Source organism: Salmo salar, chromosome 19 (assembly GCF_965601325.2).
Source record: "Salmo salar chromosome 19, fSalSal1, whole genome shotgun sequence".
NCBI lineage: Eukaryota > Metazoa > Chordata > Actinopteri > Salmoniformes > Salmonidae > Salmo > Salmo salar.
This window is the reverse complement of record NC_138309.1, coordinates 538,075-610,163: the sequence shown is the minus strand read 5'-3', so window position 1 is coordinate 610,163 and position 72,089 is coordinate 538,075.

Below are 72,089 nucleotides of genomic sequence, written 5' to 3'. Positions count from 1 at the left end.
ACGATGACTCCAATCATGCCGAACTAGCGACATTTTGGACAGGCCTAAAAAAAAAGCATTTTAGAACCATTTTCAAAAAAAAGCTCAGAATTCTTTTTTTCATTTTTTGACACAAAAACAGTGACCCCGGTCATGCCGAACTATCGACATTCTGGACATGCCTAAAAAAACATTTTAAAACCATTTTCACAAAAAATTGCAGATTTCTATTTTGTCCCTAAAAACGATGACTCCGATCATGCCCAAAAAGCGACATTCTGGACAGGCCAAAAAAAAAAATGTAGAACCATTTTCACAAAAAATTGCAGATATTTTTTTCTCATTTTCGTGACACAAAAACAGTGACCCTGGTCATGCCGAACTATCGACATTCTGGACAGGCCTAAAAAAAACATTTTAAAACCATTTTCACAAAAAATTGCAGATTTCTATTTTGTCCCTAAAAACGATGACTCCGATCATGCCGAAAAAGCGACATTCTGGACAGGCCTAAAAAAAAAATTTAGAACCATTTTCACAAAAAATTGCAGATATTTTTTTCTAATTTTCGTGACACAAAAACAGTGACCCCGGTCATGCCGAACTATCGACATTCTGGACAGGCCTAAAAAAACATTTTAAAACCATTTTCACAAAAAATTGCAGATTTCTATTTTGTCCCTAAAAACGATGACTCCGATCATGCCGAAAAAGCGACATTCTGGACAGGCCTAAAAAGATTTTTTAAAACCATTTTCACCAAAAATTGCTGATTTTTTTTTCTTCATTTTCGTGACACAAAAACAGTGACCCCGGTCATGCCGAACTAGCGACATTCTGGACAGGCCTAAAAAAAACATTTTAAAACCATTTTCACAAAAAATTGTAGATTTCTATTTTTGTCACCAAAAACGATGACTCCGATCATGCCGAAAAAGCGACATTCTGGACAGGCCTAAAAAAAAATTTTAGAACCATTTTCACAAAAAATTGCAGATATTTTTTTTTCATTTTCGTGACACAAAAACAGTGACCCCGGTCATGCCGAACTATCGACATTCTGGACAGGCCTAAAAAAAACATTTTAAAACCATTTTCACAAAAAATTGTAGATTTCTATTTTTGTCACCAAAAACGATGACTCCGATCATGCCGAACTAGCGACATTTTGGACAGGTCTAAAAAAAAAGCATTTTAGAACCATTTTCAAAAAAAAAGCTCAGAATTCTTTTTTTCATTTTTTGACACAAAAACAGTGACCCCGGTCATGCCGAACTATCGACATTCTGGACAGGCCTAAAAAAAAATTTAAAAACCATTTTCACCAAAAATGGCTGATTTTTTTTTTCTTCATTTTTTGACACAAAAACAGTGACCCCGGTCATACCGAACTATCGACATTCTGGACAGGCCTAAAAAAAACATTTTAAAACCATTTTCACAAAAAATTGCAGATTTCTATTTTGTCCCTAAAAACGATGACTCCGATCATGCCCAAAAAGCGACATTCTGGACAGGCCAAAAAAAAAAAGTAGAACCATTTTCACAAAAAATTGCAGATATTTTTTTCTCATTTTCGTGACACAAAAACAGTGACCCTGGTCATGCCGAACTATCGACATTCTGGACAGGCCTAAAAAAAACATTTTAAAACCATTTTCACAAAAAATTGCAGATTTCTATTTTGTCCCTAAAAACGATGACTCCGATCATGCCGAAAAAGCGACATTCTGGACAGGCCTAAAAAAAAAATTTAGAACCATTTTCACAAAAAATTGCAGATATTTTTTTCAAATTTTCGTGACACAAAAACAGTGACCCCGGTCATGCCGAACTATCGACATTCTGGACAGGCCTAAAAAAAAATTTAAAAACCATTTTCACCAAAAATGGCTGATTTTTTTTTCTTCATTTTTTGACACAAAAACAGTGACCCCGGTCATACCGAACTATCGACATTCTGGACATGCCTAAAAAGACATTTTAAAACCATTTTCACAAAAAATTGCAGATTTCTATTTTGTCCCTAAAAACGATGACTCCGATCATGCCCAAAAAGCGACATTCTGGACAGGCCAAAAAAAAAAATGTAGAACCATTTTCACAAAAAATTGCAGATATTTTTTTCTCATTTTCGTGACACAAAAACAGTGACCCTGGTCATGCCGAACTATCGACATTCTGGACAGGCCTAAAAAAAACATTTTAAAACCATTTTCACAAAAAATTGCAGATTTCTATTTTGTCCCTAAAAACGATGACTCCGATCATGCCCAAAAAGCGACATTCTGGACAGGCCAAAAAAAAAAATGTAGAACCATTTTCACAAAAAATTGCAGATATTTTTTTCTCATTTTCGTGACACAAAAACAGTGACCCTGGTCATGCCGAACTATCGACATTCTGGACAGGCCTAAAAAAAACATTTTAAAACCATTTTCACAAAAAATTGCAGATTTCTATTTTGTCCCTAAAAACGATGACTCCGATCATGCCGAAAAAGCGACATTCTGGACAGGCCTAAAAAAAAAATTTAGAACCATTTTCACAAAAAATTGCAGATATTTTTTTCTAATTTTCGTGACACAAAAACAGTGACCCCGGTCATGCCGAACTATCGACATTCTGGACAGGCCTAAAAAAAAATTTAAAAACCATTTTCACCAAAAATGGCTGATTTTTTTTTCTTCATTTTTTGACACAAAAACAGTGACCCCGGTCATACCGACCTATCGACATTCTGGACATGCCTAAAAAAACATTTTAAAACCATTTTCACAAAAAATTGCAGATTTCTATTTTGTCCCTAAAAACGATGACTCAGATCATGCCGAAAAAGCGACATTCTGGACAGGCCTAAAAAAAAAATGTAGAACCATTTTCACAAAAAATTGCAGATATTTTTTTCTAATTTTCGTGACACAAAAACAGTGACCCCGGTCATGCCGAACTATCGACATTCTGGACAGGCCTAAAAAACATTTTAAAACCATTTTCACAAAAAATTGCAGATTTCTATTTTGTCCCTAAAAACGATGACTCCGATCATGCCGAAAAAGCGACATTCTGGACAGGCCTAAAAAGATTTTTTAAAACCATTTTCACCAAAAATTGCTGATTTTTTTTTCTTCATTTTCGTGACACAAAAACAGTGACCCCGGTCATGCCGAACTAGCGACATTCTGGACAGGCCTAAAAAAAACATTTTAAAACCATTTTCACAAAAAATTGTAGATTTCTATTTTTGTCACCAAAAACGATGACTCCGATCATGCCGAACTAGCGACATTTTGGACAGGCCTAAAAAAAAAGCATTTTAGAACCATTTTCAAAAAAAAGCTCAGAATTCTTTTTTTCATTTTTTGACACAAAAACAGTGACCCCGGTCATGCCGAACTATCGACATTCTGGACATGCCTAAAAAAACATTTTAAAACCATTTTCACAAAAAATTGCAGATTTCTATTTTGTCCCTAAAAACGATGACTCCGATCATGCCCAAAAAGCGACATTCTGGACAGGCCAAAAAAAAAAATGTAGAACCATTTTCACAAAAAATTGCAGATATTTTTTTCTCATTTTCGTGACACAAAAACAGTGACCCTGGTCATGCCGAACTATCGACATTCTGGACAGGCCTAAAAAAAACATTTTAAAACCATTTTCACAAAAAATTGCAGATTTCTATTTTGTCCCTAAAAACGATGACTCCGATCATGCCGAAAAAGCGACATTCTGGACAGGCCTAAAAAAAAATTTTAGAACCATTTTCACAAAAAATTGCAGATATTTTTTTTTCATTTTCGTGACACAAAAACAGTGACCCCGTTCATGCCGAACTATCGACATTCTGGACAGGCCTAAAAAAAACATTTTAAAACCATTTTCACAAAAAATTGTAGATTTCTATTTTTGTCACCAAAAACGATGACTCCGATCATGCCGAACTAGCGACATTTTGGACAGGTCTAAAAAAAAAGCATTTTAGAACCATTTTCAAAAAAAAAGCTCAGAATTCTTTTTTTCATTTTTTGACACAAAAACAGTGACCCCGGTCATGCCGAACTATCGACATTCTGGACAGGCCTAAAAAAAAATTTAAAAACCATTTTCACCAAAAATGGCTGATTTTTTTTTTCTTCATTTTTTGACACAAAAACAGTGACCCCGGTCATACCGAACTATCGACATTCTGGACAGGCCTAAAAAAAACATTTTAAAACCATTTTCACAAAAAATTGCAGATTTCTATTTTGTCCCTAAAAACGATGACTCCGATCATGCCCAAAAAGCGACATTCTGGACAGGCCAAAAAAAAAATGTAGAACCATTTTCACAAAAAATTGCAGATATTTTTTTCTCATTTTCGTGACACAAAAACAGTGACCCTGGTCATGCCGAACTATCGACATTCTGGACAGGCCTAAAAAAAACATTTTAAAACCATTTTCACAAAAAATTGCAGATTTCTATTTTGTCCCTAAAAACGATGACTCCGATCATGCCGAAAAAGCGACATTCTGGACAGGCCTAAAAAAAAAATTTAGAACCATTTTCACAAAAAATTGCAGATATTTTTTTCTAATTTTCGTGACACAAAAACAGTGACCCCGGTCATGCCGAACTATCGACATTCTGGACAGGCCTAAAAAAAAATTTAAAAACCATTTTCACCAAAAATGGCTGATTTTTTTTTCTTCATTTTTTGACACAAAAACAGTGACCCCGGTCATACCGACCTATCGACATTCTGGACATGCCTAAAAAAACATTTTAAAACCATTTTCACAAAAAATTGCAGATTTCTATTTTGTCCCTAAAAACGATGACTCCGATCATGCCCAAAAAGCGACATTCTGGACAGGCCAAAAAAAAAAATGTAGAACCATTTTCACAAAAAATTGCAGATATTTTTTTCTCATTTTCGTGACACAAAAACAGTGACCCTGGTCATGCCGAACTATCGACATTCTGGACAGGCCTAAAAAAAACATTTTAAAACCATTTTCACAAAAAATTGCAGATTTCTATTTTGTCCCTAAAAACGATGACTCCGATCATGCCGAAAAAGCGACATTCTGGACAGGCCTAAAAAGATTTTTTAAAACCATTTTCACCAAAAATTGCTGATTTTTTTTTCTTCATTTTCGTGACACAAAAACAGTGACCCCGGTCATGCCGAACTAGCGACATTCTGGACAGGCCTAAAAAAAACATTTTAAAACCATTTTCACAAAAAATTGTAGATTTCTATTTTTGTCACCAAAAACGATGACTCCGATCATGCCGAACTAGCGACATTTTGGACAGGCCTAAAAAAAAAGCATTTTAGAACCATTTTCAAAAAAAAAGCTCAGAATTCTTTTTTTCATTTTTTGACACAAAAACAGTGACCCCGGTCATGCCGAACTATCGACATTCTGGACAGGCCTAAAAAAAAATTTTAAAACCATTTTCACCAAAAATGGCTGATTTTTTTTTCTTCATTTTTTGACACAAAAACAGTGACCCCGGTCATACCGAACTATCGACATTCTGGACATGCCTAAAAAAACATTTTAAAACCATTTTCACAAAAAATTGCAGATTTCTTTTTTGTCCCTAAAAACGATGACTCAGATCATGCCGAAAAAGCGACATTCTGGACAGGCCTAAAAAAAAAATGTAGAACCATTTTCACAAAAAATTGCAGATATTTTTTTCTCATTTTCGTGACACAAAAACAGTGACCCCGGTCATGCCGAACTATCGACATTCTGGACAGGCCTAAAAAAACATTTTAAAACCATTTTCACAAAAAATTGCAGATTTCTATTTTGTCCCTAAAAACGATGACTCCGATCATGCCGAAAAAGCGACATTCTGGACAGGCCTAAAAAGATTTTTTAAAACCATTTTCACCAAAAATTGCTGATTTTTTTTTCTTCATTTTCGTGACACAAAAACAGTGACCCCGGTCATGCCGAACTAGCGACATTCTGGACAGGCCTAAAAAAAACATTTTAAAACCATTTTCACAAAAAATTGTAGATTTCTATTTTTGTCTCCAAAAACGATGACTCCGATCATGCCGAACTAGCGACATTTTGGACAGGCCTAAAAAAAAAGCATTTCAGAACCATTTTCAAAAAAAAAGCTCAGAATTCTTTTTTTCATTTTTTGACACAAAAACAGTGACCCCGGTCATGCCGAACTATCGACATTCTGGACAGGCCTAAAAAAAAATTTAAAAACCATTTTCACCAAAAATGGCTGATTTTTTTTTCTTCATTTTTTGACACAAAAACAGTGACCCCGGTCATACCGAACTATCGACATTCTGGACATGCCTAAAAAAACATTTTAAAACCATTTTCACAAAAAATTGCAGATTTCTATTTTGTCCCTAAAAACGATGACTCCGATCATGCCCAAAAAGCGACATTCTGGACAGGCCAAAAAAAAAAATGTAGAACCATTTTCACAAAAAATTGCAGATATTTTTTTCTCATTTTCGTGACACAAAAACAGTGACCCTGGTCATGCCGAACTATCGACATTCTGGACAGGCCTAAAAAAAACATTTTAAAACCATTTTCACAAAAAATTGCAGATTTCTATTTTGTCCCTAAAAACGATGACTCCGATCATGCCGAAAAAGCGACATTCTGGACAGGCCTAAAAAGATTTTTTAAAACCATTTTCACCAAAAATTGCTGATTTTTTTTTCTTCATTTTCGTGACACAAAAACAGTGACCCCGGTCATGCCGAACTAGCGACATTCTGGACAGGCCTAAAAAAAACATTTTAAAACCATTTTCACAAAAAATTGTAGATTTCTATTTTTGTCACCAAAAACGATGACTCCGATCATGCCGAACTAGCGACATTTTGGACAGGCCTAAAAAAAAAGCATTTTAGAACCATTTTCAAAAAAAAAGCTCAGAATTCTTTTTTTCATTTTTTGACACAAAAACAGTGACCCCGGTCATGCCGAACTATCGACATTCTGGACAGGCCTAAAAAAAAATTTTAAAACCATTTTCACCAAAAATGGCTGATTTTTTTTTCTTCATTTTTTGACACAAAAACAGTGACCCCGGTCATACCGAACTATCGACATTCTGGACATGCCTAAAAAAACATTTTAAAACCATTTTCACAAAAAATTGCAGATTTCTTTTTTGTCCCTAAAAACGATGACTCAGATCATGCCGAAAAAGCGACATTCTGGACAGGCCTAAAAAAAAAATGTAGAACCATTTTCACAAAAAATTGCAGATATTTTTTTCTCATTTTCGTGACACAAAAACAGTGACCCCGGTCATGCCGAACTATCGACATTCTGGACAGGCCTAAAAAAACATTTTAAAACCATTTTCACAAAAAATTGCAGATTTCTATTTTGTCCCTAAAAACGATGACTCCGATCATGCCGAAAAAGCGACATTCTGGACAGGCCTAAAAAGATTTTTTAAAACCATTTTCACCAAAAATTGCTGATTTTTTTTTCTTCATTTTCGTGACACAAAAACAGTGACCCCGGTCATGCCGAACTAGCGACATTCTGGACAGGCCTAAAAAAAACATTTTAAAACCATTTTCACAAAAAATTGTAGATTTCTATTTTTGTCTCCAAAAACGATGACTCCGATCATGCCGAACTAGCGACATTTTGGACAGGCCTAAAAAAAAAGCATTTCAGAACCATTTTCAAAAAAAAAGCTCAGAATTCTTTTTTTCATTTTTTGACACAAAAACAGTGACCCCGGTCATGCCGAACTATCGACATTCTGGACAGGCCTAAAAAAAAATTTAAAAACCATTTTCACCAAAAATGGCTGATTTTTTTTTCTTCATTTTTTGACACAAAAACAGTGACCCCGGTCATACCGAACTATCGACATTCTGGACATGCCTAAAAAAACATTTTAAAACCATTTTCACAAAAAATTGCAGATTTCTATTTTGTCCCTAAAAACGATGACTCAGATCATGCCGAAAAAGCGACATTCTGGACAGGCCTAAAAAAAAAATGTAGAACCATTTTCACAAAAAATTGCAGATATTTTTTTCTCATTTTCGTGACACAAAAACAGTGACCCCGGTCATGCCGAACTATCGACATTCTGGACAGGCCTAAAAAAACATTTTAAAACCATTTTCACAAAAAATTGCAGATTTCTATTTTGTCCCTAAAAACGATGACTCCGATCATGCCGAAAAAGCGACATTCTGGACAGGCCTAAAAAGATTTTTTAAAACCATTTTCACCAAAAATTGCTGATTTTTTTTTCTTCATTTTCGTGACACAAAAACAGTGACCCCGGTCATGCCGAACTAGCGACATTCTGGACAGGCCTAAAAAAAACATTTTAAAACCATTTTCACAAAAAATTGTAGATTTCTATTTTTGTCACCAAAAACGATGACTCCGATCATGCCGAACTAGCGACATTTTGGACAGGCCTAAAAAAAAAGCATTTTAGAACCATTTTCAAAAAAAAAGCTCAGAATTCTTTTTTTCATTTTTTGACACAAAAACAGTGACCCCGGTCATGCCGAACTATCGACATTCTGGACAGGCCTAAAAAAAATTTTTAAAAAAATTTTCACCAAAAATGGCTGATTTTTTTTTCTTCATTTTTTGACACAAAAACAGTGACCCCGGTCATACCGAACTATCGACATTCTGGACATGCCTAAAAAAACATTTTAAAACCATTTTCACAAAAAATTGCAGATTTCTATTTTGTCCCTAAAAACGATGACTCAGATCATGCCGAAAAAGCGACATTCTGGACAGGCCTAAAAAAAAAATGTAGAACCATTTTCACAAAAAATTGCAGATATTTTTTTCTCATTTTCGTGACACAAAAACAGTGACCCCGGTCATGCCGAACTATCGACATTCTGGACAGGCCTAAAAAAACATTTTAAAACCATTTTCACAAAAAATTGCAGATTTCTATTTTGTCCCTAAAAACGATGACTCCGATCATGCCGAAAAAGCGACATTCTGGACAGGCCTAAAAAGATTTTTTAAAACCATTTTCAACAAAAATTGCTTATTTCTTTTTCTTCATTTTCGTGACACAAAAACAGTGACCCCGGTCATGCCGAACTAGCGACATTCTGGACAGGCCTAAAAAAAAAGCATTTCAGAACCATTTTCAAAAAAAAAGCTCAGAATTCTTTTTTTCATTTTTTGACACAAAAACAGTGACCCCGGTCATGCCGAACTATCGACATTCTGGACAGGCCTAAAAAAAAATTTAAAAACCAATTTCACCAAAAATGGCTGATTTTTTTTTCTTCATTTTTTGACACAAAAACAGTGACCCCGGTCATACCGAACTATCGACATTCTGGACATGCCTAAAAAAACATTTTAAAACCATTTTCACAAAAAATGGCAGATTTCTATTTTGTCCCTAAAAACGATGACTCAGATCATGCCGAAAAAGCTACATTCTGGACAGGCCTAAAAAAAAAATGTAGAACCATTTTCACAAAAAATTGCAGATATTTTTTTCTCATTTTCGTGACACAAAAACAGTGACCCTGGTCATGCCGAACTATCGACATTCTGGACAGGCCTAAAAAAAACATTTTAAAACCATTTTCACAAAAAATTGCAGATTTCTATTTTGTCCCTAAAAACGATGACTCCGATCATGCCGAAAAAGCGACATTCTGGACAGGCCTAAAAAAAAAATTTTGAACCATTTTCACAAAAAATTGCAGATATTTTTTTCTAATTTTCGTGACACAAAAACAGTGACCCCGGTCATGCCGAACTATCGACATTCTGGACAGGCCTAAAAAAACATTTTAAAACCATTTTCACAAAAAATTGCAGATTTCTATTTTGTCCCTAAAAACGATGACTCCGATCATGCCGAAAAAGCGACATTCTGGACAGGCCTAAAAAGATTTTTTAAAACCATTTTCACCAAAAATTGCAGATTTTTTTTTCTTCATTTTAATGACACAAAAACAGTGACCCCGGTCATGCCGAACTAGCGACATTCTGGACAGGCCTAAAAAAAACATTTTAAAACCATTTTCACAAAAAATTGTAGATTTCTATTTTTGTCACCAAAAACGATGACTCCGATCATGCCGAACTAGCGACATTTTGGACAGGCCTAAAAAAAAAGCATTTTAGAACCATTTTCAAAAAAAAAGCTCAGAATTCTTTTTTTCATTTTTTGACACAAAAACAGTGACCCCGGTCATGCCGAACTATCGACATTCTGGACAGGCCTAAAAAAAAAATTAAAAACCATTTTCACCAACAATGGCTGATTTTTTTTTCTTCATTTTTTGACACAAAAACAGTGACCCCGGTCATACCGAACTATCGACATTCTGGACATGCCTAAAAAAACATTTTAAAACCATTTTCACAAAAAATTGCAGATTTCTATTTTGTCCCTAAAAACGATGACTCCGATCATGCCGAAGAAGCGACATTCTGGACAGGTCTAAAAAAATTTTTTAAAACCATTTTCACCAAAAATTGCTGATTTTTTTTTCTTCATTTTCGTGACACAAAAACAGTGACCCCGGTCATGCCGAACTAGCGACATTCTGGACAGGCCTAAAAAAACATTTTAAAACCATTTTCACAAAAAATTGCAGATTTCTATTTTGTCCCTAAAAACGATGACTCCGATCATGCCGAAAAAGCGACATTCTGGACAGGCCTAAAAAGATTTTTTAAAACCATTTTCACCAAAAATTGCAGATTTTTTTTTCTTCATTTTCGTGACACAAAAACAGTGACCCCGGTCATGCCGAACTAGCGACATTCTGGACAGGCCTAAAAAAAACATTTTAAAACCATTTTCACAAAAAATTGTAGATTTCTATTTTTGTCACCAAAAACGATGACTCCGATCATGCCGAACTAGCGACATTTTGGACAGGCCTAAAAAAAAAGCATTTTAGAACCATTTTCAAAAAAAAAGCTCAGAATTCTTTTTTTCATTTTTTGACACAAAAACAGTGACCCCGGTCATGCCGAACTATCGACATTCTGGACAGGCCTAAAAAAAAATTTAAAAACCATTTTCACCAAAAATGGCTGATTTTTTTTTCTTCATTTTTTGACACAAAAACAGTGACCCCGGTCATACCGAACTATCGACATTCTGGACATGCCTAAAAAAACATTTTAAAACCATTTTCACAAAAAATTGCAGATTTCTATTTTGTCCCTAAAAACGATGACTCAGATCATGCCGAAAAAGCGACATTCTGGACAGGCCTAAAAAAAAAATGTAGAACCATTTTCACAAAAAATTGCAGATATTTTTTTCTCATTTTCGTGACACAAAAACAGTGACCCCGGTCATGCCGAACTATCGACATTCTGGACAGGCCTAAAAAAAACATTTTAAAACCATTTTCACAAAAAATTGCAGATTTCTATTTTGTCCCTAAAAACGATGACTCCGATCATGCCGAAAAAGCGACATTCTGGACAGGCCTAAAAAAAAATTTTAGAACCATTTTCACAAAAAAATTGCAGATATTTTTTTTTCATTTTCGTGACACAAAAACAGTGACCCCGGTCATGCCGAACTATCGACATTCTGGACAGGCCTAAAAAAAACATTTTAAAACCATTTTCACAAAAAATTGCAGATTTCTATTTTGTCCCTAAAAACGATGACTCCGATCATGCCGAAAAAGCGACATTCTGGACAGGCCTAAAAAAATTTTTAAAAACCATTTTCACCAAAAATGGCTGATTTTTTTTTCTTCATTTTTTGACACAAAAACAGTGACCCCGGTCATGCCGAAGTATCGACATTCTGGACAGGCCTAAAAAAAACATTTTAAAACCATTTTCACCAAAAATTGCAGATTTCTATTTTGTCCCTAAAAACGATGACTCCGATCATGCCGAAGAAGCGACATTCTGGACAGGTCTAAAAAAAATTTTTAAAACCATTTTCACCAAAAATTGCTGATTTTTTTTTCTTCATTTTCGTGACACAAAAACAGTGACCCCGGTCATGCCGAACTAGCGACATTCTGGACAGGCCTAAAAAAAAACATTTTAAAACCATTTTCACAAAAAATTGTAGATTTCTATTTTTGTCACCAAAAACGATGACTAAGATCATGCCGAACTAGCGACATTTTGGACAGGCCTAAAAAAAATTTTTTGAACCATTTTCACAAAAAATTGCAGATATTTTATTTTTATTTTCGTGACACAAAAACAGTGACCCCGGTCATGCCGAACTATCGACATTCTGGACAGGCCTAAAAAAAACATTTTAAAACCATTTTCACAAAAAATTGCAGATTTCTATTTTGTCCCTAAAAACGATGACTCCGATCATGCCGAAAAAGCGACATTTTGGACAGGCCTAAAAAAAAAGCATTTTAGAACCATTTTCAAAAAAAGCTCAGAATTATTTTTTTCCTTTATTGACACAAAAACAGTGACCCCGGTCATGCCGAACTATCGACATTCTGGACAGGCCTAAAAAAAACATTTTAAAACCATTTTCACAAAAAATTGCAGATTTCTATTTTGTCCCTAAAAACGATGACTCCGATCATGCCGAAAAAGCGACATTCTGGACAGGCCTAAAAAAAATTTTTAGAACAATTTTCACAAAAAATTGCAGATATTTTTTTTTTAATTTTCGTGACACAAAAACAGTGACCTCGGTCATGCCGAACTATCGACATTCTGGACAGGCCTAAAAAAAACATTTTAAAACCATTTTCACAAAAAATTGTAGATTTCTATTTTTGTCACCAAAAACGATGACTCCGATCATGCCGAACTAGCGACATTTTGGACAGGCCTAAAAAAAAAGCATTTTAGAACCATTTTCCAAAAAAAAGCTCAGAATACTTTTTTTCATTTTTTGACACAAAAACAGTGACCCCGGTCATGCCGAACTATCGACATTCTGGACAGGCCTAAAAAAAAATTTAAAAACCATTTTCACCAAAAATGGCTGATTTTTTTTTCTTAATTTTCGTGACACAAAAACAGTGACCCCGGTTATGCCGAACTAGCGACATTCTGGACAGGCCTAAAAAAAAACATTTTAAAACCATTTTCACAAAAAATTGTAGATTTCGATTTTTGTCACCAAAAACGATGACTCCGATCATGCCGAACTAGTGACATTTTGGACAGGCCTAAAAAAAAGCATTTTAGAACCATTTTCAAAAAAAAAGCTCAGAATTATTTTTTCATTTTTTGACACAAAAACAGTGACCCCGGTCATGCCGAACTATCATCATTCTGGACAGGCCTAAAGAAAAATTAAAAAAACATTTTCACCAAAAATGGCTGATTTTTTTTTCTTCATTTTTTGACACAAAATCAGTGACCCCGGTCATACCGAACTATCGACATTCTGGACATGCCTAAAAAAACATTTTAAAACCATTTTCACAAAAAATTGCAGATTTCTATTTTGTCCCTAAAAACGATGACTCCGATCATGCCGAAAAAGCGACATTCTGGACAGGCCTAAAAAAAAAATGTAGAACCATTTTCACCAAAAATTGCTGATTTTTTTTCTTCATTTTCGTGACACAAAAACAGTGACCCCGGTCATGCCAAACTAGCGACATTCTGGACAGGCCTAAAAAAAACATTTTAAAACCACTTTCACTAAAAATTGTAGATTTCTATTTTTGTCACCAAAAAATGAATACTCCGATCATGCCGAACTAGCGACATTTTGGACAGGCCTAAAAAAAAAGCATTTTAGAACCATTTTCACAAAAAATTGCAGATTTCTATTTTGTCCCTAAAAACGATGACTACGATCATGCCGAAAAAGCGACATTTTGGACAGGCCTAAAAAAAAGCATTTTAGAACCATTTTCAAAAAAAAAGCTCAGAATTCTTTTTTTCATTTTTTGACACAAAAACAGTGACCCCGGTCATGCCGAACTATCGTCATTCTGGACAGGCCTAAAAAAAAAATTTAAAACCATTTTCACCAAAAATGGCTGATTTTTTTTCTTCATTTTTTGACACAAAAACAGTGACCCCGGTCATACCGAACTATCGACATTCTGGACATGCCTAAAAAAACATTTTAAAACCATTTTCACAAAAAATTGCAGATTTCTATTTTGTCCCTAAAAACGATGACTCCGATCATGCCGAAAAAGCGACATTCTGGACAGGCCTAAAAAAAAAATGTAGAACCATTTTCACAAAAAATTGCAGATATTTTTTTCTCATTTTCGTGACACAAAAACAGTGACCCCGGTCATGCCGAACTATCGACATTCTGGACAGGCCTAAAAAAAACATTTTAAAACCATTTTCACCAAAAATTGCAGATTTCTATTTTGTCCCTAAAAACGCTGACTCCGATCATGCTGAAAAAGCGACATTCTGGACAGGTCTAAAAAAAATGTTTAAAACCATTTTCACCAAAAATTGCTGATTTTTTTTTCTTCATTTTCGTGACACAAAAACAGTGACCCCGGTCATGCCAAACTAGTGACATTCTGGACAGGCCTAAAAAAAAAATTTTAAAACCATTTTCACTAAAAATTGTAGATTTCTATTTTTGTCACCAAAAACGAATACTCCGATCATGCCGAACTAGCGACATTTTGGACAGGCCTAAAAAAAAAGCATTTTAGAACCATTTTCAAAAAAAAAGCTCAGAAATCTTTTTTTCATTTTTTGACACAAAAACAGTGACCCCGGTCATGCCGAACTATCGACATTCTGGACAGGCCTAAAAAAACCATTTTAAAACCATTTTCAAAAAAAATTGCAGATTTCTATTTTGTCCCTAAAAACGATGACTCCGATCATGCCGAAAAAGCGACATTCTGGACAGGCCTAAAAAAAAATTTTAGAACAATTTTCACAAAAAATTGCAGATATTTTTTTTTCATTTTCGTGACACAAAAACAGTGACCCCGGTCATGCCAAACTAGCGACATTCTGGACAGGCCTAAAAAAAACATTTTTAAACCATTTTCACTAAAAATTGTAGATTTCTATTTTTGTCACCAAAAACGAATACTCCGATCATGCCGAACTAGCGACATTTTGGACAGGCCTAAAAAAAAAGCATTTTAGAACCATTTTCAAAAAAAAAGCTCAGAATTCTTTTTCTTCATTTTTTGACACAAAAACAGTGACCCCGGTCATGCCGAACTATCGACATTCTGGACAGGCCTAAAAAAAACATTTTAAAACCATTTTCACAAAAAATTGCAGATTTCTATTTTGTCCCTAAAAACGATGACTCCGATCATGCCGAAAAAGCGACATTCTGGACAGGCCTAAAAAAAATTTTTAGAACAATTTTCACAATAAATTGCAGATATTTTTTTTTCATTTTCGTGACACAAAAACAGTGACCCGGTCATGCCGAACTATCGACATTTTGGACAGGCCTAAAAAAAACATTTTAAAACCATTTTCACAAAAAAATGTAGATTTCTATTTTTGTCACCAAAAACGATGACTCCGATCATGCCGAACTAGCGACATTTTGGACAGGCCTAAAAAAAAAGCATTTTAGAACCATTTTCAAAAAAAAGCTCAGAATTCTTTTTTTCATTTTTTGACACAAAAACAGTGACCCCGGTCATACTGAACTATCGACATTCTGGACATGCCTAAAAAAACATTTTAAAACCATTTTCACAAAAAATTGCAGATTTCTATTTTGTCCCTAAAAACGATGACTACGATCATGCCGAAAAAGCGACATTTTGGACAGGCCTAAAAAAAAAGCATTTTAGAACCATTTTCAAAAAAAAAGCTCAGAATTCTTTTTTTCATTTTTTGACACAAAAACAGTGACCCCGGTCATGCCGAACTATCGTCATTCTGGACAGGCCTAAAAAAAAATTTTAAAACCATTTTCACAAAAATGGCTGATTTTTTTTCTTCATTTTTTGACACAAAAACAGTGACCCCGGTCATACCGAACTATCGACATTCTGGACATGCCTAAAAAAACATTTTAAAACCATTTTCACAAAAAATTGCAGATTTCTATTTTGTCCCTAAAAACGATGACTCCGATCATGCCGAAAAAGCGACATTCTGGACAGGCCTAAAAAAAAAATGTAGAACCATTTTCACAAAAAATTGCAGATATTTTTTTCTCATTTTCGTGACACAAAAACAGTGACCCCGGTCATGCCGAACTATCGACATTCTGGACAGGCCTAAAAAAAACATTTTAAAACCATTTTCACCAAAAATTGCAGATTTCTATTTTGTCCCTAAAAACGCTGACTCCGATCATGCTGAAAAAGCGACATTCTGGACAGGTCTAAAAAAAATGTTTAAAACCATTTTCACCAAAAATTGCTGATTTTTTTTTCTTCATTTTCGTGACACAAAAACAGTGACCCCGGTCATGCCAAACTAGTGACATTCTGGACAGGCCTAAAAAAAAAAATTTAAAACCATTTTCACTAAAAATTGTAGATTTCTATTTTTGTCACCAAAAACGAATACTCCGATCATGCCGAACTAGCGACATTTTGGACAGGCCTAAAAAAAAAGCATTTTAGAACCATTTTCAAAAAAAAAGCTCAGAAATCTTTTTTTCATTTTTTGACACAAAAACAGTGACCCCGGTCATGCCGAACTATCGACATTCTGGACAGGCCTAAAAAAACCATTTTAAAACCATTTTCAAAAAAAATTGCAGATTTCTATTTTGTCCCTAAAAACGATGACTCCGATCATGCCGAAAAAGCGACATTCTGGACAGGCCTAAAAAAAAATTTTAGAACAATTTTCACAAAAAATTGCAGATATTTTTTTTTCATTTTCGTGACACAAAAACAGTGACCCCGGTCATGCCAAACTAGCGACATTCTGGACAGGCCTAAAAAAAACATTTTTAAACCATTTTCACTAAAAATTGTAGATTTCTATTTTTGTCACCAAAAACGAATACTCCGATCATGCCGAACTAGCGACATTTTGGACAGGCCTAAAAAAAAAGCATTTTAGAACCATTTTCAAAAAAAAAGCTCAGAATTCTTTTTCTTCATTTTTTGACACAAAAACAGTGACCCCGGTCATGCCGAACTATCGACATTCTGGACAGGCCTAAAAAAAACATTTTAAAACCATTTTCACAAAAAATTGCAGATTTCTATTTTGTCCCTAAAAACGATGACTCCGATCATGCCGAAAAAGCGACATTCTGGACAGGCCTAAAAAAAATTTTTAGAACAATTTTCACAATAAATTGCAGATATTTTTTTTTCATTTTCGTGACACAAAAACAGTGACCCGGTCATGCCGAACTATCGACATTCTGGACAGGCCTAAAAAAAACATTTTAAAACCATTTTCACAAAAAAATGTAGATTTCTATTTTTGTCACCAAAAACGATGACTCCGATCATGCCGAACTAGCGACATTTTGGACAGGCCTAAAAAAAAAGCATTTTAGAACCATTTTCAAAAAAAAGCTCAGAATTCTTTTTTTCATTTTTTGACACAAAAACAGTGACCCCGGTCATACTGAACTATCGACATTCTGGACATGCCTAAAAAAACATTTTAAAACCATTTTCACAAAAAATTGCAGATTTCTATTTTGTCCCTAAAAACGATGACTCCGATCATGCTGAAAAAGCGCCATTCTGGACAGGCCTAAAAAAAAAATGTAGAACCATTTTCACAAAAAATTGCAGATATTTTTTTCTCATTTTCGTGACACAAAAACAGTGACCCCGGTCATGCCGAACTATCGACATTCTGGACAGGCCTAAAAAAAACATTTTAAAACCATTTTCACCAAAAATTGCAGATTTCTATTTTGTCCCTAAAAACGCTGACTCCGATCAGGCTGAAAAAGCGACATTCTGGACAGGTCTAAAAAATTTTTTTAAAACCATTTTCACCAAAAATTGCTGATTTTTTTTTCTTCATTTTCGTGACACAAAAACAGTGACCCCGGTCATGCCAAACTAGCGACATTCTGGACAGGCCTAAAAAAAAACATTTTAAAACCATTTTCACTAAAAATTGTAGATTTCTATTTTTGTCACCAAAAACGAATACTCCGATCATGCCGAACTAGCGACATTTTGGACAGGCCTAAAAAAAAAGCATTTTAGAACCATTTTAAAAAAAAAAGCTCAGAATTCTTTTTCTTCATTTTTTGACACAAAAACAGTGACCCCGGTCATGCCGAACTATCGACATTCTGGACAGGCCTAAAAAAAACATTTTAAAACCATTTTCACAAAAAATTGCAGATTTCTATTTTGTCCCTAAAAACGATGACTCCGATCATGCCGAAAAAGCGACATTCTGGACAGGCCTAAAAAAAAATTTTAGAACAATTTTCACAATAAATTGCAGATATTTTTTTTTCATTTTCGTGACACAAAAACAGTGACCCGGTCATGCCGAACTATCGACATTCTGGACAGGCCTAAAAAAAACATTTTAAAACCATTTTCACAAAAAAATGTAGATTTCTATTTTTGTCACCAAAAACGATGACTCCGATCATGCCGAACTAGCGACATTTTGGACAGGCCTAAAAAAAAAGCATTTTAGAACCATTTTCAAAAAAAAGCTCAGAATTCTTTTTTTCATTTTTTGACACAAAAACAGTGACCCCGGTCATACTGAACTATCGACATTCTGGACATGCCTAAAAAAACATTTTAAAACCATTTTCACAAAAAATTGCAGATTTCTATTTTGTCCCTAAAAACGATGACTACGATCATGCCGAAAAAGCGACATTTTGGACAGGCCTAAAAAAAAAGCATTTTAGAACCATTTTCAAAAAAAAAGCTCAGAATTCTTTTTTTCATTTTTTGACACAAAAACAGTGACCCCGGTCATGCCGAACTATCGTCATTCTGGACAGGCCTAAAAAAATTTTTTAAAACCATTTTCACCAAAAATGGCTGATTTTTTTTCTTCATTTTTTGACACAAAAACAGTGACCCCGGTCATACCGAACTATCGACATTCTGGACATGCCTAAAAAAACATTTTAAAACCATTTTCACAAAAAATTGCAGATTTCTATTTTGTCCCTAAAAACGATGACTCCGATGATGCCGAAAAAGCGACATTCTGGACAGGCCTAAAAAAAAAATGTAGAACCATTTTCACAAAAAATTGCAGATATTTTTTTCTCATTTTCGTGACACAAAAACAGTGACCCCGGTCATGCCGAACTATCGACATTCTGGACAGGCCTAAAAAAAACATTTTAAAACCATTTTCACCAAAAATTGCAGATTTCTATTTTGTCCCTAAAAACGCTGACTCCGATCATGCTGAAAAAGCGACATTCTGGACAGGTCTAAAAAAAATGTTTAAAACCATTTTCACCAAAAATTGCTGATTTTTTTTTCTTCATTTTCGTGACACAAAAACAGTGACCCCGGTCATGCCAAACTAGTGACATTCTGGACAGGCCTAAAAAAAAAATTTTAAAACCATTTTCACTAAAAATTGTAGATTTCTATTTTTGTCACCAAAAACGAATACTCCGATCATGCCGAACTAGCGACATTTTGGACAGGCCTAAAAAAAAAGCATTTTAGAACCATTTTCAAAAAAAAAGCTCAGAAATCTTTTTTTCATTTTTTGACACAAAAACAGTGACCCCGGTCATGCCGAACTATCGACATTCTGGACAGGCCTAAAAAAACCATTTTAAAACCATTTTCAAAAAAAATTGCAGATTTCTATTTTGTCCCTAAAAACGATGACTCCGATCATGCCGAAAAAGCGACATTCTGGACAGGCCTAAAAAAAAATTTTAGAACAATTTTCACAAAAAATTGCAGATATTTTTTTTTCATTTTCGTGACACAAAAACAGTGACCCCGGTCATGCCAAACTAGCGACATTCTGGACAGGCCTAAAAAAAACATTTTTAAACCATTTTCACTAAAAATTGTAGATTTCTATTTTTGTCACCAAAAACGAATACTCCGATCATGCCGAACTAGCGACATTTTGGACAGGCCTAAAAAAAAAGCATTTTAGAACCATTTTCAAAAAAAAAGCTCTGAATTCTTTTTCTTCATTTTTTGACACAAAAACAGTGACCCCGGTCATGCCGAACTATCGACATTCTGGACAGGCCTAAAAAAAACATTTTAAAACCATTTTCACAAAAAATTGCAGATTTCTATTTTGTCCCTAAAAACGATGACTCCGATCATGCCGAAAAAGCGACATTCTGGACAGGCCTAAAAAAAATTTTTAGAACAATTTTCACAATAAATTGCAGATATTTTTTTTTCATTTTCGTGACACAAAAACAGTGACCCGGTCATGCCGAACTATCGACATTCTGGACAGGCCTAAAAAAAACATTTTAAAACCATTTTCACAAAAAAATGTAGATTTCTATTTTTGTCACCAAAAACGATGACTCCGATCATGCCGAACTAGCGACATTTTGGACAGGCCTAAAAAAAAAGCATTTTAGAACCATTTTCAAAAAAAAGCTCAGAATTCTTTTTTTCATTTTTTGACACAAAAACAGTGACCCCGGTCATACTGAACTATCGACATTCTGGACATGCCTAAAAAAACATTTTAAAACCATTTTCACAAAAAATTGCAGATTTCTATTTTGTCCCTAAAAACGATGACTCCGATCATGCTGAAAAAGCGCCATTCTGGACAGGCCTAAAAAAAAAATGTAGAACCATTTTCACAAAAAATTGCAGATATTTTTTTCTCATTTTCGTGACACAAAAACAGTGACCCCGGTCATGCCGAACTATCGACATTCTGGACAGGACTAAAAAAACAATTTTAAAACCATTTTCACCAAAAATTGCAGATTTCTATTTTGTCCCTAAAAACGCTGACTCCGATCAGGCTGAAAAAGCGACATTCTGGACAGGTCTAAAAAATGTTTTTAAAACCATTTTCACCAAAAATTGCTGATTTTTTTTTCTTCATTTTCGTGACACAAAAACAGTGACCCCGGTCATGCCAAACTAGCGACATTCTGGACAGGCCTAAAAAAAAACATTTTAAAACCATTTTCACTAAAAATTGTAGATTTCTATTTTTGTCACCAAAAACGAATACTCCGATCATGCCGAACTAGCGACATTTTGGACAGGCCTAAAAAAAAAGCATTTTAGAACCATTTTCAAAAAAAAAGCTCAGAATTCTTTTTTTCATTTTTTGACACAAAAACAGTGACCCCGGTCATGCTGAACTATCGACATTCTGGACAGGCCTAAAAAAAACATTTTAAAACCATTTTCACAAAAAATTGCAGATTTCTATTTTGTCCCTAAAAACGATGACTCCGATCATGCCGAAAAAGCGACATTTTGGACAGGCCTAAAAAAAAAGCATTTTAGAACCATTTTCAAAAAAAGCTCAGAATTATTTTTTTCATTTTTTGACACAAAAACAGTGACCCCGGTCATGCCGAACTATCGACATTCTGGACAGGCCTAAAAAAAACATTTTAAAACCATTTTCACAAAAAATTGCAGATTTCTATTTTGTCCCTAAAAAAGATGACTCCTATCATGCCGAAAAAGCGACATTCTGGACAGGCCTAAAAAAAAATTTTAGAACCATTTTCACCAAAAATTGCAGATATTTTTTTTTCATTTTCGTGACACAAAAATAGTGACCCCCGGTCATGCCGAACTATCGACATTCTGGACAGGCCTAAAAAAAACATTTTAAAACCATTTTCACAAAAAATTGCAGATTTCTATTTTGTCCCTAAAAACGATGACTCCGATCATGCCGAAAAAGCGACATTCTGGACAGGCCTAAAATGTTTTAAAAAAAACATTTTCACCAAAAATTGCTGATTTTTTTTTCTTCATTTTCGTGACACAAAAACAGTGACCCCGGTCATGCCGAACTAGCGACATTCTGGACAGGCCTAAAAAAAACATTTTAAAACCATTTTCACAAAAAATTGTAGATTTCTATTTTTGTCACCAAAAACGATGACTCCGATCATCCTGAACTAGCGACATTTTGGACAGGCCTAAAAAAAAAGCATTTTAGAACCATTTTCAAAAAAAAAGCATTTTAGAACCATTTTCACAAAAAATTGCTGATATTTTTTTCTCATTTTCGTGACACAAAAACAGTGACCCCGGTTATGCCTATCTATCGACATTCTGGACAGGCCTAAAAAAAACATTTTAAAAACATTTTCACAAAAAATTGCAGATTTCTATTTTGTCCCTAAAAGCGGTGACTCCGATCATGCCGAAAAAGCGACATTCTGGACAGGCCTAAAAAAAATTTTTAGAACCATTTTCACAAAAAATTGCAGATATTTGTTTTTCTTTTTCGTGACACAAAAACAGTGACCCCGGTCATGCCGAACTATCGACATTCTGGACAGGCCTAAAAAAAATTTTTAGAACCATTTTCACAAAAAATTGCAGATATTTTTTTTTCATTTTCGTGACACAAAAACAGTGACCCCGGTCATGCCGAACTATCGACATTCTGGACAGGCCTAAAAAAACATTTTAAAACCATTTTCTCAAAAAATTGCAGATTTCTATTTTGTCCCTAAAAACGATGACTCCGATCATGCCGAAAAAGCGACATTCTGGACAGGCCTAAAAAAAATTTAAAAAACCATTTTCACCAAAAATTGCTGATTTTTTTTTCTTCATTTTCGTGACACAAAAACAGTGACCCCGGTTATGCCGAACTAGCGACATTCTGGACAGGCCTAAAAAAAAAGCATTTTAGAACCATTTTCAAAAAAAAAGCTCAGAATTCTTTTTTTCATTTTTTGACACAAAAACAGTGACCCCGGTCATGCCGAACTATCGACATTCTGGACAGGCCTAAAAAAAACATGTTAAAACCATTTTCACAAAAAATTGCAGATTTCTATTTTGTCCCTAAAAACGTTGACTCCGATCATGCCGAAAAAGCGACATTCTGGACAGGCCTAAAAAAAAATTTAACAACCATTTTCACCAAAAATGGCTGATTTTTTTTCTTCATTTTTTGACACAAAAACAGTGACCCCCGTCATACCGAACTATCGACATTCTGGACAGGCCTAAAAAAAAACATTTTAAAACCATTTTCACAAAAAATTGCAAATTTCTATTTTGTCCCTAAAAACGATGACTCCGATCATGCCGAAAAAGCGACATTCTGGACAGGCCTAAAAAAAATTTTTAGAACCATTTTCACAAAAAATTGCTGATATTTTTTTCTCATTTTCGTGACACAAAAACAGTGACCCCGGTCATGCCAAACTAGCGACATTCTGGACAGGCCTAAAAAAAAACATTTTAAAACCATTTTCACTAAAAATTGTAGATTTCTATTTTTGTCACCAAAAACGAATACTCCGATCATGCCGAACTAGCGACATTTTGGACAGGCCTAAAAAAAAAGCATTTTAGAACCATTTTCAAAAAAAAAGCTCAGAATTCTTTTTTTCATTTTTTGACACAAAAACAGTGACCCCGGTCATGCTGAACTATCGACATTCTGGACAGGCCTAAAAAAAACATTTTAAAACCATTTTCACAAAAAATTGCAGATTTCTATTTTGTCCCTAAAAACGATGACTCCGATCATGCCGAACTAGCGACATTTTGGACAGGCCTAAAAAAAATGCATTTTAGAACCATTTTCAAAAAAAAAGCTCAGAATTATTTTTTTCATTTTTTGACACAAAAACAGTGACCATTTTCACCAAAAATTGCAGATTTCTATTTTGTCCCTAAAAACGATGACTCCGATCATGCCGAACTAGCGACATTTTGGACAGGCCTAAAAAAAATGCATTTTAGAACCATTTTCAAAAAAAAAGCTCAGAATTATTTTTTTCATTTTTTGACACAAAAACAGTGACCCCGGTCATACCGAACTATCGACATTCTGGACAGGCATAAAAAAAACATTTTAAAACCATTTTCACAAAAAATTGCAGAATTCTATTTTGTCCCTAAAAACGATGACTCCGATCATGCCGAAAAAGCGACATTCTGGACAGGCCTAAATTTTTTTTTAAAAACCATTTTCACCAAAAATTGCTGATTTTTTTTTCTTCATTTTCGTGACACAAAAACGAATACTCTGATCATGCCGAACTAGCGACATTTTGGACAGGCCTAAAAAAAAAGCATTTTAGAACCATTTTCAAAAAAAAACTCAGAATTCTTTTTTTCATTTTTTGACACAAAAACAGTGACCCCGGTCATGCCGAACTATCGACATTCTGGACAGGCCTAAAAAAAACATTTTAAAACCATTTTCACAAAAAATTGCAGATTTCTATTTTGTCCCTAAAAACGGTGACTCCGATCATGCCGAAAAAGCGACATTCTGGACAGGCCTAAAATAAATTTTTAGAACCATTTTCACAAAAAATTGCAGATATTTTTTTTTCTTTTTCGTGACACAAAAACAGTGACCCCGGTCATGCCGAACTATCGACATTCTGGACAGGCCTAAAAAAAATTTTTAGAACCATTTTCACAAAAAATTGCAGATATTTTTTTTTCATTTTCGTGACACAAAAACAGTGACCCCGGTCATGCCGAACTATCGACATTCTGGACAGGCCTAAAAAAACATTTTAAAACCATTTTCTCAAAAAATTGCAGATTTCTATTTTGTCCCTAAAAACGATGACTCCGATCATGCCGAAAAAGCGACATTCTGGACAGGCCTAAAAAAAATTTAAAAAACCATTTTCACCAAAAATTGCTGATTTTTTTTTCTTCATTTTCGTGACACAAAAACAGTGACCCCGGTTATGCCGAACTAGCGACATTCTGGACAGGCCTAAAAAAAAAGCATTTTAGAACCATTTTCAAAAAAAAAGCTCAGAATTCTTTTTTTCATTTTTTGACACAAAAACAGTCACCCCGGTCATGCCGAACTATCGACATTCTGGACAGGCCTAAAAAAAACATGTTAAAACCATTTTCACAAAAAATTGCAGATTTCTATTTTGTCCCTAAAGACGTTGACTCCGATCATGCCGAAAAAGCGACATTCTGGACAGGCCTAAAAAAAAATTTAACAACCATTTTCAACAAAAATGGCTGATTTTTTTTCTTCATTTTTTGACACAAAAACAGTGACCCCCGTCATACCGAACTATCGACATTCTGGACAGGCCTAAAAAAAACATTTTAAAACCATTTTCACAAAAAATTGCAGATTTCTATTTTGTCCCTAAAAACGATGACTCCGATCATGCCGAAAAAGCGACATTCTGGACAGGCCTAAATTTTTAAAAAAAAACCATTTTCACCAAAAATTGCTGATTTTTTTTTCTTCATTTTCGTGACACAAAAACGAATACTCCGATCATGCCGAACTAGCGACATTTTGGACAGGCCTAAAAAAAAAGCATTTTAGAACCATTTTCAAAAAAAAGCTCAGAATTCTTTTTTTCATTTTTTGACACAAAAACAGTGACCCCGGTCATGCCGAACTATCGACATTCTGGACAGGCCTAAAAAAAACATTTTAAAACCATTTTCACAAAAAATTGCAGATTTCTATTTTGTCCCTAAAAACGGTGACTCCGATCATGCCGAAAAAGCGACATTCTGGACAGGCCTAAAATAAATTTTTAGAACCATTTTCACAAAAAATTGCAGATATTTTTTTTTCATTTTCGTGACACAAAAACAGTGACCCCGGTCATGCCGAACTATCGACATTCTGGACAGGCCTAAAAAAAACATTTTAAAACCATTTTCACAAAAAATTGTAGATTTCTATTTTTGTCACCAAAAACGAATACTCCGATCATGCCGAACTAGCGACATTTTGGACAGGCCTAAAAAAAATGCATTTTAGAACCATTTTCAAAAAAAAAGCCTGAATTCTTTTTTTCATTTTTTGACACAAAAACAGTGACCCCGGTCATGCCGAACTATCGACATTCTGGACAGGCCTAAAAAAAAACATTTTAAAACGTTTTTCACCAAAAATTGCAGATTTCTATTTTGTCCCTAAAAACGTTGACTCCGATCATGCCGAAAAAGCGTAATTCTGGACAGGCCTAAAAAAAAATTTTTGAACCATTTTCACAAAAAATTGCAGATATTTTTTTTTCATTTTCGTGACACAAAAACAGTGACCCCGGTCATACCGAACTATCGACATTCTGGACAGGCCTAAAAAAAACATTTTAAAACCATTTTCACAAAAAATTGCAGATTTCTATTTTGTCCCTAAAAACGATGACTCCGATCATGCCGAAAAAGCGACATTCTGGACAGGCCTAAAATTTTTTTTAAAAACCATTTTCACCAAAAATTGCTGATTTTTTTTTCTTCATTTTCGTGACACAAAAACGAATACTCCGATCATGCCGAACTAGCGACATTTTGGACAGGCCTAAAAAAAAAGCATTTTAGAACCATTTTCAAAAAAAAACTCAGAATTCTTTTTTTCATTTTTTGACACAAAAACAGTGACCCCGGTCATGCCGAACTATCGACATTCTGGACAGGCCTAAAAAAAACATTTTAAAACCATTTTCACAAAAAATTGCAGATTTCTATTTTGTCCCTAAAAACGGTGACTCCGATCATGCCGAAAAAGCGACATTCTGGACAGGCCTAAAATAAATTTTTAGAACCATTTTCACAAAAAATTGCAGATATTTTTTTTTCATTTTCGTGACACAAAAACAGTGACCCCGGTCATGCCGAACTATCGACATTCTGGACAGGCCTAAAAAAAACATTTTAAAACCATTTTCACAAAAAATTGTAGATTTCTATTTTTGTCACCAAAAACGAATACTCCGATCATGCCGAACTAGCGACATTTTGGACAGGCCTAAAAAAAAAGCATTTTAGAACCATTTTTTAAAAAAAAGCCTGAATTCTTTTTTTCATTTTTTGACACAAAAACAGTGACCCCGGTCATGCCGAACTAGCGACATTCTGGACAGGCCTAAAAAAAATTTTTAGAACCATTTTCACAAAAAAAGGCAGATATTTTTTTCTCATTTTCGTGACACAAAAACAGTGACCCCGGTCATGCCGAACTATCGACATTCTGGACAGGCCTAAAAAAAACATTTTAAAACCATTTTCACAAAAAATTGCAGATTTCTATTTTGTCCCTAAAAACGATGACTCCGATCATGCCGAACTAGCGACATTTTGGACAGGCCTAAAAAAAATGCATTTTAGAACCATTTTCAAATAAAAAGCTCAGAATTATTTTTTTCATTTTTTGACACAAAAACAGTGACCCCGGTCATGCCGAACTATCAACATTCTGGACAGGCCTAAAAAAAAACATTTTAAAACGTTTTTCACAAAAAATTGCAGATTTCTATTTTGTCCCTAAAAACGTTGACTCCGATCATGCCGAAAAAGCGTCATTCTGGACAGGCCTAAAAAAAATTTTTTGAACCATTTTCACAAAAAATTGCAGATATTTTTTTTTCATTTTCGTGACACAAAAACAGTGACCCCGGTCATACCGAACTATCGACATTCTGGACAGGCCTAAAAAAAACATTTTAAAACCATTTTCACAAAAAATTGCAGATTTCTATTTTGTCCCTAAAAACGATGACTCCGATCATGCCGAAAAAGCGACATTCTGGACAGTCCTAAAAAAAAAATGTAGAACCATTTTCACAAAAAATTGCAGATATTTTTTTCTCATTTTCGTGACACAAAAACAGTGACCCCGGTCATGCCGAACTATCGACATTCTGGACAGGCCTAAAAAAAACATTTTAAAACCATTTTCACCAAAAATTGCAGATTTCTATTTTGTCCCTAAAAACGATGACTCCGATCATGCCGAAAAAGCGACATTCTGGACAGGTCTAAAAAAAAATTTTAAAACCATTTTCACCAAAAATTGCTGATTTTTTTTTCTTCATTTTCGTGACACAAAAACAGTGACCCCGGTTATGCCAAACTAGCGACATTCTGGACAGGCCTAAAAAAAAACATTTTAAAACCATTTTCACAAAAAATTGTAGATTTCTATTTTTGTCACCAAAAACGAATACTCTGATCATGCCGAACTATCGACATTCTGGACAGGCCTAAAAAAAACATTTTAAAACCATTTTCACAAAAAATTGTAGATTTCTATTTTTGTCACCAAAAACGAATACTCCGATCATGCCGAACTAGCGACATTTTGGACAGGCCTAAAAAAAAAGCATTTTAGAACCATTTTCAAAAAAAAAGCCTGAATTCTTTTTTTCATTTTTTGACACAAAAACAGTGACCCCGGTCATGCCGAACTAGCGACATTCTGGACAGGCCTAAAAAAATTTTTTAGAACCATTTTCACAAAAAAAGGCAGATATTTTTTTCTCATTTTCGTGACACAAAAACAGTGACCCCGGTCATGCCGAACTATCGACATTCTGGACAGGCCTAAAAAAAACATTTTAAAACCATTTTCACAAAAAATTGCAGATTTCTATTTTGTCCCTAAAAACGATGACTCCGATCATGCCGAACTAGCGACATTTTGGACAGGCCTAAAAAAAATGCATTTTAGAACCATTTTCAAATAAAAAGCTCAGAATTATTTTTTTCATTTTTTGACACAAAAACAGTGACCCCGGTCATGCCGAACTATCAACATTCTGGACAGGCCTAAAAAAAAACATTTTAAAACGTTTTTCACAAAAAATTGCAGATTTCTATTTTGTCCCTAAAAACGTTGACTCCGATCATGCCGAAAAAGCGTCATTCTGGACAGGCCTAAAAAAATTTTTTTGAACCATTTTCACAAAAAATTGCAGATATTTTTTTTTCATTTTCGTGACACAAAAACAGTGACCCCGGTCATACCGAACTATCGACATTCTGGACAGGCCTAAAAAAAACATTTTAAAACCATTTTCACAAAAAATTGCAGATTTCTATTTTGTCCCTAAAAACGATGACTCCGATCATGCCGAAAAAGCGACATTCTGGACAGTCCTAAAAAAAAAATGTAGAACCATTTTCACAAAAAATTGCAGATATTTTTTTCTCATTTTCGTGACACAAAAACAGTGACCCCGGTCATGCCGAACTATCGACATTCTGGACAGGCCTAAAAAAAACATTTTAAAACCATTTTCACCAAAAATTGCAGATTTCTATTTTGTCCCTAAAAACGATGACTCCGATCATGCCGAAAAAGCGACATTCTGGACAGGTCTAAAAAAAATTTTTAAAACCATTTTCACCAAAAATTGCTGATTTTTTTTTCTTCATTTTCGTGACACAAAAACAGTGACCCCGGTTATGCCAAACTAGCGACATTCTGGACAGGCCTAAAAAAAAACATTTTAAAACCATTTTCACAAAAAATTGTAGATTTCTATTTTTGTCACCAAAAACGAATACTCTGATCATGCCGAACTATCGACATTCTGGACAGGCCTAAAAAAAACATTTTAAAACCATTTTCACAAAAAATTGCAGATTTCTATTTTGTCCCTAAAAACGATGACTCCGATCATGCCGAAAAAGCGACATTCTGGACAGGCCTAAAAAAAATTTAAAAAAAAAATTTCACCAAAAATTGCTGATTTTTTTTTCTTCATTTTCGTGACACAAAAACAGTGACCCCGGTCATACCGAACTATCGACATTATGGACAGGCCTAAAAAAAACATTTTAAAACCATTTTCACAAAAAATTGCAGATTTCTATTTTGTCCCTAAAAACGATGACTCGGATCAAAAAGCGACATTCTGGACAGGCCTAAAAAAAATTTTTGGAACCATTTTCACAAAAAATTGCAGATATTTTTTTTTCATTTTCGTGACACAAAAACAGTGACCCCGGTCATGCCGAACTATCGACATTCTGGACAGGCCTAAAAAAACATTTTAAAACCATTTTCACAAAAAATTGCAGATTTCTATTTTGTCCCTAAAAACGATGACTCCGATCATGCCGAAAAAGCGACATTCTGGACAGGCCTAAAATGTTTTAAAAAAAACATTTTCACCAAAAATTGCTGATTTTTTTTTCTTCATTTTCGTGACACAAAAACAGTGACCCCGGTCATGCCGAACTAGCGACATTCTGGACAGGCCTAAAAAAAACATTTTAAAACCATTTTTACAAAAAATTTTAGATTTCTATTTTTGTCACCAAAAACGATGACTCCGATCATGCCGAACTAGCGACATTCTGGACAGGCCTAAAAAAAATGTTTCGAACAATTTTCACAAAAATTGCAGATATTTTTTTTTCATTTTTGTGACACAAAAACAGTGACCCCGGTCATGCCGAACTATCAACATTCTGGACAGGCCTAAAAAAAAACATTTTAAAACCATTTTCACAAAAAATTGTAGATTTCTATTTTTGTCACCAAAAACGATGACTCCGATCATGCCGAACTAGCGACATTCTGGACAGGCCTAAAAAAAAATTTAAAAACCATTTTCACCAAAAATTGCTGATTTTTTTTTCTTCATTTTCGTGACACAAAAACAGTGACCCCGGTCATGCCGAACTAGCAACATTCTGGACAGGCCTAAAAAAAAACATTTTAAAAACATTTTCACAAAAAATTGCAGATTTCTATTTTGTCCCTAAAAACGAATACTCCGATCATGCCGAACTAGCGACATTTTGGACAGGCCTAAAAAAAAAGCATTTTAGAACCATTTTCAAAAAAAAAGCTCAGAATTATTTTTCTTCATTTTTTGACACAAAAACAGTGACCCCGGTCATGCCGAACTATCGACATTCTGGACAGGCCTAAAAAAAACATTTTAAAACCATTTTCACAAAAAATTGCAGATTTCTATTTTGTCCCTAAAAACGATGACTCCGATCATGCCGAAAAAGCGACATTTTGGACAGGCCTAAAAAAAAATTTTAGAACAATTTTCACAAAAAATTGCAGATATTTTTTTTTCATTTTCGTGAAACAAAAACAGTGACCCGGTCATGCCGAACTATCGACATTCTGGACAGGCCTAAAAAAAACATTTTAAAACCATTTTCACAAAAAAATGTAGATTTCTATTTTTGTCACCAAAAACGAATACTCCGATCATGCCGAACTAGCGACATTTTGGACAGGCCTAAAAAAAAAGCATTTTAGAACCATTTTCAAAAAAATGCTCAGAATTCTTTTTTTCATTTTTTGACACAAAAACAGTGACCCCGGTCATGCTGAACTATCGACATTCTGGACATGCCTAAAAAAACATTTTAAAACCATTTTCACAAAAAATTGCAGATTTCTATTTTGTCCCTAAAAACGATGACTCCGATCATGCTGAAAAAGCGACATTCTGGAAAGGCCTAAAAAAAAATGTAGAACCATTTTCACAAAAAATTGCAGATATTTTTTTCTCATTTTCGTGACACAAAAACAGTGACCCCGGTCATGCCGAAATATCGACATTCTGGACAGGCCTAAAAAAAACATTTTAAAACCATTTTCACCAAAAATTGCAGATTTCTATTTTGTCCCTAAAAACGCTGACTCCGATCATGCTGAAAAAGCGACATTCTGGACAGGTCTAAAAAAAAATTTTAAAACCATTTTCACCAAAAATTGCTGATTTTTTTTTCTTCATTTTCGTGACACAAAAACAGTGACCCCGGTCATGCCAAACTAGCGACATTCTGGACAGGCCTAAAAAAAAACATTTTAAAACCATTTTCACTAAAAATTGTAGATTTCTATTTTTGTCACCAAAAACGAATACTCCGATCATGCCGAACTAGCGACATTTTGGACAGGCCTAAAAAAAAAGCATTTTAGAACCATTTTCAAAAAAAGCTCAGAATTATTTTTTTCATTTTTTGACACAAAAACAGTGACCCCGGTCATGCCGAACTATCGACATTCTGGACAGGCCTAAAAAAAACATTTTAAAACCATTTTCACAAAAAATTGCAGATTTCTATTTTGTCCCTAAAAACGATGACTCCGATCATGCCGAAAAAGCGACATTCTGGACAGGCCTAAAAAAAAAATTTAGAACCATTTTCACAAAAAATTGCAGATATTTTTTTCTAATTTTCGTGACACAAAAACAGTGACCCCGGTCATGCCGAACTATCGACATTCTGGACAGGCCTAAAAAAAACATTTTAAAACCATTTTCACAAAAAATTGCAGATTTCTATTTTGTCCCTAAAAACGATGACTCCGATCATGCCGAAAAAGCGACATTCTGGACAGGCCTAAAAAGATTTTTTAAAACCATTTTCACCAAAAATTGCTGATTTTTTTTTCTTCATTTTCGTGACACAAAAACAGTGACCCCGGTCATGCCGAACTAGCGACATTCTGGACAGGCCTAAAAAAAACATTTTAAAACCATTTTCACAAAAAATTGTAGATTTCTATTTTTGTCACCAAAAACGATGACTCCGATCATGCCGAAAAAGCGACATTCTGGACAGGCCTAAAAAAAAATTTTAGAACAATTTTCACAAAAAATTGCAGATATTTTTTTTTCATTTTCGTGACACAAAAACAGTGACCCCGGTCATGCCGAACTATCGACATTCTGGACAGGCCTAAAAAAACATTTTAAAACCATTTTCACAAAAAATTGCAGATTTCTATTTTGTCCCTAAAAACGATGACTCCGATCATGCCGAAAAAGCGACATTCTGGACAGGCCTAAAAAAATTTTTTAGAACCATTTTCACAAAAAATTGCAGATATTTTTTTCTCATTTTCGTGACACAAAAACAGTGACCCCGGTCATGCCGAACTATCGACATTCTGGACAGGCCTAAAAAAAACATTTTAAAACCATTTTCACAAAAAATTGTAGATTTCTATTTTTGTCACCAAAAACGATGACTCCGATCATGCCGAACTAGCGACATTTTGGACAGGCCTAAAAAAAAAGCATTTTAGAACCATTTTCAAAAAAAAGCTCAGAATTCTTTTTTTCATTTTTTGACACAAAAACAGTGACCCCGGTCATGCCGAACTATCGACATTCTGGACATGCCTAAAAAAACATTTTAAAACCATTTTCACAAAAAATTGCAGATTTCTATTTTGTCCCTAAAAACGATGACTCCGATCATGCCCAAAAAGCGACATTCTGGACAGGCCAAAAAAAAAAATGTAGAACCATTTTCACAAAAAATTGCAGATATTTTTTTCTCATTTTCGTGACACAAAAACAGTGACCCTGGTCATGCCGAACTATCGACATTCTGGACAGGCCTAAAAAAAACATTTTAAAACCATTTTCACAAAAAATTGCAGATTTCTATTTTGTCCCTAAAAACGATGACTCCGATCATGCCGAAAAAGCGACATTCTGGACAGGCCTAAAAAAAAAATTTAGAACCATTTTCACAAAAAATTGCAGATATTTTTTTCTAATTTTCGTGACACAAAAACAGTGACCCCGGTCATGCCGAACTATCGACATTCTGGACAGGCCTAAAAAAACATTTTAAAACCATTTTCACAAAAAATTGCAGATTTCTATTTTGTCCCTAAAAACGATGACTCCGATCATGCCGAAAAAGCGACATTCTGGACAGGCCTAAAAAGATTTTTTAAAACCATTTTCACCAAAAATTGCTGATTTTTTTTTCTTCATTTTCGTGACACAAAAACAGTGACCCCGGTCATGCCGAACTAGCGACATTCTGGACAGGCCTAAAAAAAACATTTTAAAACCATTTTCACAAAAAATTGTAGATTTCTATTTTTGTCACCAAAAACGATGACTCCGATCATGCCGAAAAAGCGACATTCTGGACAGGCCTAAAAAAAAATTTTAGAACCATTTTCACAAAAAATTGCAGATATTTTTTTTTCATTTTCGTGACACAAAAACAGTGACCCCGGTCATGCCGAACTATCGACATTCTGGACAGGCCTAAAAAAAACATTTTAAAACCATTTTCACAAAAAATTGTAGATTTCTATTTTTGTCACCAAAAACGATGACTCCGATCATGCCGAAAAAGCGACATTCTGGACAGGCCTAAAAAAAAATTTTAGAACAATTTTCACAAAAAATTGCAGATATTTTTTTTTCATTTTCGTGACACAAAAACAGTGACCCCGGTCATGCCGAACTATCGACATTCTGGACAGGCCTAAAAAAACATTTTAAAACCATTTTCACAAAAAAATGCAGATTTCTATTTTGTCCCTAAAAACGATGACTCCGATCATGCCGAAAAAGCGACATTCTGGACAGGCCTAAAAAAATTTTTTAGAACCATTTTCACAAAAAATTGCAGATATTTTTTTCTCATTTTCGTGACACAAAAACAGTGACCCCGGTCATGCCGAACTATCGACATTCTGGACAGGCCTAAAAAAAACATTTTAAAACCATTTTCACAAAAAATTGTAGATTTCTATTTTTGTCACCAAAAACGATGACTCCGATCATGCCGAACTAGCGACATTTTGGACAGGCCTAAAAAAAAAGCATTTTAGAACCATTTTCAAAAAAAAGCTCAGAATTCTTTTTTTCATTTTTTGACACAAAAACAGTGACCCCGGTCATGCCGAACTATCGACATTCTGGACATGCCTAAAAAAACATTTTAAAACCATTTTCACAAAAAATTGCAGATTTCTATTTTGTCCCTAAAAACGATGACTCCGATCATGCCCAAAAAGCGACATTCTGGACAGGCCAAAAAAAAAAATGTAGAACCATTTTCACAAAAAATTGCAGATATTTTTTTCTCATTTTCGTGACACAAAAACAGTGACCCTGGTCATGCCGAACTATCGACATTCTGGACAGGCCTAAAAAAAACATTTTAAAACCATTTTCACAAAAAATTGCAGATTTCTATTTTGTCCCTAAAAACGATGACTCCGATCATGCCGAAAAAGCGACATTCTGGACAGGCCTAAAAAAAAAATTTAGAACCATTTTCACAAAAAATTGCAGATATTTTTTTCTAATTTTCGTGACACAAAAACAGTGACCCCGGTCATGCCGAACTATCGACATTCTGGACAGGCCTAAAAAAACATTTTAAAACCATTTTCACAAAAAATTGCAGATTTCTATTTTGTCCCTAAAAACGATGACTCCGATCATGCCGAAAAAGCGACATTCTGGACAGGCCTAAAAAGATTTTTTAAAACCATTTTCACCAAAAATTGCTGATTTTTTTTTCTTCATTTTCGTGACACAAAAACAGTGACCCCGGTCATGCCGAACTAGCGACATTCTGGACAGGCCTAAAAAAAACATTTTAAAACCATTTTCACAAAAAATTGTAGATTTCTATTTTTGTCACCAAAAACGATGACTCCGATCATGCCGAAAAAGCGACATTCTGGACAGGCCTAAAAAAAAATTTTAGAACCATTTTCACAAAAAATTGCAGATATTTTTTTTTCATTTTCGTGACACAAAAACAGTGACCCCGGTCATGCCGAACTATCGACATTCTGGACAGGCCTAAAAAAAACATTTTAAAACCATTTTCACAAAAAATTGTAGATTTCTATTTTTGTCACCAAAAACGATGACTCCGATCATGCCGAACTAGCGACATTTTGGACAGGTCTAAAAAAAAAGCATTTTAGAACCATTTTCAAAAAAAAAGCTCAGAATTCTTTTTTTCATTTTTTGACACAAAAACAGTGACCCCGGTCATGCCGAACTATCGACATTCTGGACAGGCCTAAAAAAAAATTTAAAAACCATTTTCACCAAAAATGGCTGATTTTTTTTTTCTTCATTTTTTGACACAAAAACAGTGACCCCGGTCATACCGAACTATCGACATTCTGGACAGGCCTAAAAAAAACATTTTAAAACCATTTTCACAAAAAATTGCAGATTTCTATTTTGTCCCTAAAAACGATGACTCCGATCATGCCCAAAAAGCGACATTCTGGACAGGCCAAAAAAAAAAAGTAGAACCATTTTCACAAAAAATTGCAGATATTTTTTTCTCATTTTCGTGACACAAAAACAGTGACCCTGGTCATGCCGAACTATCGACATTCTGGACAGGCCTAAAAAAAACATTTTAAAACCATTTTCACAAAAAATTGCAGATTTCTATTTTGTCCCTAAAAACGATGACTCCGATCATGCCGAAAAAGCGACATTCTGGACAGGCCTAAAAAAAAAATTTAGAACCATTTTCACAAAAAATTGCAGATATTTTTTTCTAATTTTCGTGACACAAAAACAGTGACCCCGGTCATGCCGAACTATCGACATTCTGGACAGGCCTAAAAAAAAATTTAAAAACCATTTTCACCAAAAATGGCTGATTTTTTTTTCTTCATTTTTTGACACAAAAACAGTGACCCCGGTCATACCGAACTATCGACATTCTGGACATGCCTAAAAAGACATTTTAAAACCATTTTCACAAAAAATTGCAGATTTCTATTTTGTCCCTAAAAACGATGACTCCGATCATGCCCAAAAAGCGACATTCTGGACAGGCCAAAAAAAAAAATGTAGAACCATTTTCACAAAAAATTGCAGATATTTTTTTCTCATTTTCGTGACACAAAAACAGTGACCCTGGTCATGCCGAACTATCGACATTCTGGACAGGCCTAAAAAAAACATTTTAAAACCATTTTCACAAAAAATTGCAGATTTCTATTTTGTCCCTAAAAACGATGACTCCGATCATGCCCAAAAAGCGACATTCTGGACAGGCCAAAAAAAAAAATGTAGAACCATTTTCACAAAAAATTGCAGATATTTTTTTCTCATTTTCGTGACACAAAAACAGTGACCCTGGTCATGCCGAACTATCGACATTCTGGACAGGCCTAAAAAAAACATTTTAAAACCATTTTCACAAAAAATTGCAGATTTCTATTTTGTCCCTAAAAACGATGACTCCGATCATGCCGAAAAAGCGACATTCTGGACAGGCCTAAAAAAAAAATTTAGAACCATTTTCACAAAAAATTGCAGATATTTTTTTCTAATTTTCGTGACACAAAAACAGTGACCCCGGTCATGCCGAACTATCGACATTCTGGACAGGCCTAAAAAAAAATTTAAAAACCATTTTCACCAAAAATGGCTGATTTTTTTTTCTTCATTTTTTGACACAAAAACAGTGACCCCGGTCATACCGACCTATCGACATTCTGGACATGCCTAAAAAAACATTTTAAAACCATTTTCACAAAAAATTGCAGATTTCTATTTTGTCCCTAAAAACGATGACTCAGATCATGCCGAAAAAGCGACATTCTGGACAGGCCTAAAAAAAAAATGTAGAACCATTTTCACAAAAAATTGCAGATATTTTTTTCTAATTTTCGTGACACAAAAACAGTGACCCCGGTCATGCCGAACTATCGACATTCTGGACAGGCCTAAAAAAAACATTTTAAAACCATTTTCACAAAAAATTGTAGATTTCTATTTTTGTCACCAAAAACGATGACTCCGATCATGCCGAACTAGCGACATTTTGGACAGGTCTAAAAAAAAAGCATTTTAGAACCATTTTCAAAAAAAAAGCTCAGAATTCTTTTTTTCATTTTTTGACACAAAAACAGTGACCCCGGTCATGCCGAACTATCGACATTCTGGACAGGCCTAAAAAAAAATTTAAAAACCATTTTCACCAAAAATGGCTGATTTTTTTTTTCTTCATTTTTTGACACAAAAACAGTGACCCCGGTCATACCGAACTATCGACATTCTGGACAGGCCTAAAAAAAACATTTTAAAACCATTTTCACAAAAAATTGCAGATTTCTATTTTGTCCCTAAAAACGATGACTCCGATCATGCCCAAAAAGCGACATTCTGGACAGGCCAAAAAAAAAAAGTAGAACCATTTTCACAAAAAATTGCAGATATTTTTTTCTCATTTTCGTGACACAAAAACAGTGACCCTGGTCATGCCGAACTATCGACATTCTGGACAGGCCTAAAAAAAACATTTTAAAACCATTTTCACAAAAAATTGCAGATTTCTATTTTGTCCCTAAAAACGATGACTCCGATCATGCCGAAAAAGCGACATTCTGGACAGGCCTAAAAAAAAAATTTAGAACCATTTTCACAAAAAATTGCAGATATTTTTTTCTAATTTTCGTGACACAAAAACAGTGACCCCGGTCATGCCGAACTATCGACATTCTGGACAGGCCTAAAAAAAAATTTAAAAACCATTTTCACCAAAAATGGCTGATTTTTTTTTCTTCATTTTTTGACACAAAAACAGTGACCCCGGTCATACCGAACTATCGACATTCTGGACATGCCTAAAAAGACATTTTAAAACCATTTTCACAAAAAATTGCAGATTTCTATTTTGTCCCTAAAAACGATGACTCCGATCATGCCCAAAAAGCGACATTCTGGACAGGCCAAAAAAAAAAATGTAGAACCATTTTCACAAAAAATTGCAGATATTTTTTTCTCATTTTCGTGACACAAAAACAGTGACCCTGGTCATGCCGAACTATCGACATTCTGGACAGGCCTAAAAAAAACATTTTAAAACCATTTTCACAAAAAATTGCAGATTTCTATTTTGTCCCTAAAAACGATGACTCCGATCATGCCCAAAAAGCGACATTCTGGACAGGCCAAAAAAAAAAATGTAGAACCATTTTCACAAAAAATTGCAGATATTTTTTTCTCATTTTCGTGACACAAAAACAGTGACCCTGGTCATGCCGAACTATCGACATTCTGGACAGGCCTAAAAAAAACATTTTAAAACCATTTTCACAAAAAATTGCAGATTTCTATTTTGTCCCTAAAAACGATGACTCCGATCATGCCGAAAAAGCGACATTCTGGACAGGCCTAAAAAAAAAATTTAGAACCATTTTCACAAAAAATTGCAGATATTTTTTTCTAATTTTCGTGACACAAAAACAGTGACCCCGGTCATGCCGAACTATCGACATTCTGGACAGGCCTAAAAAAAAATTTAAAAACCATTTTCACCAAAAATGGCTGATTTTTTTTTCTTCATTTTTTGACACAAAAACAGTGACCCCGGTCATACCGACCTATCGACATTCTGGACATGCCTAAAAAAACATTTTAAAACCATTTTCACAAAAAATTGCAGATTTCTATTTTGTCCCTAAAAACGATGACTCAGATCATGCCGAAAAAGCGACATTCTGGACAGGCCTAAAAAAAAAATGTAGAACCATTTTCACAAAAAATTGCAGATATTTTTTTCTAATTTTCGTGACACAAAAACAGTGACCCCGGTCATGCCGAACTATCGACATTCTGGACAGGCCTAAAAAAACATTTTAAAACCATTTTCACAAAAAATTGCAGATTTCTATTTTGTCCCTAAAAACGATGACTCCGATCATGCCGAAAAAGCGACATTCTGGACAGGCCTAAAAAGATTTTTTAAAACCATTTTCACCAAAAATTGCTGATTTTTTTTTCTTCATTTTCGTGACACAAAAACAGTGACCCCGGTCATTCCGAACTAGCGACATTCTGGACAGGCCTAAAAAAAACATTTTAAAACCATTTTCACAAAAAATTGTAGATTTCTATTTTTGTCACCAAAAACGATGACTCCGATCATGCCGAACTAGCGACATTTTGGACAGGCCTAAAAAAAAAGCATTTTAGAACCATTTTCAAAAAAAAGCTCAGAATTCTTTTTTTCATTTTTTGACACAAAAACAGTGACCCCGGTCATGCCGAACTATCGACATTCTGGACATGCCTAAAAAAACATTTTAAAACCATTTTCACAAAAAATTGCAGATTTCTATTTTGTCCCTAAAAACGATGACTCCGATCATGCCCAAAAAGCGACATTCTGGACAGGCCAAAAAAAAAAATGTAGAACCATTTTCACAAAAAATTGCAGATATTTTTTTCTCATTTTCGTGACACAAAAACAGTGACCCTGGTCATGCCGAACTATCGACATTCTGGACAGGCCTAAAAAAAACATTTTAAAACCATTTTCACAAAAAATTGCAGATTTCTATTTTGTCCCTAAAAACGATGACTCCGATCATGCCGAAAAAGCGACATTCTGGACAGGCCTAAAAAAAAATTTTAGAACCATTTTCACAAAAAATTGCAGATATTTTTTTTTCATTTTCGTGACACAAAAACAGTGACCCCGGTCATGCCGAACTATCGACATTCTGGACAGGCCTAAAAAAAACATTTTAAAACCATTTTCACAAAAAATTGTAGATTTCTATTTTTGTCACCAAAAACGATGACTCCGATCATGCCGAACTAGCGACATTTTGGACAGGTCTAAAAAAAAAGCATTTTAGAACCATTTTCAAAAAAAAAGCTCAGAATTCTTTTTTTCATTTTTTGACACAAAAACAGTGACCCCGGTCATGCCGAACTATCGACATTCTGGACAGGCCTAAAAAAAAATTTAAAAACCATTTTCACCAAAAATGGCTGATTTTTTTTTTCTTCATTTTTTGACACAAAAACAGTGACCCCGGTCATACCGAACTATCGACATTCTGGACAGGCCTAAAAAAAACATTTTAAAACCATTTTCACAAAAAATTGCAGATTTCTATTTTGTCCCTAAAAACGATGACTCCGATCATGCCGAAAAAGCGACATTCTGGACAGGCCTAAAAAAAAAATTTAGAACCATTTTCACAAAAAATTGCAGATATTTTTTTCTAATTTTCGTGACACAAAAACAGTGACCCCGGTCATGCCGAACTATCGACATTCTGGACAGGCCTAAAAAAAAATTTAAAAACCATTTTCACCAAAAATGGCTGATTTTTTTTTCTTCATTTTTTGACACAAAAACAGTGACCCCGGTCATACCGACCTATCGACATTCTGGACATGCCTAAAAAAACATTTTAAAACCATTTTCACAAAAAATTGCAGATTTCTATTTTGTCCCTAAAAACGATGACTCCGATCATGCCCAAAAAGCGACATTCTGGACAGGCCAAAAAAAAAAATGTAGAACCATTTTCACAAAAAATTGCAGATATTTTTTTCTCATTTTCGTGACACAAAAACAGTGACCCTGGTCATGCCGAACTATCGACATTCTGGACAGGCCTAAAAAAAACATTTTAAAACCATTTTCACAAAAAATTGCAGATTTCTATTTTGTCCCTAAAAACGATGACTCCGATCATGCCGAAAAAGCGACATTCTGGACAGGCCTAAAAAAAAAATTTAGAACCATTTTCACAAAAAATTGCAGATATTTTTATCTAATTTTCGTGACACAAAAACAGTGACCCCGGTCATGCCGAACTATCGACATTCTGGACAGGCCTAAAAAAATTTTTTAAAACCATTTTCACCAAAAATGGCTGATTTTTTTTTCTTCATTTTTTGACACAAAAACAGTGTCCCTCATACCGACCTATCGACATTCTGGACATGCCTAAAAAAACATTTTAAAACCATTTTCACAAAAAATTGCAGATTTCTATTTTGTCCCTAAAAACGATGACTCAGATCATGCCGAAAAAGCGACATTCTGGACAGGCCTAAAAAAAAAATGTAGAACCATTTTCACAAAAAATTGCAGATATTTTTTTCTAATTTTCGTGACACAAAAACAGTGACCCCGGTCATGCCGAACTATCGACATTCTGGACAGGCCTAAAAAAACATTTTAAAACCATTTTCACAAAAAATTGCAGATTTCTATTTTGTCCCTAAAAACGATGACTCCGATCATGCCGAAAAAGCGACATTCTGGACAGGCCTAAAAAGATTTTTTAAAACCATTTTCACCAAAAATTGCTGATTTTTTTTTCTTCATTTTCGTGACACAAAAACAGTGACCCCGGTCATGCCGAACTAGCGACATTCTGGACAGGCCTAAAAAAAACATTTTAAAACCATTTTCACAAAAAATTGTAGATTTCTATTTTTGTCTCCAAAAACGATGACTCCGATCATGCCGAACTAGCGACATTTTGGACAGGCCTAAAAAAAAAGCATTTCAGAACCATTTTCAAAAAAAAATCTCAGAATTCTTTTTTTCATTTTTTGACACAAAAACAGTGACCCCGGTCATGCCGAACTATCGACATTCTGGACAGGCCTAAAAAAAAATTTAAAAACCATTTTCACCAAAAATGGCTGATTTTTTTTTCTTCATTTTTTGACACAAAAACAGTGACCCCGGTCATACCGAACTATCGACATTCTGGACATGCCTAAAAAAACATTTTAAAACCATTTTCACAAAAAATTGCAGATTTCTATTTTGTCCCTAAAAACGATGACTCAGATCATGCCGAAAAAGCGACATTCTGGACAGGCCTAAAAAAAAAATGTAGAACCATTTTCACAAAAAATTGCAGATATTTTTTTCTCATTTTCGTGACACAAAAACAGTGACCCCGGTCATGCCGAACTATCGACATTCTGGACAGGCCTAAAAAAACATTTTAAAACCATTTTCACAAAAAATTGCAGATTTCTATTTTGTCCCTAAAAACGATGACTCCGATCATGCCGAAAAAGCGACATTCTGGACAGGCCTAAAAAGATTTTTTAAAACCATTTTCACCAAAAATTGCTGATTTTTTTTTCTTCATTTTCGTGACACAAAAACAGTGACCCCGGTCATGCCGAACTAGCGACATTCTGGACAGGCCTAAAAAAAACATTTTAAAACCATTTTCACAAAAAATTGTAGATTTCTATTTTTGTCACCAAAAACGATGACTCCGATCATGCCGAACTAGCGACATTTTGGACAGGCCTAAAAAAAAAGCATTTTAGAACCATTTTCAAAAAAAAAGCTCAGAATTCTTTTTTTCATTTTTTGACACAAAAACAGTGACCCCGGTCATGCCGAACTATCGACATTCTGGACAGGCCTAAAAAAAATTTTTAAAAAAATTTTCACCAAAAATGGCTGATTTTTTTTTCTTCATTTTTTGACACAAAAACAGTGACCCCGGTCATACCGAACTATCGACATTCTGGACATGCCTAAAAAAACATTTTAAAACCATTTTCACAAAAAATTGCAGATTTCTATTTTGTCCCTAAAAACGATGACTCAGATCATGCCGAAAAAGCGACATTCTGGACAGGCCTAAAAAAAAAATGTAGAACCATTTTCACAAAAAATTGCAGATATTTTTTTCTCATTTTCGTGACACAAAAACAGTGACCCCGGTCATGCCGAACTATCGACATTCTGGACAGGCCTAAAAAAACATTTTAAAACCATTTTCACAAAAAATTGCAGATTTCTATTTTGTCCCTAAAAACGATGACTCCGATCATGCCGAAAAAGCGACATTCTGGACAGGCCTAAAAAGATTTTTTAAAACCATTTTCAACAAAAATTGCTTATTTCTTTTTCTTCATTTTCGTGACACAAAAACAGTGACCCCGGTCATGCCGAACTAGCGACATTCTGGACAGGCCTAAAAAAAAAGCATTTCAGAACCATTTTCAAAAAAAAAGCTCAGAATTCTTTTTTTCATTTTTTGACACAAAAACAGTGACCCCGGTCATGCCGAACTATCGACATTCTGGACAGGCCTAAAAAAAAATTTAAAAACCAATTTCACCAAAAATGGCTGATTTTTTTTTCTTCATTTTTTGACACAAAAACAGTGACCCCGGTCATACCGAACTATCGACATTCTGGACATGCCTAAAAAAACATTTTAAAACCATTTTCACAAAAAATGGCAGATTTCTATTTTGTCCCTAAAAACGATGACTCAGATCATGCCGAAAAAGCTACATTCTGGACAGGCCTAAAAAAAAAATGTAGAACCATTTTCACAAAAAATTGCAGATATTTTTTTCTCATTTTCGTGACACAAAAACAGTGACCCTGGTCATGCCGAACTATCGACATTCTGGACAGGCCTAAAAAAAACATTTTAAAACCATTTTCACAAAAAATTGCAGATTTCTATTTTGTCCCTAAAAACGATGACTCCGATCATGCCGAAAAAGCGACATTCTGGACAGGCCTAAAAAAAAAATTTTGAACCATTTTCACAAAAAATTGCAGATATTTTTTTCTAATTTTCGTGACACAAAAACAGTGACCCCGGTCATGCCGAACTATCGACATTCTGGACAGGCCTAAAAAAACATTTTAAAACCATTTTCACAAAAAATTGCAGATTTCTATTTTGTCCCTAAAAACGATGACTCCGATCATGCCGAAAAAGCGACATTCTGGACAGGCCTAAAAAGATTTTTTAAAACCATTTTCACCAAAAATTGCAGATTTTTTTTTCTTCATTTTAATGACACAAAAACAGTGACCCCGGTCATGCCGAACTAGCGACATTCTGGACAGGCCTAAAAAAAACATTTTAAAACCATTTTCACAAAAAATTGTAGATTTCTATTTTTGTCACCAAAAACGATGACTCCGATCATGCCGAACTAGCGACATTTTGGACAGGCCTAAAAAAAAAGCATTTTAGAACCATTTTCAAAAAAAAAGCTCAGAATTCTTTTTTTCATTTTTTGACACAAAAACAGTGACCCCGGTCATGCCGAACTATCGACATTCTGGACAGGCCTAAAAAAAATTTTTAAAAAAATTTTCACCAAAAATGGCTGATTTTTTTTTCTTCATTTTTTGACACAAAAACAGTGACCCCGGTCATACCGAACTATCGACATTCTGGACATGCCTAAAAAAACATTTTAAAACCATTTTCACAAAAAATTGCAGATTTCTATTTTGTCCCTAAAAACGATGACTCAGATCATGCCGAAAAAGCGACATTCTGGACAGGCCTAAAAAAAAAATGTAGAACCATTTTCACAAAAAATTGCAGATATTTTTTTCTCATTTTCGTGACACAAAAACAGTGACCCCGGTCATGCCGAACTATCGACATTCTGGACAGGCCTAAAAAAACATTTTAAAACCATTTTCACAAAAAATTGCAGATTTCTATTTTGTCCCTAAAAACGATGACTCCGATCATGCCGAAAAAGCGACATTCTGGACAGGCCTAAAAAGATTTTTTAAAACCATTTTCAACAAAAATTGCTTATTTCTTTTTCTTCATTTTCGTGACACAAAAACAGTGACCCCGGTCATGCCGAACTAGCGACATTCTGGACAGGCCTAAAAAAAAAGCATTTCAGAACCATTTTCAAAAAAAAAGCTCAGAATTCTTTTTTTCATTTTTTGACACAAAAACAGTGACCCCGGTCATGCCGAACTATCGACATTCTGGACAGGCCTAAAAAAAAATTTAAAAACCAATTTCACCAAAAATGGCTGATTTTTTTTTCTTCATTTTTTGACACAAAAACAGTGACCCCGGTCATACCGAACTATCGACATTCTGGACATGCCTAAAAAAACATTTTAAAACCATTTTCACAAAAAATGGCAGATTTCTATTTTGTCCCTAAAAACGATGACTCAGATCATGCCGAAAAAGCTACATTCTGGACAGGCCTAAAAAAAAAATGTAGAACCATTTTCACAAAAAATTGCAGATATTTTTTTCTCATTTTCGTGACACAAAAACAGTGACCCTGGTCATGCCGAACTATCGACATTCTGGACAGGCCTAAAAAAAACATTTTAAAACCATTTTCACAAAAAATTGCAGATTTCTATTTTGTCCCTAAAAACGATGACTCCGATCATGCCGAAAAAGCGACATTCTGGACAGGCCTAAAAAAAAAATTTTGAACCATTTTCACAAAAAATTGCAGATATTTTTTTCTAATTTTCGTGACACAAAAACAGTGACCCCGGTCATGCCGAACTATCGACATTCTGGACAGGCCTAAAAAAACATTTTAAAACCATTTTCACAAAAAATTGCAGATTTCTATTTTGTCCCTAAAAACGATGACTCCGATCATGCCGAAAAAGCGACATTCTGGACAGGCCTAAAAAGATTTTTTAAAACCATTTTCACCAAAAATTGCAGATTTTTTTTTCTTCATTTTAATGACACAAAAACAGTGACCCCGGTCATGCCGAACTAGCGACATTCTGGACAGGCCTAAAAAAAACATTTTAAAACCATTTTCACAAAAAATTGTAGATTTCTATTTTTGTCACCAAAAACGATGACTCCGATCATGCCGAACTAGCGACATTTTGGACAGGCCTAAAAAAAAAGCATTTTAGAACCATTTTCAAAAAAAAAGCTCAGAATTCTTTTTTTCATTTTTTGACACAAAAACAGTGACCCCGGTCATGCCGAACTATCGACATTCTGGACAGGCCTAAAAAAAAAATTAAAAACCATTTTCACCAACAATGGCTGATTTTTTTTTCTTCATTTTTTGACACAAAAACAGTGACCCCGGTCATACCGAACTATCGACATTCTGGACATGCCTAAAAAAACATTTTAAAACCATTTTCACAAAAAATTGCAGATTTCTATTTTGTCCCTAAAAACGATGACTCCGATCATGCCGAAGAAGCGACATTCTGGACAGGTCTAAAAAAAATTTTTAAAACCATTTTCACCAAAAATTGCTGATTTTTTTTTCTTCATTTTCGTGACACAAAAACAGTGACCCCGGTCATGCCGAACTAGCGACATTCTGGACAGGCCTAAAAAAAAACATTTTAAAACCATTTTCACAAAAAATTGTAGATTTCTATTTTTGTCACCAAAAACGATGACTAAGATCATGCCGAACTAGCGACATTTTGGACAGGCCTAAAAAAAATTTTTAGAACCATTTTCACAAAAAATTGCAGATATTTTTTTTTTTTTTTCGTGACACAAAAACAGTGACCCCGGTCATGCCGAACTATCGACATTCTGGACAGGCCTAAAAAAAACATTTTAAAACCATTTTCACAAAAAATTGCAGATTTCTATTTCGTCCCTAAAAACGATGACTCCGATCATGCCGAAAAAGCGACATTCTGGACAGGCCTAAAAAAAAAATTTAGAACCATTTTCACAAAAAATTGCAGATATTTTTTTCTAATTTTCGTGACACAAAAACAGTGACCCCGGTCATGCCGAACTATCGACATTCTGGACAGGCCTAAAAAAACATTTTAAAACCATTTTCACAAAAAATTGCAGATTTCTATTTTGTCCCTAAAAACGATGACTCCGATCATGCCGAAAAAGCGACATTCTGGACAGGCCTAAAAAGATTTTTTAAAACCATTTTCACCAAAAATTGCAGATTTTTTTTTCTTCATTTTCGTGACACAAAAACAGTGACCCCGGTCATGCCGAACTAGCGACATTCTGGACAGGCCTAAAAAAAACATTTTAAAACCATTTTCACAAAAAATTGTAGATTTCTATTTTTGTCACCAAAAACGATGACTCCGATCATGCCGAACTAGCGACATTTTGGACAGGCCTAAAAAAAAAGCATTTTAGAACCATTTTCAAAAAAAAAGCTCAGAATTCTTTTTTTCATTTTTTGACACAAAAACAGTGACCCCGGTCATGCCGAACTATCGACATTCTGGACAGGCCTAAAAAAAAATTTAAAAACCATTTTCACCAAAAATGGCTGATTTTTTTTTCTTCATTTTTTGACACAAAAACAGTGACCCCGGTCATACCGAACTATCGACATTCTGGACATGCCTAAAAAAACATTTTAAAACCATTTTCACAAAAAATTGCAGATTTCTATTTTGTCCCTAAAAACGATGACTCAGATCATGCCGAAAAAGCGACATTCTGGACAGGCCTAAAAAAAAAATGTAGAACCATTTTCACAAAAAATTGCAGATATTTTTTTCTCATTTTCGTGACACAAAAACAGTGACCCCGGTCATGCCGAACTATCGACATTCTGGACAGGCCTAAAAAAAACATTTTAAAACCATTTTCACAAAAAATTGCAGATTTCTATTTTGTCCCTAAAAACGATGACTCCGATCATGCCGAAAAAGCGACATTCTGGACAGGCCTAAAAAAAAATTTTAGAACCATTTTCACAAAAAAATTGCAGATATTTTTTTTTCATTTTCGTGACACAAAAACAGTGACCCCGGTCATGCCGAACTATCGACATTCTGGACAGGCCTAAAAAAAACATTTTAAAACCATTTTCACAAAAAATTGCAGATTTCTATTTTGTCCCTAAAAACGATGACTCCGATCATGCCGAAAAAGCGACATTCTGGACAGGCCTAAAAAAAACATTTTAAAAACATTTTCACCAAAAATTGCAGATTTCTATTTTGTCCCTAAAAACGATGACTCCGATCATGCCGAAGAAGCGACATTCTGGACAGGTCTAAAAAAATTTTTTAAAACCATTTTCACCAAAAATTGCTGATTTTTTTTTCTTCATTTTAGTGACACAAAAACAGTGACCCCGGTCATGCCGAACTAGCGACATTCTGGACAGGCCTAAAAAAAAACATTTTAAAACCATTTTCACAAAAAATTGTAGATTTCTATTTTTGTCACCAAAAACGATGACTAAGATCATGCCGAACTAGCGACATTTTGGACAGGCCTAAAAAAATTTTTTTGAACCATTTTCACAAAAAATTGCAGATATTTTATTTTTATTTTCGTGACACAAAAACAGTGACCCCGGTCATGCCGAACTAGCGACATTCTGGACAGGCCTAAAAAAAACATTTTAAAACCATTTTCACAAAAAATTGTAGATTTCTATTTTTGTCACCAAAAACGATGACTCCGATCATGCCGAACTAGCGACATTTTGGACAGGCCTAAAAAAAAAGCATTTTAGAACCATTTTCAAAAAAAAAGCTCAGAATTCTTTTTTTCATTTTTTGACACAAAAACAGTGACCCCGGTCATGCCGAACTATCGACATTCTGGACAGGCCTAAAAAAAATTTTTAAAAAAATTTTCACCAAAAATGGCTGATTTTTTTTTCTTCATTTTTTGACACAAAAACAGTGACCCCGGTCATACCGAACTATCGACATTCTGGACATGCCTAAAAAAACATTTTAAAACCATTTTCACAAAAAATTGCAGATTTCTATTTTGTCCCTAAAAACGATGACTCAGATCATGCCGAAAAAGCGACATTCTGGACAGGCCTAAAAAAAAAATGTAGAACCATTTTCACAAAAAATTGCAGATATTTTTTTCTCATTTTCGTGACACAAAAACAGTGACCCCGGTCATGCCGAACTATCGACATTCTGGACAGGCCTAAAAAAACATTTTAAAACCATTTTCACAAAAAATTGCAGATTTCTATTTTGTCCCTAAAAACGATGACTCCGATCATGCCGAAAAAGCGACATTCTGGACAGGCCTAAAAAGATTTTTTAAAACCATTTTCAACAAAAATTGCTTATTTCTTTTTCTTCATTTTCGTGACACAAAAACAGTGACCCCGGTCATGCCGAACTAGCGACATTCTGGACAGGCCTAAAAAAAAAGCATTTCAGAACCATTTTCAAAAAAAAAGCTCAGAATTCTTTTTTTCATTTTTTGACACAAAAACAGTGACCCCGGTCATGCCGAACTATCGACATTCTGGACAGGCCTAAAAAAAAATTTAAAAACCAATTTCACCAAAACTGGCTGATTTTTTTTTCTTCATTTTTTGACACAAAAACAGTGACCCCGGTCATACCGAACTATCGACATTCTGGACATGCCTAAAAAAACATTTTAAAACCATTTTCACAAAAAATGGCAGATTTCTATTTTGTCCCTAAAAACGATGACTCAGATCATGCCGAAAAAGCTACATTCTGGACAGGCCTAAAAAAAAAATGTAGAACCATTTTCACAAAAAATTGCAGATATTTTTTTCTCATTTTCGTGACACAAAAACAGTGACCCTGGTCATGCCGAACTATCGACATTCTGGACAGGCCTAAAAAAAACATTTTAAAACCATTTTCACAAAAAATTGCAGATTTCTATTTTGTCCCTAAAAACGATGACTCCGATCATGCCGAAAAAGCGACATTCTGGACAGGCCTAAAAAAAAAATTTTGAACCATTTTCACAAAAAATTGCAGATATTTTTTTCTAATTTTCGTGACACAAAAACAGTGACCCCGGTCATGCCGAACTATCGACATTCTGGACAGGCCTAAAAAAACATTTTAAAACCATTTTCACAAAAAATTGCAGATTTCTATTTTGTCCCTAAAAACGATGACTCCGATCATGCCGAAAAAGCGACATTCTGGACAGGCCTAAAAAGATTTTTTAAAACCATTTTCACCAAAAATTGCAGATTTTTTTTTCTTCATTTTAATGACACAAAAACAGTGACCCCGGTCATGCCGAACTAGCGACATTCTGGACAGGCCTAAAAAAAACATTTTAAAACCATTTTCACAAAAAATTGTAGATTTCTATTTTTGTCACCAAAAACGATGACTCCGATCATGCCGAACTAGCGACATTTTGGACAGGCCTAAAAAAAAAGCATTTTAGAACCATTTTCAAAAAAAAAGCTCAGAATTCTTTTTTTCATTTTTTGACACAAAAACAGTGACCCCGGTCATGCCGAACTATCGACATTCTGGACAGGCCTAAAAAAAAAATTAAAAACCATTTTCACCAACAATGGCTGATTTTTTTTTCTTCATTTTTTGACACAAAAACAGTGACCCCGGTCATACCGAACTATCGACATTCTGGACATGCCTAAAAAAACATTTTAAAACCATTTTCACAAAAAATTGCAGATTTCTATTTTGTCCCTAAAAACGATGACTCCGATCATGCCGAAGAAGCGACATTCTGGACAGGTCTAAAAAAAATTTTTAAAACCATTTTCACCAAAAATTGCTGATTTTTTTTTCTTCATTTTCGTGACACAAAAACAGTGACCCCGGTCATGCCGAACTAGCGACATTCTGGACAGGCCTAAAAAAAAACATTTTAAAACCATTTTCACAAAAAATTGTAGATTTCTATTTTTGTCACCAAAAACGATGACTAAGATCATGCCGAACTAGCGACATTTTGGACAGGCCTAAAAAAAATTTTTAGAACCATTTTCACAAAAAATTGCAGATATTTTTTTTTTTTTTTCGTGACACAAAAACAGTGACCCCGGTCATGCCGAACTATCGACATTCTGGACAGGCCTAAAAAAAACATTTTAAAACCATTTTCACAAAAAATTGCAGATTTCTATTTCGTCCCTAAAAACGATGACTCCGATCATGCCGAAAAAGCGACATTCTGGACAGGCCTAAAAAAAAAATTTAGAACCATTTTCACAAAAAATTGCAGATATTTTTTTCTAATTTTCGTGACACAAAAACAGTGACCCCGGTCATGCCGAACTATCGACATTCTGGACAGGCCTAAAAAAACATTTTAAAACCATTTTCACAAAAAATTGCAGATTTCTATTTTGTCCCTAAAAACGATGACTCCGATCATGCCGAAAAAGCGACATTCTGGACAGGCCTAAAAAGATTTTTTAAAACCATTTTCACCAAAAATTGCAGATTTTTTTTTCTTCATTTTCGTGACACAAAAACAGTGACCCCGGTCATGCCGAACTAGCGACATTCTGGACAGGCCTAAAAAAAACATTTTAAAACCATTTTCACAAAAAATTGTAGATTTCTATTTTTGTCACCAAAAACGATGACTCCGATCATGCCGAACTAGCGACATTTTGGACAGGCCTAAAAAAAAAGCATTTTAGAACCATTTTCAAAAAAAAAGCTCAGAATTCTTTTTTTCATTTTTTGACACAAAAACAGTGACCCCGGTCATGCCGAACTATCGACATTCTGGACAGGCCTAAAAAAAAATTTAAAAACCATTTTCACCAAAAATGGCTGATTTTTTTTTCTTCATTTTTTGACACAAAAACAGTGACCCCGGTCATACCGAACTATCGACATTCTGGACATGCCTAAAAAAACATTTTAAAACCATTTTCACAAAAAATTGCAGATTTCTATTTTGTCCCTAAAAACGATGACTCAGATCATGCCGAAAAAGCGACATTCTGGACAGGCCTAAAAAAAAAATGTAGAACCATTTTCACAAAAAATTGCAGATATTTTTTTCTCATTTTCGTGACACAAAAACAGTGACCCCGGTCATGCCGAACTATCGACATTCTGGACAGGCCTAAAAAAAACATTTTAAAACCATTTTCACAAAAAATTGCAGATTTCTATTTTGTCCCTAAAAACGATGACTCCGATCATGCCGAAAAAGCGACATTCTGGACAGGCCTAAAAAAAAATTTTAGAACCATTTTCACAAAAAAATTGCAGATATTTTTTTTTCATTTTCGTGACACAAAAACAGTGACCCCGGTCATGCCGAACTATCGACATTCTGGACAGGCCTAAAAAAAACATTTTAAAACCATTTTCACAAAAAATTGCAGATTTCTATTTTGTCCCTAAAAACGATGACTCCGATCATGCCGAAAAAGCGACATTCTGGACAGGCCTAAAAAAATTTTTAAAAACCATTTTCACCAAAAATGGCTGATTTTTTTTTCTTCATTTTTTGACACAAAAACAGTGACCCCGGTCATGCCGAAGTATCGACATTCTGGACAGGCCTAAAAAAAACATTTTAAAACCATTTTCACCAAAAATTGCAGATTTCTATTTTGTCCCTAAAAACGATGACTCCGATCATGCCGAAGAAGCGACATTCTGGACAGGTCTAAAAAAATTTTTTAAAACCATTTTCACCAAAAATTGCTGATTTTTTTTTCTTCATTTTAGTGACACAAAAACAGTGACCCCGGTCATGCCGAACTAGCGACATTCTGGACAGGCCTAAAAAAAAACATTTTAAAACCATTTTCACAAAAAATTGTAGATTTCTATTTTTGTCACCAAAAACGATGACTAAGATCATGCCGAACTAGCGACATTTTGGACAGGCCTAAAAAAAATTTTTTGAACCATTTTCACAAAAAATTGCAGATATTTTATTTTTATTTTCGTGACACAAAAACAGTGACCCCGGTCATGCCGAACTATCGACATTCTGGACAGGCCTAAAAAAAACATTTTAAAACCATTTTCACAAAAAATTGCAGATTTCTATTTTGTCCCTAAAAACGATGACTCCGATCATGCCGAAAAAGCGACATTTTGGACAGGCCTAAAAAAAAAGCATTTTAGAACCATTTTCAAAAAAAGCTCAGAATTATTTTTTTCCTTTATTGACACAAAAACAGTGACCCCGGTCATGCCGAACTATCGACATTCTGGACAGGCCTAAAAAAAACATTTTAAAACCATTTTCACAAAAAATTGCAGATTTCTATTTTGTCCCTAAAAACGATGACTCCGATCATGCCGAAAAAGCGACATTCTGGACAGGCCTAAAAAAAAATTTTAGAACAATTTTCACAAAAAATTGCAGATATTTTTTTTTTTATTTTCGTGACACAAAAACAGTGACCCCGGTCATGCCGAACTATCGACATTCTGGACAGGCCTAAAAAAAACATTTTAAAACCATTTTCACAAAAAATTGTAGATTTCTATTTTTGTCCCCAAAAACGATGACTCCGATCATGCCGAACTAGCGACATTTTGGACAGGCCTAAAAAAAAAGCATTTTAGAACCATTTTCCAAAAAAAAGCTCAGAATACTTTTTTTCATTTTTTGACACAAAAACAGTGACCCCGGTCATGCCGAACTATCGACATTCTGGACAGGCCTAAAAAAAAATTTAAAAACCATTTTCACCAAAAATGGCTGATTTTTTTTTCTTAATTTTCGTGACACAAAAACAGTGACCCCGGTTATGCCGAACTAGCGACATTCTGGACAGGCCTAAAAAAAAACATTTTAAAACCATTTTCACAAAAAATTGTAGATTTCGATTTTTGTCACCAAAAACGATGACTCCGATCATGCCGAACTAGTGACATTTTGGACAGGCCTAAAAAAAAGCATTTTAGAACCATTTTCAAAAAAAAAGCTCAGAATTATTTTTTCATTTTTTGACACAAAAACAGTGACCCCGGTCATGCCGAACTATCATCATTCTGGACAGGCCTAAAGAAAAATTAAAAAAACATTTTCACCAAAAATGGCTGATTTTTTTTTCTTCATTTTTTGACACAAAATCAGTGACCCCGGTCATACCGAACTATCGACATTCTGGACATGCCTAAAAAAACATTTTAAAACCATTTTCACAAAAAATTGCAGATTTCTATTTTGTCCCTAAAAACGATGACTCCGATCATGCCGAAAAAGCGACATTCTGGACAGGCCTAAAAAAAAAATGTAGAACCATTTTCACCAAAAATTGCTGATTTTTTTTCTTCATTTTCGTGACACAAAAACAGTGACCCCGGTCATGCCAAACTAGCGACATTCTGGACAGGCCTAAAAAAAACATTTTAAAACCACTTTCACTAAAAATTGTAGATTTCTATTTTTGTCACCAAAAAATGAATACTCCGATCATGCCGAACTAGCGACATTTTGGACAGGCCTAAAAAAAAAGCATTTTAGAACCATTTTCACAAAAAATTGCAGATTTCTATTTTGTCCCTAAAAACGATGACTACGATCATGCCGAAAAAGCGACATTTTGGACAGGCCTAAAAAAAAGCATTTTAGAACCATTTTCAAAAAAAAAGCTCAGAATTCTTTTTTTCATTTTTTGACACAAAAACAGTGACCCCGGTCATGCCGAACTATCGTCATTCTGGACAGGCCTAAAAAAACCATTTTAAAACCATTTTCAAAAAAAATTGCAGATTTCTATTTTGTCCCTAAAAACGATGACTCCGATCATGCCGAAAAAGCGACATTCTGGACAGGCCTAAAAAAAAATTTTAGAACAATTTTCACAAAAAATTGCAGATATTTTTTTTTCATTTTCGTGACACAAAAACAGTGACCCCGGTCATGCCAAACTAGCGACATTCTGGACAGGCCTAAAAAAAACATTTTTAAACCATTTTCACTAAAAATTGTAGATTTCTATTTTTGTCACCAAAAACGAATACTCCGATCATGCCGAACTAGCGACATTTTGGACAGGCCTAAAAAAAAAGCATTTTAGAACCATTTTCAAAAAAAAAGCTCAGAATTCTTTTTCTTCATTTTTTGACACAAAAACAGTGACCCCGGTCATGCCGAACTATCGACATTCTGGACAGGCCTAAAAAAAACATTTTAAAACCATTTTCACAAAAAATTGCAGATTTCTATTTTGTCCCTAAAAACGATGACTCCGATCATGCCGAAAAAGCGACATTCTGGACAGGCCTAAAAAAAATTTTTAGAACAATTTTCACAATAAATTGCAGATATTTTTTTTTCATTTTCGTGACACAAAAACAGTGACCCGGTCATGCCGAACTATCGACATTTTGGACAGGCCTAAAAAAAACATTTTAAAACCATTTTCACAAAAAAATGTAGATTTCTATTTTTGTCACCAAAAACGATGACTCCGATCATGCCGAACTAGCGACATTTTGGACAGGCCTAAAAAAAAAGCATTTTAGAACCATTTTCAAAAAAAAGCTCAGAATTCTTTTTTTCATTTTTTGACACAAAAACAGTGACCCCGGTCATACTGAACTATCGACATTCTGGACATGCCTAAAAAAACATTTTAAAACCATTTTCACAAAAAATTGCAGATTTCTATTTTGTCCCTAAAAACGATGACTACGATCATGCCGAAAAAGCGACATTTTGGACAGGCCTAAAAAAAAAGCATTTTAGAACCATTTTCAAAAAAAAAGCTCAGAATTCTTTTTTTCATTTTTTGACACAAAAACAGTGACCCCGGTCATGCCGAACTATCGTCATTCTGGACAGGCCTAAAAAAAATTTTTAAAACCATTTTCACAAAAATGGCTGATTTTTTTTCTTCATTTTTTGACACAAAAACAGTGACCCCGGTCATACCGAACTATCGACATTCTGGACATGCCTAAAAAAACATTTTAAAACCATTTTCACAAAAAATTGCAGATTTCTATTTTGTCCCTAAAAACGATGACTCCGATCATGCCGAAAAAGCGACATTCTGGACAGGCCTAAAAAAAAAATGTAGAACCATTTTCACAAAAAATTGCAGATATTTTTTTCTCATTTTCGTGACACAAAAACAGTGACCCCGGTCATGCCGAACTATCGACATTCTGGACAGGCCTAAAAAAAACATTTTAAAACCATTTTCACCAAAAATTGCAGATTTCTATTTTGTCCCTAAAAACGCTGACTCCGATCATGCTGAAAAAGCGACATTCTGGACAGGTCTAAAAAAAATGTTTAAAACCATTTTCACCAAAAATTGCTGATTTTTTTTTCTTCATTTTCGTGACACAAAAACAGTGACCCCGGTCATGCCAAACTAGTGACATTCTGGACAGGCCTAAAAAAAAAAATTTAAAACCATTTTCACTAAAAATTGTAGATTTCTATTTTTGTCACCAAAAACGAATACTCCGATCATGCCGAACTAGCGACATTTTGGACAGGCCTAAAAAAAAAGCATTTTAGAACCATTTTCAAAAAAAAAGCTCAGAAATCTTTTTTTCATTTTTTGACACAAAAACAGTGACCCCGGTCATGCCGAACTATCGACATTCTGGACAGGCCTAAAAAAACCATTTTAAAACCATTTTCAAAAAAAATTGCAGATTTCTATTTTGTCCCTAAAAACGATGACTCCGATCATGCCGAAAAAGCGACATTCTGGACAGGCCTAAAAAAAAATTTTAGAACAATTTTCACAAAAAATTGCAGATATTTTTTTTTCATTTTCGTGACACAAAAACAGTGACCCCGGTCATGCCAAACTAGCGACATTCTGGACAGGCCTAAAAAAAACATTTTTAAACCATTTTCACTAAAAATTGTAGATTTCTATTTTTGTCACCAAAAACGAATACTCCGATCATGCCGAACTAGCGACATTTTGGACAGGCCTAAAAAAAAAGCATTTTAGAACCATTTTCAAAAAAAAAGCTCAGAATTCTTTTTCTTCATTTTTTGACACAAAAACAGTGACCCCGGTCATGCCGAACTATCGACATTCTGGACAGGCCTAAAAAAAACATTTTAAAACCATTTTCACAAAAAATTGCAGATTTCTATTTTGTCCCTAAAAACGATGACTCCGATCATGCCGAAAAAGCGACATTCTGGACAGGCCTAAAAAAAATTTTTAGAACAATTTTCACAATAAATTGCAGATATTTTTTTTTCATTTTCGTGACACAAAAACAGTGACCCGGTCATGCCGAACTATCGACATTCTGGACAGGCCTAAAAAAAACATTTTAAAACCATTTTCACAAAAAAATGTAGATTTCTATTTTTGTCACCAAAAACGATGACTCCGATCATGCCGAACTAGCGACATTTTGGACAGGCCTAAAAAAAAAGCATTTTAGAACCATTTTCAAAAAAAAGCTCAGAATTCTTTTTTTCATTTTTTGACACAAAAACAGTGACCCCGGTCATACTGAACTATCGACATTCTGGACATGCCTAAAAAAACATTTTAAAACCATTTTCACAAAAAATTGCAGATTTCTATTTTGTCCCTAAAAACGATGACTCCGATCATGCTGAAAAAGCGCCATTCTGGACAGGCCTAAAAAAAAAATGTAGAACCATTTTCACAAAAAATTGCAGATATTTTTTTCTCATTTTCGTGACACAAAAACAGTGACCCCGGTCATGCCGAACTATCGACATTCTGGACAGGCCTAAAAAAAACATTTTAAAACCATTTTCACCAAAAATTGCAGATTTCTATTTTTGTCACCAAAAACGATGACTCCGATCATGCCGAACTAGCGACATTTTGGACAGGCCTAAAAAAAAAGCATTTTAGAACCATTTTCAAAAAAAAGCTCAGAATTCTTTTTTTCATTTTTTGACACAAAAACAGTGACCCCGGTCATACTGAACTATCGACATTCTGGACATGCCTAAAAAAACATTTTAAAACCATTTTCACAAAAAATTGCAGATTTCTATTTTGTCCCTAAAAACGATGACTACGATCATGCCGAAAAAGCGACATTTTGGACAGGCCTAAAAAAAAAGCATTTTAGAACCATTTTCAAAAAAAAAGCTCAGAATTCTTTTTTTCATTTTTTGACACAAAAACAGTGACCCCGGTCATGCCGAACTATCGTCATTCTGGACAGGCCTAAAAAAAATTTTTAAAACCATTTTCACCAAAAATGGCTGATTTTTTTTCTTCATTTTTTGACACAAAAACAGTGACCCCGGTCATACCGAACTATCGACATTCTGGACATGCCTAAAAAAACATTTTAAAACCATTTTCACAAAAAATTGCAGATTTCTATTTTGTCCCTAAAAACGATGACTCCGATGATGCCGAAAAAGCGACATTCTGGACAGGCCTAAAAAAAAAATGTAGAACCATTTTCACAAAAAATTGCAGATATTTTTTTCTCATTTTCGTGACACAAAAACAGTGACCCCGGTCATGCCGAACTATCGACATTCTGGACAGGCCTAAAAAAAACATTTTAAAACCATTTTCACCAAAAATTGCAGATTTCTATTTTGTCCCTAAAAACGCTGACTCCGATCATGCTGAAAAAGCGACATTCTGGACAGGTCTAAAAAAAATGTTTAAAACCATTTTCACCAAAAATTGCTGATTTTTTTTTCTTCATTTTCGTGACACAAAAACAGTGACCCCGGTCATGCCAAACTAGTGACATTCTGGACAGGCCTAAAAAAAAAATTTTAAAACCATTTTCACTAAAAATTGTAGATTTCTATTTTTGTCACCAAAAACGAATACTCCGATCATGCCGAACTAGCGACATTTTGGACAGGCCTAAAAAAAAAGCATTTTAGAACCATTTTCAAAAAAAAAGCTCAGAAATCTTTTTTTCATTTTTTGACACAAAAACAGTGACCCCGGTCATGCCGAACTATCGACATTCTGGACAGGCCTAAAAAAAACATTTTAAAACCATTTTCAAAAAAAATTGCAGATTTCTATTTTGTCCCTAAAAACGATGACTCCGATCATGCCGAAAAAGCGACATTCTGGACAGGCCTAAAAAAAAATTTTAGAACAATTTTCACAAAAAATTGCAGATATTTTTTTTTCATTTTCGTGACACAAAAACAGTGACCCCGGTCATGCCAAACTAGCGACATTCTGGACAGGCCTAAAAAAAACATTTTTAAACCATTTTCACTAAAAATTGTAGATTTCTATTTTTGTCACCAAAAACGAATACTCCGATCATGCCGAACTAGCGACATTTTGGACAGGCCTAAAAAAAAAGCATTTTAGAACCATTTTCAAAAAAAAAGCTCTGAATTCTTTTTCTTCATTTTTTGACACAAAAACAGTGACCCCGGTCATGCCGAACTATCGACATTCTGGACAGGCCTAAAAAAAACATTTTAAAACCATTTTCACAAAAAATTGCAGATTTCTATTTTGTCCCTAAAAACGATGACTCCGATCATGCCGAAAAAGCGACATTCTGGACAGGCCTAAAAAAAATTTTTAGAACAATTTTCACAATAAATTGCAGATATTTTTTTTTCATTTTCGTGACACAAAAACAGTGACCCGGTCATGCCGAACTATCGACATTCTGGACAGGCCTAAAAAAAACATTTTAAAACCATTTTCACAAAAAAATGTAGATTTCTATTTTTGTCACCAAAAACGATGACTCCGATCATGCCGAACTAGCGACATTTTGGACAGGCCTAAAAAAAAAGCATTTTAGAACCATTTTCAAAAAAAAGCTCAGAATTCTTTTTTTCATTTTTTGACACAAAAACAGTGACCCCGGTCATACTGAACTATCGACATTCTGGACATGCCTAAAAAAACATTTTAAAACCATTTTCACAAAAAATTGCAGATTTCTATTTTGTCCCTAAAAACGATGACTCCGATCATGCTGAAAAAGCGCCATTCTGGACAGGCCTAAAAAAAAAATGTAGAACCATTTTCACAAAAAATTGCAGATATTTTTTTCTCATTTTCGTGACACAAAAACAGTGACCCCGGTCATGCCGAACTATCGACATTCTGGACAGGACTAAAAAAAACATTTTAAAACCATTTTCACCAAAAATTGCAGATTTCTATTTTGTCCCTAAAAACGCTGACTCCGATCAGGCTGAAAAAGCGACATTCTGGACAGGTCTAAAAAATGTTTTTAAAACCATTTTCACCAAAAATTGCTGATTTTTTTTTCTTCATTTTCGTGACACAAAAACAGTGACCCCGGTCATGCCAAACTAGCGACATTCTGGACAGGCCTAAAAAAAAACATTTTAAAACCATTTTCACTAAAAATTGTAGATTTCTATTTTTGTCACCAAAAACGAATACTCCGATCATGCCGAACTAGCGACATTTTGGACAGGCCTAAAAAAAAAGCATTTTAGAACCATTTTCAAAAAAAAAGCTCAGAATTCTTTTTTTCATTTTTTGACACAAAAACAGTGACCCCGGTCATGCTGAACTATCGACATTCTGGACAGGCCTAAAAAAAACATTTTAAAACCATTTTCACAAAAAATTGCAGATTTCTATTTTGTCCCTAAAAACGATGACTCCGATCATGCCGAAAAAGCGACATTTTGGACAGGCCTAAAAAAAAAGCATTTTAGAACCATTTTCAAAAAAAGCTCAGAATTATTTTTTTCATTTTTTGACACAAAAACAGTGACCCCGGTCATGCCGAACTATCGACATTCTGGACAGGCCTAAAAAAAACATTTTAAAACCATTTTCACAAAAAATTGCAGATTTCTATTTTGTCCCTAAAAACGATGACTCCGATCATGCCGAAAAAGCGACATTCTGGACAGGCCTAAAAAAAATTTTTTGAACAATTTTCACAAAAAATTGCAGATATTTTTTTTTCATTTTCGTGACACAAAAACAGTGACCCCGGTCATGCCGAACTATCGACATTCTGGACAGGCCTAAAAAAACATTTTAAAACCATTTTCACAAAAAATTGCAGATTTCTATTTTGTCCCTAAAAACGATGACTCCGATCATGCCGAAAAAGCGACATTCTGGACAGGCCTAAAAAAATTTTTTAGAACCATTTTCACAAAAAATTGCAGATATTTTTTTCTCATTTTCGTGACACAAAAACAGTGACCCCGGTCATGCCGAACTATCGACATTCTGGACAGGCCTAAAAAAAACATTTTAAAACCATTTTCACTAAAAATTGTAGATTTCTATTTTTGTCACCAAAAACGAATACTCCGATCATGCCGAACTAGCGACATTTTGGACAGGCCTAAAAAAAAAGCATTTTAGAACCATTTTCACAAAAAATTGCCGATTTTTTTTTCTTCATTTTTTGACACAAAAACAGTGACCCCGGTCATACCGAACTATCGACATTATGGACAGGTCTAAAAAAAACATTTTAAAACCATTTTCACAAAAAATTGCAGATTTCTATTTTGTCCCTAAAAAAGATGACTCCGATCATGCCGAACTAGCGACATTCTGGACAGGCCTAAAAAAAAACATTTTAAAACCATTTTCACAAAAAATTGTAGATTTCTATTTTTGTCACCAAAAACGATGACTCCGATCATGCCGAACTAGCGACATTTTGGACAGGCCTAAAAAAAAAGCATTTTAGAACCATTTTCCAAAAAAAAGCTCAGAATGCTTTTTTTCATTTTTTGACACAAAAACAGTGACCCCGGTCATGCCGAACTATCGACATTCTGGACAGGCCTAAAAAAAACATTTTAAAACCATTTTCACAAAAAATTGCAGATTTCTATTTTGTCCCTAAAAACGATGACTCCGATCATGCCGAAAAAGCGACATTCTGGACAAGCCTAAAAAAAAATTTTAGAACCATTTTCACAAAAAATTGCAGATTTCTATTTTGTCCCTAAAAACGATGACTCCGATCATGCCGAAAAAGCGACATTCTGGACAGGCCTAAAAAAATTTTTTAGAACCATTTTCACAAAAAATTGCAGATATTTATTTTTATTTTTCGTGACACAAAAACAGTGACCCCGGTCATGCCGAACTATCGACATTCTGGACAGGCCTAAAAAAAAAATTTTGAACCATTTTCACCAAATATTGCAGATTTCTATTTTGTCCCTAAAAACGATGACTCCGATCATGCCGAAAAGCGACATTCTGGACAGGCCTAAAAAAAAATTTTAAAACCATTTTCACCAAAAATGGCCGATTTTTTTTTCTTCATTTTTTGACACAAAAACAGTGACCCCGGTCATACCGAACTATCGACATTATGGACAGGTCTAAAAAAAACATTTTAAAACCATTTTCACAAAAAATTGCAGATTTCTATTTTGTCCCTAAAAAAGATGACTCCGATCATGCCGAACTAGCGACATTCTGGACAGGCCTAAAAAAAAACATTTTAAAACCATTTTCACAAAAAATTGTAGATTTCTATTTTTGTCACCAAAAACGATGACTCCGATCATGCCGAACTAGCGACATTTTGGACAGGCCTAAAAAAAAAGCATTTTAGAACCATTTTCCAAAAAAAAGCTCAGAATGCTTTTTTTCATTTTTTGACACAAAAACAGTGACCCCGGTCATGCCGAACTATCGACATTCTGGACAGGCCTAAAAAAAACATTTTAAAACCATTTTCACAAAAAATTGCAGATTTCTATTTTGTCCCTAAAAACGATGACTCCGATCATGCCGAAAAAGCGACATTCTGGACAAGCCTAAAAAAAAATTTTAGAACCATTTTCACAAAAAATTGCAGATTTCTATTTTGTCCCTAAAAACGATGACTCCGATCATGCCGAAAAAGCGACATTCTGGACAGGCCTAAAAAATTTTTTTAGAACCATTTTCACAAAAAATTGCAGATATTTATTTTTATTTTTCGTGACACAAAAACAGTGACCACAGTTATGCCGAACTAGCGACATTCTGGACAGGCCTAAAAAAAACATTTTAAAACCATTTTCACTAAAAATTGTAGATTTCTATTTTTGTCACCAAAAACGAATACTCCGATCATGCCGAACTAGCGACATTTTGGACAGGCCTAAAAAAAAAGCATTTTAGAACCATTTTCAAAAAAAAAGCTCAGAAATCTTTTTTTCATTTTTTGACACAAAAACAGTTACCCCGGTCATGCCGAACTATCGACATTCTGGACAGGCCTAAAAAAACCATTTTAAAACCATTTTCAAAAAAAATTGCAGATTTCTATTTTGTCCCTAAAAACGATGACTCCGATCATGCCGAAAAGCGACATTCTGGACAGGCCTAAAAAAAAATTTTAGAACAATTTTCACAAAAAATTGCAGATATTTTTTTTTCATTTTCGTGACACAAAAACAGTGACCCCGGTCATGCCAAACTAGCGACATTCTGGACAGGCCTAAAAAAAACATTTTTAAACCATTTTCACTAAAAATTGTAGATTTCTATTTTGTTCCTAAAAACGATGACTCCGATCATGCCGAAAAAGCGACATTCTGGACAAGCCTAAAAAAAAATTTTAGAACCATTTTCACAAAAAATTGCAGATTTCTATTTTGTCCCTAAAAACGATGACTCCGATCATGCCGAAAAAGCGACATTCTGGACAGGCCTAAAAAAAATTTTTAGAACCATTTTCACCAAAAATTGCAGATATTTATTTTTATTTTTCGTGACACAAAAACAGTGACCCCGGTCATGCCGAACTATCGACATTCTGGACAGGCCTAAAAAAACATTTTAAAACCATTTTCACAAAAAATTGCAGATTTCTATTTTGTCCCTAAAAACGATGACTCCGATCATGCCGAAAAAGCCACATTCTGGACAGGCCTAAAAAAAAATTTAAAAACCATTTTCACCAAAAATTGCTGATTTTTTTTTCTTCATTTTCGTGACACAAAAACAGTGACCACAGTTATGCCGAACTAGCGACATTCTGGACAGGCCTAAAAAAAACATTTTAAAACCATTTTCACTAAAAATTGTAGATTTCTATTTTTGTCACCAAAAACGAATACTCCGATCATGCCGAACTAGCGACATTTTGGACAGGCCTAAAAAAAAAGCATTTTAGAACCATTTTCAAAAAAAAAGCTCAGAAATCTTTTTTTCATTTTTTGACACAAAAACAGTTACCCCGGTCATGCCGAACTATCGACATTCTGGACAGGCCTAAAAAAACCATTTTAAAACCATTTTCAAAAAAAATTGCAGATTTCTATTTTGTCCCTAAAAACGATGACTCCGATCATGCCGAAAAAGCGACATTCTGGACAGGCCTAAAAAAAATTTTTAGAACAATTTTCACAAAAAATTGCAGATATTTTTTTTTCATTTTCGTGACACAAAAACAGTGACCCCGGTCATGCCAAACTAGCGACATTCTGGACAGGCCTAAAAAAAACATTTTTAAACCATTTTCACTAAAAATTGTAGATTTCTATTTTTGTCACCAAAAACGAATACTCCGATCATGCCGAACTAGCGACATTTTGGACAGGCCTAAAAAAAAAGCATTTTAGAACCATTTTCAAAAAAAAAGCTCAGAATTCTTTTTCTTCATTTTTTGACACAAAAACAGTGACCCCGGTCATGCCGAACTATCGACATTCTGGACAGGCCTAAAAAAAACATTTTAAAACCATTTTCACAAAAAATTGCAGATTTCTATTTTGTCCCTAAAAACGATGACTCCGATCATGCCGAAAAAGCGACATTCTGGACAGGCCTAAAAAATTTTTTTAGAACAATTTTCACAAAAAATTGCAGATATTTTTTTTTCATTTTCGTGACACAAAAACAGTGACCCGGTCATGCCGAACTATCGACATTCTGGACAGGCCTAAAAAAAACATTTTAAAACCATTTTCACAAAAAAATGTAGATTTCTATTTTTGTCACCAAAAACGATGACTCCGATCATGCCGAACTAGCGACATTTTGGACAGGCCTAAAAAAAAAGCATTTTAGAACCATTTTCAAAAAAAAGCGCAGAATTCTTTTTTTCATTTTTTGACACAAAAACAGTGACCCCGGTCATACTGAACTATCGACATTCTGGACATGCCTAAAAAAACATTTTAAAACCATTTTCACAAAAAATTGCAGATTTCTATTTTGTCCCTAAAAACGATGACTCCGATCATGCTGAAAAAGCGCCATTCTGGACAGGCCTAAAAAAAAAATGTAGAACCATTTTCACAAAAAATTGCAGATATTTTTTTCTCATTTTCGTGACACAAAAACAGTGACCCCGGTCATGCCGAACTATCGACATTCTGGACAGGCCTAAAAAAAAACATTTTAAAACCATTTTCACCAAAAATTGCAGATTTCTATTTTGTCCCTAAAAACGCTGACTCCGATCAGGCTGAAAAAGCGACATTCTGGACAGGTCTAAAAAAATTTTTTAAAACCATTTTCACCAAAAATTGCTGATTTTTTTTTCTTCATTTTCGTGACACAAAAACAGTGACCCCGGTCATGCCAAACTAGCGACATTCTGGACAGGCCTAAAAAAAAACATTTTAAAACCATTTTCACTAAAAATTGTAGATTTCTATTTTTGTCACCAAAAACGAATACTCCGATCATGCCGAACTAGCGACATTTTGGACAGGCCTAAAAAAAAAGCATTTTAGAACCATTTTCAAAAAAAAAGCTCAGAATTCTTTTTTTCATTTTTTGACACAAAAACAGTGACCCCGGTCATGCTGAACTATCGACATTCTGGACAGGCCTAAAAAAAACATTTTAAAACCATTTTCACAAAAAATTGCAGATTTCTATTTTGTCCCTAAAAACGATGACTCCGATCATGCCGAAAAAGCGACATTTTGGACAGGCCTAAAAAAAAAGCATTTTAGAACCATTTTCAAAAAAAGCTCAGAATAATTTTTTTTATTTTTTGACACAAAAACAGTGACCCCGGTCATGCCGAACTATCGACATTCTGGACAGGCCTAAAAAAAACATTTTAAAACCATTTTCACAAAAAATTGCAGATTTCTATTTTGTCCCTAAAAACGATGACTCCGATCATGCCGAAAAAGCGACATTCTGGACAGGCCTAAAAAAATTTTTTAGAACAATTTTCACAAAAAATTGCAGATATTTTTTTTTCATTTTCGTGACACAAAAACAGTGACCCCGGTCATGCCGAACTATCGACATTCTGGACAGGCCTAAAAAAACATTTTAAAACCATTTTCACAAAAAATTGCAGATTTCTATTTTGTCCCTAAAAACGATGACTCCGATCATGCCGAAAAAGCGACATTCTGGACAGGCCTAAAAAAAATTTTTAGAACAATTTTCACAAAAAATTGCAGATATTTTTTTTTCATTTTCGTGACACAAAAACAGTGACCCCGGTCATGCCGAACTATCGACATTCTGGACAGGCCTAAAAAAACATTTTAAAACCATTTTCACTAAAAATTGTAGATTTCTATTTTTGTCACCAAAAACGAATACTCCAATCATGCCGAACTAGCGACATTTTGGACAGGCCTAAAAAAAAAGCATTTTAGAACCATTTTCACAAAAAATTGCAGATATTTTTTTTTTATTTTAGTGACACAAAAACAGTGACCCCGGTCATGCCGAACTATCGACATTCTGGACAGGCCTAAAAAAAACATTTTAAAACCATTTTCACAAAAAATTGCAGATTTCTATTTTGTCCCTAAAAACGATGACTCCGATCATGCCGAAAAAGCGACATTCTGGACAAGCCTAAAAAAAAATTTTAGAACCATTTTCACAAAAAATTGCAGATTTCTATTTTGTCCCTAAAAACGATGACTCCGATCATGCCGAAAAAGCGACATTCTGGACAGGCCTAAAAAAATTTTTTAGAACCATTTTCACAAAAAATTGCAGATATTTATTTTTATTTTTCGTGACACAAAAACAGTGACCCCGGTCATGCCGAACTATCGACATTCTGGACAGGCCTAAAAAAAATTTTTTGAACCATTTTCACCAAAAATTGCAGATTTCTATTTTGTCCCTAAAAACGATGACTCCGATCATGCCGAAAAGCGACATTCTGGACAGGCCTAAAAAAAAATTTAAAAACCATTTTCACCAAAAATGGCCGATTTTTTTTTCTTCATTTTTTGACACAAAAACAGTGACCCCGGTCATACCGAACTATCGACATTATGGACAGGTCTAAAAAAAACATTTTAAAACCATTTTCACAAAAAATTGCAGATTTCTATTTTGTCCCTAAAAAAGATGACTCCGATCATGCCGAACTAGCGACATTCTGGACAGGCCTAAAAAAAAACATTTTAAAACCATTTTCACAAAAAATTGTAGATTTCTATTTTTGTCACCAAAAACGATGACTCCGATCATGCCGAACTAGCGACATTTTGGACAGGCCTAAAAAAAAAGCATTTTAGAACCATTTTCCAAAAAAAAGCTCAGAATGCTTTTTTTCATTTTTTGACACAAAAACAGTGACTCCGGTCATGCCGAACTATCGACATTCTGGACAGGCCTAAAAAACATTTTAAAACCATTTTCACAAAAAATTGCAGATTTCTATTTTGTCCCTAAAAACGATGACTCCGATCATGCCGAAAAAGCGACATTCTGGACAGAACTAAAAAGATTTTTTAAAACCATTTTCACCAAAAATTGCAGATTTTTTTTTCTTCATTTTCGTGACACAAAAACAGTGACCCCGGTCATGCCGAACTAGCGACATTCTGGACAGGCCTAAAAAAAACATTTTAAAACCATTTTCACAAAAAATTGTAGATTTCTATTTTTGTCACCAAAAACGAATACTCCGATCATGCCGAACTAGCGACATTTTGGACAGGCCTAAAAAAAAAGTATTTTAGAACCATTTTCAAAAAAAAAGCTCAGAATTCTTTTTGTCATTTTTTGACACAAAAACAGTGACCCCGGTCATGCCGAACTATCGACATTCTGGACAGGCCTAAAAAAAACATTTTAAAACCATTTTCACAAAAAATTGCAGATTTCTATTTTGTCCCTAAAAACGATGACTCCTATCATGCCGAAAAAGCGACATTCTGGACAGGCCTAAAAAAAATTTTTAGAACCATTTTCACCAAAAATTGCAGATATTTTTTTTTCATTTTCGTGACACAAAAATAGTGACCCCCGGTCATGCCGAACTATCGACATTCTGGACAGGCCTAAAAAAAACATTTTAAAACCATTTTCACAAAAAATTGCAGATTTCTATTTTGTCCCTAAAAACGATGACTCCGATCATGCCGAAAAAGCGACATTCTGGACAGGCCTAAAAATAAAAACATTTTCACCAAAAATTGCTGATTTTTTTTTCTTCATTTTTTGTGACACAAAAACAGTGACCCCGGTTATGCCGAACTAGCGACATTCTGGACAGGCCTAAAAAAAATGCATTTTAGAACCATTTTCAAAAAAAAAGCTCAGAATTCTTTTTTTCATTTTTTGACACAAAAACAGTGACCCCGGTCATGCCGAACTATCGACATTCTGGACAGGCCTAAAAAAAACATTTTAAAACCATTTTCACAAAAAATTGCAGATTTCTATTTTGTCCCTAAAAACGATGACTCCGATCATGCCGAAAAAGCGACATTTTGGACAGGCCTAAAAAAAAAGCATTTTAGAACCATTTTCAAAAAAAGCTCAGAATTATTTTTTTCATTTTTTGACACAAAAACAGTGACCCCGGTCATGCCGAACTATCGACATTCTGGACAGGCCTAAAAAAAACATTTTAAAACCATTTTCACAAAAAATTGCAGATTTCTATTTTGTCCCTAAAAACGATGACTCCGATCATGCCGAAAAAGCGACATTCTGGACAGGCCTAAAAAAAATTTTTAGAACAATTTTCACAAAAAATTGCAGATATTTTTTTTTCATTTTCGTGACACAAAAACAGTGACCCCGGTCATGCCGAACTATCGACATTCTGGACAGGCCTAAAAAAACATTTTAAAACCATTTTCACAAAAAATTGCAGATTTCTATTTTGTCCCTAAAAACGATGACTCCGATCATGCCGAAAAAGCGACATTCTGGACAGGCCTAAAAAAATTTTTTAGAACCATTTTCACAAAAAATTGCAGATATTTTTTTCTCATTTTCGTGACACAAAAACAGTGACCCCGGTCATGCCGAACTATCGACATTCTGGACAGGCCTAAAAAAAACATTTTAAAACCATTTTCACTAAAAATTGTAGATTTCTATTTTTGTCACCAAAAACGAATACTCCAATCATGCCGAACTAGCGACATTTTGGACAGGCCTAAAAAAAAAGCATTTTAGAACCATTTTCACAAAAAATTGCAGATATTTTATTTTTATTTTAGTGACACAAAAACAGTGACCCCGGTCATGCCGAACTATCGACATTCTGGACAGGCCTAAAAAAAACATTTTAAAACCATTTTCACAAAAAATTGCAGATTTCTATTTTGTCCCTAAAAACGATGACTCCGATCATGCCGAAAAAGCGACATTCTGGACAGGCCTAAAAAAAAAATTTTGAACCATTTTCACCAAAAATTGCAGATTTCTATTTTGTCCCTAAAAACGATGACTCCGATCATGCCGAAAAGCGACATTCTGGACAGGCCTAAAAAAAAATTTAAAAACCATTTTCACCAAAAATGGCCGATTTTTTTTTCTTCATTTTTTGACACAAAAACAGTGACCCCGGTCATACCGAACTATCGACATTATGGACAGGTCTAAAAAAAACATTTTAAAACCATTTTCACAAAAAATTGCAGATTTCTATTTTGTCCCTAAAAAAGATGACTCCGATCATGCCGAACTAGCGACATTCTGGACAGGCCTAAAAAAAAACATTTTAAAACCATTTTCACAAAAAATTGTAGATTTCTATTTTTGTCACCAAAAACGATGACTCCGATCATGCCGAACTAGCGACATTTTGGACAGGCCTAAAAAAAAAGCATTTTAGAACCATTTTCCAAAAAAAAGCTCAGAATGCTTTTTTTCATTTTTTGACACAAAAACAGTGACCCCGGTCATGCCGAACTATCGACATTCTGGACAGGCCTAAAAAAAACATTTTAAAACCATTTTCACAAAAAATTGCAGATTTCTATTTTGTCCCTAAAAACGATGACTCCGATCATGCCGAAAAAGCGACATTCTGGACAAGCCTAAAAAAAATTTTTAGAACCATTTTCACAAAAAATTGCAGATTTCTATTTTGTCCCTAAAAACGATGACTCCGATCATGCCGAAAAAGCGACATTCTGGACAGGCCTAAAAAAATTTTTTAGAACCATTTTCACAAAAAATTGCAGATATTTATTTTTATTTTTCGTGACACAAAAACAGTGACCCCGGTCATGCCGAACTATCGACATTCTGGACAGGCCTAAAAAAAAAATTTTGAACCATTTTCACCAAAAATTGCAGATTTCTATTTTGTCCCTAAAAACGATGACTCCGATCATGCCGAAAAGCGACATTCTGGACAGGCCTAAAAAAAAATTTAAAAACCATTTTCACCAAAAATGGCCGATTTTTTTTTCTTCATTTTTTGACACAAAAACAGTGACCCCGGTCATACCGAACTATCGACATTATGGACAGGTCTAAAAAAAACATTTTAAAACCATTTTCACAAAAAATTGCAGATTTCTATTTTGTCCCTAAAAAAGATGACTCCGATCATGCCGAACTAGCGACATTCTGGACAGGCCTAAAAAAAAACATTTTAAAACCATTTTCACAAAAAATTGTAGATTTCTATTTTTGTCACCAAAAACGATGACTCCGATCATGCCGAACTAGCGACCTTTTGGACAGGCCTAAAAAAAAAGCATTTTAGAACCATTTTCCAAAAAAAAGCTCAGAATGCTTTTTTTCATTTTTTGACACAAAAACAGTGACCCCGGTCATGCCGAACTATCGACATTCTGGACAGGCCTAAAAAACATTTTAAAACCATTTTCACAAAAAATTGCAGATTTCTATTTTGTCCCTAAAAACGATGACTCCGATCATGCCGAAAAAGCGACATTCTGGACAGGCCTAAAAAGATTTTTTAAAACCATTTTCACCAAAAATTGCAGATTTTTTTTTCTTCATTTTCGTGACACAAAAACAGTGACCCCGGTCATGCCGAACTAGCGACATTCTGGACAGGCCTAAAAAAAACATTTTAAAACCATTTTCACAAAAAATTGTAGATTTCTATTTTTGTCACCAAAAACGAATACTCCGATCATGCCGAACTAGCGACATTTTGGACAGGCCTAAAAAAAAAGCATTTTAGAACCATTTTCAAAAAAAAAGCTCAGAATTCTTTTTTTCATTTTTTGACACAAAAACAGTGACCCCGGTCATGCCGAACTATCGACATTCTGGACAGGCCTAAAAAAAACATTTTAAAACCATTTTCACAAAAAATTGCAGATTTCTATTTTGTCCCTAAAAACGATGACTCCTATCATGCCGAAAAAGCGACATTCTGGACAGGCCTAAAAAAAATTTTTAGAACCATTTTCACCAAAAATTGCAGATATTTTTTTTTCATTTTCGTGACACAAAAATAGTGACCCCCGGTCATGCCGAACTATCGACATTCTGGACAGGCCTAAAAAAAACATTTTAAAACCATTTTCACAAAAAATTGCAGATTTCTATTTTGTCCCTAAAAACGATGACTCCGATCATGCCGAAAAAGCGACATTCTGGACAGGCCTAAAAATAAAAACATTTTCACCAAAAATTGCTGATTTTTTTTTCTTCATTTTTTGTGACACAAAAACAGTGACCCCGGTTATGCCGAACTAGCGACATTCTGGACAGGCCTAAAAAAAATGCATTTTAGAACCATTTTCAAAAAAAAAGCTCAGAATTCTTTTTTTCATTTTTTGACACAAAAACAGTGACCCCGGTCATGCCGAACTATCGACATTCTGGACAGGCCTAAAAAAAACATTTTAAAACCATTTTCACAAAAAATTGCAGATTTCTATTTTGTCCCTAAAAACGATGACTCCAATCATGCCGAAAAAGCGACATTCTGGACAGGTCTAAAAAAAAAATTTAAAACCATTTTCACCAAAAATTGCTGATTTCTATTTTTGTCACCAAAAACGAATACTCCGATCATGCCGAACTAGCGACATTTTGGACAGGCCTAAAAAAAAAGCATTTTAAAAGCATTTTCACCAAAAATTGCTGATTTCTATTTTTGTCACCAAAAACGAATACTCCGATCATGCCGAACTAGCGACATTTTGGACAGGCCT